Here is a 61,692-nt window from a genome sequence, read left to right as displayed (position 1 = left end):
TCAGAATGGCATAAATGAATACAATACGCAAAAGCTTATATAAACTGGCTTTTTGACTTAACAGTATGTCTCAAAGGTCAAAATAATCCGGACAGAAATAGATTTTAAGCATAACTTTACTTATTGTGAAAAAAATGCCTTAGCAATGATAATTTAGCTTGTAATTTAAAATTATACTAAAATTTGACAGAAATCATTCGGCAACGAAGGTGGCGAAACCTTGGGAACGTGATCCGTATAAACAACAATAACAGATCTAAGGACAGATTCTGAAATGACAACATAAGGTAAACCGCAGAAGAGGCCATTTTTTCGTGGATACTTTAGGTGCCTCTGGAAGGACAGGAAGATTAAGTTTTATGGTAAGGTTAAAAATTATATTATACCCAAATCTAAGCTAAAACGAAACGGGATATTTATCGGAAAAAAAAGGGTCAGAGTCCCAGCACCAGTTTTAAAACTCTATTCACGGTTTCTGTAAGTCTTATTGCCACCTTTTAGCTGGTCCTACTCATTTAGCTAATAAAATTTTACTTCTCTCCTCAATTTAAAGTAAATTTATATTGGTTCCCAGTTTGAGTTGAATGTGGGTTTTGTTTTTGGTGCATTACAAGGTAATTATTTGCTTAATTAATGGGTCTAGTTAGATGGAATAAAAATAATAAAAAGAATTTAAAGTAAAAGAAATATAAAAATATTTCAAAATAAATAAAAATTTTCTTAACAAATATTTTACAAGCTCAAGTTAGAATATAAATAAAACAAAAACAGGATTATCACTGAAATGACAAGTTTGAACTTCAATAAAGGTTGTCAAAAATCAATAGTTGCAGATTTTTATGAATGCACAAGAAACAGGTTGTCTAAAATTAATAGTTGCTGATTGTAATGAATGCAAAAACCCATATGGAAATTTGCTGCAATACACAAGCTGAACCAAGCTAGTGGTCACTTAGGCCATGATTTCAAAAGAAATAGTTATGCTGTTTAACGGTTAAATATTCATTTTCTCCTTAAATAACTAATAAAATATAATAATTAAGCGCGAGAAGATTCGGTTTACATTGGAAGAAAGTGTTTAACATTTAGAGTGTGTTTTGACCTAATAGGCGTTGAAGAAAGTACGAAAAAGCTAGAATAATTACTATTATTGACCAGCTCTGGCAAATTATAAATTGGATTGAAAAACGATTATATTCGAACTACAATTCCATCGATTGTATGTCACTGGCAGAATATACAACGCAAATTGTATAGGTCAACCACAATTCTTACATTTGTGAATATTTCTCTATCATATTAAGGGCGTTTTAAGTTTTGAAGATCTCTTTGCTACTAATAGCTGGCGTTTATGCGAGAAACAAAAGGCTTTTCTAACCTATGATAATAGACAATGAATAGATTTTCTATAAGGACCAGCACTTTTGATAATGTCATCTGTAATAAAACTACTCTTTGTTTTGATTCTTGTATTAATATATTATACATTATAAGTTAATTATTGGTTTAATTTTTAACAGGTCTAACATCTGTTTCTTTGAACTTTAATATCTGTGTTTTAAGATTTTTTAACTATAACTGTAATACAAAAAGGGGTGACCTCTCAGTTCATATATTAAGTAATTACTGTTTGTTTTGAGTTTGAGTTGAATGTATGCTTAGTTTTTGGTATATTACCAGTTTATTATTGGTGTCATTTCTTATTAAGTCTAATATCTGTTTCTCTTAACTTTTAGTTCATTTTTAATTATATTTTTTGTTCTACTCAAGACATAGCTCGGCTCACACTATGTAAAAAAAAACTTTTTTTATTTAATTTTTAGTCTTTTTAAAATCTTTTTTGTAAAAACAAAAAGTAGAAGAAGAACTAATAATAAATGTCTGGAATATAATGATTGACACATTCATAATTCCATTCAAAGGTAAAATTTGAATTAGCAACTAATACTGACCAGCCACTATAGGATAAAATTTAAAAAAATCCGAATCTATGCAAAAAGCAAATTTCTGAAGGTATAAATTCTAATTGTTGTCTTGTAAGCAAAGAGTAAATAAAAGTGTGAACTAGTTTTTGAAATTTATATTTTTGGGCACTTCTACCCCAAAAAGTATTTTAAAACTCTTTCTGACACACTTTTGTCAAAGTTGTTTAAAAAGACTATAGGTTATATTCTAAATTAACCTCTCATCAAAAAAAGTAATAATATCCTACCCAAGTATCTTTGAATGAGTGTAGGCAAATTATAAATTATATATTTTTTGAAGAAGTAAATGAACTTGGATTTTCTGTTTGATATACAATACTGATATGTATTCCATAAAGTCTTCATAATTCCTGATTTATTAATTAAAAAAAATTGAAATATTTAAAATATATTTTGTTTTGAGCAAAGTACAAATTACAGTTTTAGTTTTGAGAAGGCATAGGAGTCGTCAGTCTTAATTAAGTTAGTTTCTGCAAGTTTGAGTGTGAACTGGTTATTTTTTATAATTCCTGTTCATTTTGGGGTGTACATAAGTTGTTCTAGTCTTTCCTATTTAATCATATCATTATTTTTTAGTATTCACCTTTATACGCGTACTCTTAATAGTAGTATCTTAGTAGTGGTGGTAATAGTAGGAGAAGCGGTAGCAGCAATTATGTTTTATTTGTATTGGGAATAACAGTATTAGTAGCAGTATCAATAGCATTAGTAGCAGGTACACTTTGCTTATAGGTCAGTTAAACATCCCACTTATGATTTCTCTGGAAGCTTCAATTTGATTTAGTAAGTCATTACAAAAATATAGCTGATCCACAGGTGTAAAGAATCTGTTTGCACATCTTTTGTTTTGATATAGTCCAACTTTTTCCATTAAAGTTTTCTCAGATGTTCATTTCAATATACCTAGCTTTGGTACTACCTGTTTTAAAAACATTAAGTTTAGTGGTAGTAGTAGTAACAGAAGTATTATTAGCAGTAGTGGTTGCAGTAGTAATTGTGTAGAACCGCGGTAGTAAATAGTTAGAACCCTACTTCATTGAAATTTAAATGTGCAAAAACCTTCGTCATTTAAAGGTGTTTAAATTTCCATAAATAAACAATCGATCAAACAAATAATGGACCAGTGTCCTTAAAACTATTCTTAGGGAGAGTTTCGTTGGATCTCTTTTGAGCTGCAAACTAAAAGGGTACCTTTTAATATATTAAGAATAGTTTTATGTGTGAAGTTAAAATTTAAAAGTCTTACTGTGGAAGATGTGTAACGAACCAAAAGACAACATTTGGGTAAAAATATTACTGCTTCTTCTCCCAAGGCTACTAGTACTGCTACTGTTATTATTGCTGCTACAAGTAGTTTTTCTACTATGCCTAACTCTACTACTATTAATTCTACTGCAACTTCTGTTTTTGCTACTTCTGTAACTACTGCTGGTACTACTATTGCCAATATAGCAAAGGGTATTAAAGAAAGGAGGAGGAAGATAGAAAAGAAAAAAGAAAAAAAGAATAGCTAGAGAATCCCAGAAAGAGTCAACTTCACCAAGAGTTTAGAAGAACTATGAAAAGTATAATAGGAGCTAAGAGAAGAATTCCAGAGTTTATATTGGACCCGATGTAACTTATAGGCAATTGGATGGCCCTAATGATTTGTCAAAGGATCGATTGAGAAAAAAATGAAAATTATCTGACATTAAACGCTAAGATGAAAAAACCTGGCAACTTTGTTGACAAAGGGCGAAGGTGAACCAGCCCATACAAAATGGGAGTATAGTGTGTTTTGATTCAGTTATATAAAGTTTCAATATTGCCCATCTTTGGCTATTCTATTTCTATCTGATTTTTATATCTATTTCCCCAGGAACATCTCTTGCATGTTCATATTCCTTTAGCTCCAATTTTTCTGCCCGCCTAATGGTTTCTCTTACCCTGTCATATTTATTTACTTTCCTTTTATGCCTTCCTATGGGCTTTTCTTTTCCGCTTAAGCTTTTGAAAAATAGATTTCAATTAATTAGGGCTTGAGTGGGAACTACCACTCCTCGAGTTCGTTGGTCTCTTCGATGCTGGAAAACAGATATTCTCTTGCTCAATTGATCTCATATTTCTTTAAAAATATAGACTCAACTGAATACAAAAATAAACAAAATATTCATCAGTAATATCACTAATCCCTTAATAAGCCAATTTTATCAAACTTAATAAATTGCCACATAGCAAAACAACGATAGGCAATGAGCTTTTTCAAATTTTCACCAAAGCGTAATAATGATTTTAAATAAATCAAAGTGCTTTACTTCAGGTAATCTCGTAAGAAAATTTTATATTTCAATCAACCGACAACTCTTGCAAGATAATTAGTCACGTTTTATATTATTTCTCATAATTTTATTTCATTGTAACTGGGCAAAACTCATCAAGATTTTAATTTGCAATATTTCAATTAATTCTGTCTTTTTCCACATAATCTAATATATAGCCTAATATTTAATCATTAGCCTAATTTATAATCTATATACCTATAGCCCAATGCTAAGTCTAGTACATAGCCTAATAAACCTAATATATGATACATAATCTATCTTATAAAATATAGGCTATATTTAGGCAGATTTTCTGAATAAACATGGATTTTTATAACTATTATTCCTTCTGATAGGTCTCTTTATTTGCATACACCAATGATGGAAAAACTGCTAACGTCACCAATATAATCTGGATAAGCCAGCGTATTTCAAAGAGTCAAATCGATGTCACTATTGGCTTACACTAGAGAATAGGTATCGCAGTCAAGCGCTTTCACGTTCTTTAAAATTTCTTGTAACACTAATATTACAACCAGAAAGGGTATAAAATGTGTACTACTTTTGGATGAGGCACGAGCCAGTCTATCGGATCAAATATTCCATGATCTGTGTCACCACTGGTTTGGCTCTAACTACCTTATGGAAAGGAAACGAAACCCCTATCAAAATTGTAAGGATAGCAATTCCTGAGTACCCTTTTCCTACCCAGACAGAGCTTGTTATAAATCTCGTACAGTTTTGTATAAATTAAAGAAACTTTTTTTCTATGTAAACTCCGGCAGGGATCACAATATTAATACAAGAACATAGACTTTGAAGTGTATACAGGAACTGAAAGTGAGATATGAAAGCGAACTAAAAGAAAATCAGTGTTTTCATCAAAGGAAAGAGGGGTGTTTCATAGAAGGATTTCATAAAGGTTTCATAGGTTTCATAGAAATAAAGTTTTTTCATTATGGTGAAAAGGGCTCCCAGTCAATATTTTAATGGTAGTGCTTCTGGAAAACCCTTTTCCTTATCCCCTAGGGCTCGGGGGAAAATATTGTACAATAGTAGAAAATTTCTCACTTTCTTATCCAATGTCAAATCCAAAAAATATCACAACGTTAAAATAGAAACATCAACTCTTAAATATATAAATGGACTTTGACACTTGAAAGTGGATGCAAAATAATTGCAATATTTTCATAAAAGGAAATTTTTGGCTAGATTGGACCTCAGTCTGGCACCGCTTATTGTGAAAAAACTGCCTTAGCAACGATAATTTAGCTTGTAATTTCAAATTATACTAGAATTTGACAAAAATTACTCGGCAACGAAGATGCCTATGCCTTGGGCACGTAATACTTATGAAGGACGATAGGATCTAGAGACAGATCCTTGAACGGAAATATAAGGTAAACCACAAAAGAGGTTAACCAAAAACACCTCGCTTCAAAGATATCGATGGAACCTGGCCAACATTCACTCAAAACAAAACCCGAGTGGGAAGATGTTTTGGTAGTGGCCCACATGCAGGACAACTGGCAAATCCTTGTGGATACTCTAGGTGCCTCTGGCTCGACAGAAAGATCTAAGGTTTAAAGTATGGTTCAAATTATATTACACCCAAATCTAAGCAGAAACGAAACGGGTCATTTATCTGAAAAAAGGGGCAGATCCCCATTACTAGTTTTAAAAATTTATTCACGGTTTCTTTAAGTCTTATTGTCACATTTTAGCTGGTCCTACTCATTTAACTTATTAAATTTGACTTCTCTTTTCAATTTCAAGTAAATGACTTTTGGTTCCCAGTTTGCGTTGAATGTGGGTTTTGTTTTTGGCGCATTACAAGTTAACTATTTGCTTAAGTTATGAGTCTAGTTAGATGGAATAAAAAATAATACAAAGAATATAAATTAAAAGAAATTTAAAAATATTTGCAAATCAATAAAAATTTTCTTAATAAAAAATTTCACAAGCTCAAGTTAAAATAAAAAAAAACAATAAACAGGAATATCACAGAAATGACAAGATTATACTTCAATAAAGGTTGTCAAAAATCAATTGTGGCTGATTTTTAAGAATGCAAAAACCCATTTGGAAGTTTGGTGCAATACACAAGCTTTACCAAGCTGGTGGTCACTTGGTCACGATATCAAAAGAAAAAGTCATGCTGTTTAATGGTTTAACATTCACTTTCTCCTTCAATAACGAATAAAAGATAATAACTGAGTGCAAGATGATTTGGTTTATATTTGAAGAAAATGTTCATTATTTAGAGTGTATTTTGAGTTAATAGGCTTTGAAGCAAATACGAACAATCTAGAATAATTACTATTATTGGCAAGCTCTTGCAAATTATAAATGGGAAGGAAAAACGTTTATATTCGAACTACAAATTCATCGATTGTAATTCACTGGCAGAATACACAACGCAAATTGTAAAGCTCCACAACAGTCCTTACATTTGTGAATATTTCTCCATCAGATTAAGGACGTTTTAAGTTTTTAAGATCCTTTTGCTACTAATAGCTGGAGATTATGAGACAAACAAAAGGTTTTCCTAGCCTATTATGTTAGACAATGAATAGATTGTCCATAAGGATTATCACTTTTGGTAATGTCATCTGTAATGAAAAAACTCTTTGTTTTGATTTTCGTATTATTATATTTTGCATTATAAGTAAACTAATAGTTTAATTTTTATTAGCTCTAACATTCGTTTCATTGAACTTTCATATCTGTCTTTTTAGATTTTTTTTTTTAACTACAACTGTATTTCAAAATGGAGCGACTTCCCAGTTCATATATTAAGTAATTACTGATCGTTTTGAGTTTGAGTTGAATATATGCTTTATTTTTGGCAAATTATAAGTTAATCGTTGGTCTCATTTCCTATTAAGTTTAATATCTGTTTATTTTAGTTTTTAGTTCATTGCTCATTAAACTTTTTGTTCTACTCAAGACATAGCTTCACTCAATCTTTTTAAAAAAAGCTTCTTTTTTTTATTTTTAGCCTTTCTAAAATAATTTATGTAAAACAAAAAATAGAAGAAGAACTAAAAATAAATATCGGGAATATAATGATTGAGACATTTATGAATTCATTCAAAGGTATTATTGGAATTAGCGACTAATACTGACCAGTCACTATGGGACTAAATTAAAAAAAACTGAATATATGGAAAAAAGCAAATTTTTGAATGTATCAATTTAATAGTTGTCTTGCAAAAAAAGAGTAAATAAAAGCGTGAAATAGTTTTTAAAATTTATATTTTGAGGCGCTTCTTCCCTAGAAGGATCTTAAAACTCCTTCTGACACCATTTTGCCAAAGTTGATTAAAGAGACTAAAGGTTAAATTGTAAATTAACCTCTCATCAAAACAAGTAAAACTATCTGAACTAAGTATCTTTGAACGAGTGTAAGCAAATTGTAATTTGCACTTTACTGAAGAAGTAAATGAACTTGGATTTTCTGATTGATATACAATACTGATATGTATTCCGTAAAGACTTCATAATCTTTCATTTATTAATGTTAAAAATAGAAAATATTTAAAATATATTTGTTTTTGAGCAAAGTACAAATTATGTTCTGGTCTTGAGAAGGGTTAGTGGTCTTCAGCCTTAATTAAGTCAGTTTCTGCCCATTTTTAGATTTAATCGGTTACTTTTTATAATTCCTGTTCATTTTGGGGTGTAATTATTCATTGATGGTTGTTTTAGGGGGTTTTACATTTAGAAGATTATTTGACTTTATATATGCTCATTTTTGGTTTGATGAAGCTCTTTACTTTTCTTTGAAAAACTTGTCTTGTGGAAAAAGTTTTGAAATTAATTTTGTTCGTTCGTAAAGAAATATTTTCAATTTCAATGGGAAAATATTAATACTTTAGATTTTCTAGTTTTTTTCTAGGAGAATCCATGGTTTGACTGGCTGTTTGTATATCTGAGAAACTATCTAGAAATTTTAAACAGCAGACACACTTTTATAATCTGGAGACAAAAAGTATTGTTTTATTTAGATTTACACAATGTCAAGATAATCATAAAATTTTCTACCAAACCCAAATATTCTACTTATGGTCATAAGCAGCCTGAATACACTTAAACTCTTTCAACTTAGTGAAAGTGTAAGAGAAAAAGTTTTAATAGTAATAGCCCTGAAAATTATGATTTATAAAACAAAACTTTTACAAAAGTTTTACCTTGACATGGTAAACTGTTTCAAAATTATTGTTGATGCACTCTTTTGATACCCTTTTGTCACCCTTTTCATCTTAATAGTCATAGCATTACAAGAAGTTGCAATTGAAATACTCACTAGATTAGTTTTGTAAAAGTGGCAGTAATAGTATTAGTGGCAGTAGCAGTAGCATTAGTAGTAGTGTTAGTAATAGCATGCACATTTTACCTTTTTGTCAATTGAATTTTGCGTTTATTATTCTTTAAGATGTTAATCAAATTCATTCTTGATGTATGTTCTTTTGACAATCTGCATGCACATAAATTGTTCCGATTTATTCATATCATTATTTTTAGTTTTAACCATCATACGTGTACTCTCAATAGTAGTATCTTAATAGGGATGGTAATAGTTGGAGAAGCAATAGCAGCAATTACGTTCTATTAGTATTGGGAAACTGTATTAGTAGCAGTATTGATAGCATTAGTAGCAGGTACATTTGCCATTCGGTCAGTTAAACATCCCACTTATGATATCCCTGAAAGCTTCATTTTGATGCCGTAAGTCGTTACAGAAATATAGCTGATGCAGCGGTGTACAGAATCTGTTTGCACATCTTATGTTCTAATTTAGTTAACTTTTTTCCCTTAAACTTTTCTCAGATGTTCAATTCAATATCCCTGGCTTTGGTAATACCTGCTTCAAAAGCAGTAGTGTTAGTGGTAATAGTAGTGGCAGTAGTGGTCGCGGTAGTAATTGTCTAGTATAATTAGAAATTAAGACAAAAATATAAACCCCTCCTTTAAATTAATAATCAATAAAACACCTCTCCTATTTTTAAATAGAAATTAGCAGTGACTACGGCATTCATTTTCATGCAAGCCGTTTAATTAAGTCAGCTACTAAATGTATTAATTCCACTTTCGACAGCAAGCATCTAGACCAGATTTTGCTATGTGACAACTTATTTTGTTCATAGCTGCAATGATAATAAAGTTAGGATTGTATTATAGCTTTAGATAAGTTAAATTTATGTCACTATTAACAAGCAACACAAATATTTGTTTTAATATTGCAATGTCTTTTCACCTGCTAAAGGAAATTTATATCGCTATTAAAAAAATAATGGTTCACTTGTGCAAATAAAAGCTAGCGAATAAAGAAATAAAGTTTAATTAACATAAATAATTACCGATCTTGAAACGATGGGTAACTCCAAAGAAAATATAATCTTAGCACTACTACCTAGCAGGAAAGGCAGTTTAGAATTATTCTTATAGAAGTAGCCGGAAGATAATTTTGAATGAATTAAATTCAGTTTCTAGGCTTGAGTGAGTAGAGATGAAAATTAGCCTAGGATTCTTGATTATACACAGGTGTTGTTAAAGCTTAACAAACAATAGTACAAGGCTCGGTCCTTATTTAATGTCAGTGCAGTGACACTGTTTATAGGACTCGTTGAGCGCAGTCTCTGTCAATATGATTCATATAAGTGTATATTCTTTGAAGCGTTGTACCCCAAGTTTTAGCTTTACATTGAAGTCTAAAACTGTCTATTCTATGTAAGTACCTTAATAAAAATCTATATGTTTTTACATAGCTTTTATGCATGTTTAATAATCTAAGGATTGATCCCTGTGAATCCATTGATCCCAGAGAATAATTTGAACTAGTGTATAATTTCTAGGGAGGGCTTTATAATTGACCTGACTAGACTTTGTGGCTATGACACTATACACGTGTTTTATAAACAGAGAAGTCTATATAGGTTATCAAAGAAGTGATCTGGGCCAGCCCATCAGCTAACCGCATCTTTGATATCCTAATGGGGAGCTTAAAATTAATAAAATTCCCCTGCAAAATCTAATTAACAAACGCACCACAAGAATGTCAAAGTTTTTTTCAGCAAGAAGATTTAACATTTTCAACTAAAGAAGCTTTAAAACAAAACCCCTTCCCTACATCAGTGGTGTGGTACTGTAAACAAGGTGGAAATCGAGAAGGCTAATAATCCCTCAATCTTAACACAAATGTATAATTATATTTTCTAGAAATTAGTACCATAAAATTAGATATATGCTTCATGCTTCTAGTTTTCAGAATATTTAAAGGGCGTCATTTTAAAAATTTTAGACTAGATCCACATAAGGCAACCCCATCTAAAATATCTTATTTAAGAGATAAGTAGGACGACCCCCCAAGACAGAGACATAAAACAAACTTTTTAAATTTATGCTAATTATGCTAATTTATGCTAATACCTGCTGCCGTAAAAGTGAAAAAAAGTCTGAAAACAGAAGAGTCTAAAAAATATCTCAAGAACAGAAAGAAGTGTTAAAAGTGCAAAAATAATTGCAACCAGTTGAATTTTCCAAATCCATCCCCAAATATCACGGCGAAACCAACATTGACCAATTTAATATCCATTGTCTAAATTCTTTGAAATAAATAAATACGACCTAAAAACACTAAGAAGCATGCTACTCTTAAAACTAAGATGACAAGCATAAACCTTTCAAAAACAAAATAAGAACACTGTAGGTACACACAATACCGTCCCCATAAAATCAGTTGAAAAGCTGCTAAAAATATTCATTTAAATAGCTCAGTGAACAAACTAAAACAAAAGATAGTGATGTTTGACCAAACCCAAAACGTAAAAAAATAGGTATGTAAATTAAGGGTATCAACAAAAGCAAAATACAGACCAGAGTAAGTAGAATTATATGAAAAATTGCGCTAAATTTATTCAAACAAGGACTAAACCCTAAATTATATCGCCTATTAATTGTAATTTTCTAATTGCTTTCTTTTGGTTTCTCTTATTTTAGTTTCGCTAACGATATTAGGTCAGACTTTTTAATTTTTTTTTCTAGACATTTTTGACTTTCTAATTTCACTTCCTTTGCGTGTGATGCTGCTGAGATTGGCTCTCAATCTGACCATACTTAATGCATGTTCTCATTCTGAGCCTCACTTCCTACGCTCTTCAGGGTCTGATTTGCTCTCAGTTACCATGGAACTTGTTGTGTATGATTCAATATTAGGGTTTTTAGAAAAGGACCATTGAAACTTTAGCGTGGAACCTGCCCGTTCTTTGAAGATTCCTTCTTCTATTGAGGTAGAAGGTTTATTTATAAATTCTTTTTTTGAGTTTTTGACGCGGAACAGTTCAGATATTCCTGCAAAACTGGGAAAGAGTCTAATTTTTTCACTGGGTGTCTCTTCTGCTACAAGGCCATGTGTTAAGGAGGGTGCAGCATCTTTTGAATTATACTTTCTCTCAAGGAAGGCCATTGCTTGGGATTAACCTTGGATATGGTTATGCCTTGGTACTTTCCTTGATGGGCATCTTCGAGATTCTTTGGGTTTCATGTTATCTTATTAGTCCTTGTCCTTATGGGGAAATTTATTATGTTCATAGCCTGTCCCAATTTTTTCTTGCTTGGGTCCTCGGGGTGAGTTTTCCTTTCCAAGTCACTCAGCGTTTCGACGGCGTCTCTATTAAACTTTTTTTGCAAATATAAGGGTATTTCTATGCAGGTCGACGGTGAAACCATATTATCTGGAAGTCTCTTATGGGGAAGAGATTTGGAAAACTCTATTTGTGAAAAATTTAGTTTTTGGAGAAACCCTATAATTAGCTCTAGCGGTGAAACCTATAAGTAGCTGTTCCAGAAATCGATCGAGCCGTTGAAATGGATAATGTTTTGTCCATCAATCAGACAAGATAAATAAAAAATCCAAAGCCTATAAGATATTATTTCTGCAATAACCTAGGCCACATTGCAAATGACTTTCGTTTACTGTATAATTACGGCACAATCCCCACAAATTAAAGAAACCGTTGGTCAAGGAGTGCAAATAATAGTGGGATTCAGATTGGAAGCTATTGGGGATTATCCTATAACTCTCCAAATCTCTCTAACCAAACTTCCTATTTACCATAGCCTCCTGTCTTCACCCAAAGTAGCTACCGTAATCCTAACCAAAATTTCCAAGACAACGCATATCAATACAGTGCAAGGAAAGTGTACACTTTAAGATTTAATGGAAGGCAAAAACTAATAAAGCAAAATTTCTCCCATCGGCACAACGTGAGATAGTAAAACGAGCTTTTGGAACTAAAAATTCTAGCCATGGGAAACAATAACTGGCAACCACACCATTTCAATGATAACTTAGCTACTGGACATTCCTCAAAAAGGTCCACTTATCATATTAAACCATAAAGAAACGATTAAAGCCACCCAAATGAGTAAAACTGACCTATGACGGCAACATTTTTTATAGGTCCCACTCAATAATGATACTTTTTGAAAGTGCTTATAATAATAAAATGGCACCTATATTTGATTATATTGGTCTCAAAAATGTCTATTTCTCGGCGCTTATGTATTCTTGAGCGATAATAACAGTGATGAATCTAAGCACAGTCAATAAATTACTGGCATTTATTCAACAGTACAAGAGCAACACCTATCCCCATTTTACCATTATCATTGGGCATAAATGAGACGTCAAAAGCTTCATTTATCTAATCTTGAGAATAGATTATAAAAATTTTCCCATGTAAGTCAAAACATGCAAAGGCTTCCCCTACGAAGCGATAAATTGGTCTACTTTGATATAGGCAAATAAAGAATTGTTGTATAAATCCAACACTAGATTCGTTTATCCGTCTGATTTTTCGCCCTGACGCGTAGGGCGAGGATGCAACAAAGAAAATTTTACTGACATTTTCCATCATTTCTACTCTCGTAGAAAATGAAATGCAAACGGCAAGATAAGTATATTCGTGAAAGCCAAAATAGGGAGAATGCAAGAATGTAGAGATAAATAAATTCAGAAAGTAACTGAAAATGGAACAAGTTGATAAATATAAGCACCAGAACAAGTCACTGGAGTTTACTGATCTTAACTCAATTAGGAACAGTACCAGAGAGAAATATTATGGGTTAGCCATGCGCAAAACATATTGAGAGTTCATACTGAAAACACCTCTTTTTGGATATAATTTCATTCATACTGTAAAACTGTCAATACAGTAAGACATTTGTGATTCCCTATGGTTTTTATTGAATTAATTTCATAATTGGATTTGGACTTGAAAATAGTTCACCTTGAACTTGGATTACATTATTTGACCTACATATTAATTGACCTACTACATATATATTTTAATTGGAATACTCGACTGTCCTTGGCTATGATAATTAGATTGCGCAATGACCGATCAAAATAGGAAGATTGTTTTAAATCCGTTACTGAACTTTGTCACGAGATCTATGCTTGATGGTGCGAAAATTGATCTGATTATCGGAAAAGCTGTAAGTTTTTTTTATCGTGGTACTATTATCAGTGCTAAAGAGTTTCTGTATAAAGAGCTGAATATTCAGAGCTGATGTGTGAAAAATGCAAAGAATGAAGATAATGTGTTTGATGTTCGAAAACACTAAAATGAGGCAGCAAAGAATAATTTACCTGTTCTCATTTTTGTTATGTTCTTGCTTTCTGAAACCCCAATAACTAGGAAGACAGTCTTAGCTATTTCAGTCTCGAAAGTTAATGAACTCTCTCGAAAAATTCACGGCTTTTTAGAGAATGCGACGCATTCACGCCCTGTTTGGCCAGCTAGAATTGATACCAACGTAACAATTAACCCTACCCCAGCTCCTACGTTTGCCGTTGTACTAAAAAACTGTCCTGCAAACCTGACCTCACCTATTGCTCGAAAGGACTTCGTCGATAAGCTTTGCCCTGAGGCCTCAAGTAAAATAAGTGAACTTAAGAAATCGGCTTCGGAATGGGAACTTGTTGTTAAGTCAAAGCGTGTAGCAAATAAAATTGCCGAAAATGCTAAAAACAGTACCTCAGGCATCTCGGTGAGTGTGAAATCCCCACTGTTTATAGGGATCCTGAAAGGTGTACCGATCGAATATGATGAGAATCAATTAAAATCTCTTGTAGCAAAGTGCGTGAAAGTTTCACACTGCAGAAAGTCCCGAGTATTCAAGGTATACTTTGAGTCAAAACAAAACCTGGATCAGTTCTTAAAAGTTTCTGTGAAAGTTGGCTACGACAAGCTTTCTGCACAAGCATTTGTAAATCTCACAAAGCGTTGTTTTTCATGTCATAAGACTGAGCATTTGGCCTCACAGTGCTCTAATCGGGCCCTCTGCTCTCGCTGTGAATGATGCAATCACGCCTCAAACGATGCTATTCCGTGTTCGGAAAAAAATGTTCTGTCTAGAATGTGAAGTTACTGACGGTGCTTTATACAGTGTAAAGTGCCCTAATAACAATAGTCAACTAGTAATGGCCATCGTATGACCTAGATGTGACTACTACTACGCAAGCTGCACTTTCGTGGGAAATTAATGGTGGGATTTTAGTCAAAATTCCTGCGATAAAAGGTTTGCTTTCGAATTGTGACGTATTGTGTTTGCAAGAGTATTTTTTGACGAGTCATAGTTTAGGCCTTCTGAAAATTGACAATAATTTTACTTGCTATTCGGTTCCCGCTAAACGATCCGCTTCTAGTGGCCTCCCCTCGGGTGGTATTGCGATGCTTGTTAGGACCTCGTGCCGGTCGATTATTTTTGATTCATGTGATTTTTTTCTTGCTGTCCGTGTAAAAGAGTATGTTATTGTAAACGTCTATCTCCTAATAGATTATCGCAATGACCGATCGGAATTTTTATTTACTTCTGCGTGTGAGAAACTAGGGTCTTGCCTTTCAAAGATTCGCCTGTTAGGTAAGTGTTGTATTATTATAGGAGATTTTAACTGTAATTTAACTGACGCCTCGTTATTTCTTACTTCTATTTTGTCTGGTATTTTTGACGATTGGCTTAGGATATTGCCGAAAGATCTTGATTACACTTACAAACACCATTCAAGTCACGTATCGACCTTGACCATCTTGTTTCTTACTTAAACCTCCGAGTGTCAGCTGTTCAAGTCTTTTGTGAATTCCAACAATAAGACCACCTTCCAGTCTCTGTATCTACTTCTTTTTTATCTGCTGAGCCTCCTCCTACTACACAGTCACATCAGCCCCACGCCCAATTTTACAGGGATTGGGAAAATATCCAAGATGACCTTTATGCGAATAGCGACGAAGACCACACTGCCTTTCCATCATAAACAAATAAGTAGAACAACAGGGAAATTTTTATACAAGACAGTGGAACGCAACTTTAAATGAATATTTCGACCTTATATCCAAGGGCCATCCTCAGCAAAACAGACGAAGAGAATAAAAACACTATAAAACAAACTTACATTAAAATTCAATCATTAAAACTGTTTAAATTTTTTTTTGAAAAATTTAAGGGTCTTTTGCAATGTGAAGTTCCCGTCAAGCCCTCAAATATAATTTACCTTCCATATATTCCAAAAGTCACTACAAGTTTAAAAAAAATTGCACACAAAATAATTTTTATGTCGTATTTAAAAATAATTTTAAAATCATGAATTTCTTAAATTCTGGTAAAGATATAACCCCAGTTACTCGCCAAAGTGGTGTTTATCAAATTCCATGTGACTGTGGCCATTTTTATGTTGGTAGAACCCATCAAAATTTAGAAAAACGCCTGCAACAACACAAAGATGACATAACTAAAGCTTTAAATTCTAATAATACAAATATTTCCTTTGATTCTGCTTTGACAGCAGTCACATATATGATAACCCTAGTCATAAAATGCTTTTTGAAGAAACTTGCCTTATTAGCAATGATTTAGGCATAAAACAGGTTGTTCGAGAGGCAATTGAAATTAAAATCAAAATAAATAGTAATATTTCTTTAAATAGAGATTTGGGGGAATATTCGCTTAATGCCCTATACACAAATTTAGTTAAACATGATTTGACTAATTTTATTAAAAAACCAGTAAATAACTCCACTCAACCTATTACGAATAGACCTTCTAGGCTGGCTGCCAAGAAGGCGAGACTAGCTTCAAAAGCTTGTCTGTAAATATTTTAATTCCATCTGAATGAATTGTTCTCTGTCCATCTCGTTTGGAGTACCAGTCTGGGTTGAACTTCCCTGAAGTAATGATATTAGGGCTGTTTTAAAAAAAATTTTAAACATTTTTAATGATTGAATTTTAATGTAAGTTTCTTTTATAGTGTTTTTATTCTCTTTGTCTGTTTTGCTGAGGACGGCCCTTGGGTATAGGGTCGAAATATTCATTTGAATTTGCGTTCCACTGTCTTGTATAAAAATTTCCCTGTTGTTCTACTTATTTGTTTATGACCTTTTTGCTGCAGTAACTAATTCTATCCTCCAAAAAATTCATGTTCCGTTCCAGCTGTTCATGGAAAATCCACAAGTTGATGCAAATGAAATATGGATGTTGCTAGATATCTATCCTGCACAAATTTGCCATGCTCTGCGATGCACAGAAAAAGCCAGTATACCTCTTAAACGTATACGTCAGGGAGTCACAAAGCACTGGTCCAGTAATCCGAGCCTAGTTGAAGCTTGGAGAAAATCCAAATTTTCGTACCATTTGTGGCTCCAGTGTGACCTTCCTCGCTCTGGCTGGGTTTCTAACATTCGTCTTTCTACCAAAAAAAAGTATGCAAGAGAACTATGTATACACACGAACCAGATAGTTGAAGAGACATCCCAGCAAGCTTCCCTGTCCCAACCTTCCTTCTGGAGAAATGTATCAAGATATCTCCTAACGCTCGCCTATCTGCTCAAGTTATTCCTGATTCCGAGTGGAATTCAGACTTCTCTGCTGAATTCTCCCCACGAGATACCACCCTACAGTCCGAATACGATAAGCTTGATAAACTTCTGTCTAGTTGTCTAACCGAAATTTTTTTGTTTCGGTTGATTCTGTACTGCGAGCAATCCAACGCCTAAAACGTAAGAAATCTTCTGGCATCGATAAAGTAAGCGCTCTTCACATTCCTCATGGAAGCGAGCTGCTGGTAAACCATATTGCTCTTTTGATACAGATGATTGTTACCCAAGGAGTTTCACCGTTTTCCTTTTAAATCATATATCTCCTCGCAATTGCAAAGAAAGGTAAACTAGGTAGCAAGTGCTCGTCCTTCCACCCTGCAATACTGGCTACTACCTTCTGTAAGCGTTTTGAACTTCTGTTTATTGACCAACTGAACGCAAATGCTTTGTTCCACCTAACCAATTTGGATTCCAGCCACGTTTCGGCTGTGCCCACGCTTTTTCGGTTGTCGCGAACGCATTGATAGATGCTGATGCATCTGGTGAAACTCTCGTGTTTGTTGGGCATGATGTTCGTAAGGTGTTCGACTCTCTCATTCACGCCGCTATGCTACTCCATGCAGCAAAACGTGGAGTGAGCCCTTCATATATCGGAGCCCTTCGAGACATGTATTATCTTCTTAAAGTTCGCCTAATACTTCACCCATTAGCTAAATTTGTCGGCTCCCAAGTATTTGCATCAACCCCTAATATTTTTGCCAATGTTGAAAAAGGTATCCGTCAAGGTGCTGTTTCTTTCCCTTCACTCTTCAATAATGGAGTTCTTGATGCACAGTCAGCTGTTCCCACATCATTCATCTTTGCCAGTCTTGATTTATCTCTAGTATGTTATGCAGACGACATTCTGAATGTGAGCCGCACAATCCAGCGCATAAGCGAGATTTTCGCAACGCTACCATCTGAGTATGCAAAACTAGGTCTTCAGTTCAATGCTGAAAAGTCCGAAGTTGTATTCTTCAATTGGAAGCAAGCGTCGCCTAGAGCTATTCCTCTCGGAAATAGTAGGATTAAGCCAGTAGATGATATCACCTACCTCGGTCTTCCCATTGGTTCGTCAGTAATGCACACACGACAACTATTAATTGCTCACATTTAGCATAGAGTTGGGTTATCATATGCTTCTTTTGTAACTAATAAGTCACGGTTCAACCACCATCTTCTCTCGAAGCTTTTTAACTCTGTCGCTCTACCACATTATTTGTACATATCGCCATTTTGAAAAAGGCTCAGAAATTGTGACAAGTCAAAATTTGTTCAGTTTTCTTCCGATTCGCAAAATATCTTTTACGTTTTCTCTCTTGGAACCGCAATTACTATCTAATTAGAAAATTCAGAATTGCTGACCCCATTATAGCTGTGGAAAATCAAATTCGTGCTTATAATTTCCGTATAATGAAGTTGAATCATCCCTGATCGTCAGTATTAACCCATTAGTTAAGATGTATTTGTTGTATTTTTTTATTATTATTTTTTAAGTGTTTGTTTTCGCGCTTAGTGTAATTGTTGCAGTTTTTAAACTGACTGATGATTTAGTCTCTTTTGGTATGAGTCCAATTTAAGTGACGCTGGTTATTCTCAATTTTGGTGTCAATTTCTTTTGATAATATATTGCGTATATTACTAATAATAGAGTTGTTTATTAATTATCGGTTCTTCTAAGCATACTGCTTTAAGTAAAGTTGTAAAAGGATCCGTGATTGAATAATTTCCTTGTTTCTGTTATGTATGTATATCGGAGTAAATGAATCATTTGTTGAGAGTGATCTGAGTTCAAGACCAGCGGGCGAAAGTGTCGTTTAAATTTTTTTACCATTTCTTGCCATATTTACACTATTTAATATGATTATCTACTGTATATCTTTTTTAATTTACTTTTTATTTTTTTTTTTTTTTTTTTTTTCATCAATTACGGCTTGATGCAATGATGTTCATATTATTTATGTTTGTTCAGTACTTAGGAGCCTAAAAAAAAGAAAAGAAACATGGCGCGTACCTACAGAGCAGTGTATAATTGTGTTTTTCTTTCTCGTTTTGTGTAATTTGTTCTAAGGGCTGATTTAGATCTTAGCTCCAGCGTTTGTCACTACAAACCACATGTATTAACTCCTAAGTTTATGTGTATTGCTTTTTTTTGCTTATTGCCCCGTCTTTTCCTTTTTTGTATGACGTGTTTTCCAATAAATAATAATAATAATAATATTATATATTACAAAAAAGGGAAAGGCTTCATTTGGATTAGAAATATGCAGGAAAAAAATACATTTACTTTAACATATGCCTAGTGGAAATTCAAGTGGTATCAGAAGGCAAATTAAATCAATGTAAAGTTTTCGAGAAGAATTTTGTTAATAATATTATTTTCTCAACGGAAGGATATCCTTTAACCAATACCAAATTCCTTGAAAAATTCAATCTTAGTCAAATCAACAATTCCATATTAAAGCGGAAATTTTGAGAATTATAATGGATATTTAGGGACGTATTTTACAATTCTGAAGAAAAAATTGGATTTATTCTATTTTATGAACAGTCTATCCAAACTACAGGGTTGCAGGTAGTGAATCATCTTTACCCTATCCCATACAAGCAGAAAAAGTGGACAATAAATAAAATTCAAGAACTTGAAAAAAAAATATTGTACCCACAATTGTTAGCTTCTATTGAACCCAAAGAAAAAAAACGATATATGGTTAGTCGTAGATAATATAGTTCTAAATAAACAAGTTGTTAGTGACAAATTTCCTCTACCCAGAATAGAGGAAATCCTTGATTTCATCTCATATAATAATTAGATAGTTATTCCCCTAGATCTTACACAGGGATATCAACAGGTAATAATAGCCAAAGGTTAATTTTACAAAACTGCATTTTCTACATCCGAATAGAAAACCCTACGGATCTTTGAGAGTACCCTTTGGACTTAAAACCAGTTCAAGCGCGATGTGTAAACCCCACCTGTATTTATTAAGAGATCTTAATAATATAATTCACTAAGTACATGAAATAATATGTGTAGAGAAAAAATGCAGAAGAACACCTAGCTACCTTAGCCAAAGTGTTTCAAAGATTCAGGGGAAGCAATTTAACATTTCAGCCTGAGTAAGTAAATTTGCTTCAACCAAAAAATTAGATTCTTGGGAGTAGGGGTGACGCAAGGTCAGATATCCATAGACCAAGAGAAAATATAATGTGTAGAAAATCTTAAACTTCCAAAAACCAGTAAACAAGAGTGAAGAATTTTGGGACTAAAAGGAAGTTTTTACAAGTTCATAAATAAATATGCTCAAATTGCCAAACCCTTACCGGAGTTAACCACTGGGAACCTACAAAACAACTTGGTCCGAGGAAGCACAAACCACCTTGGATTGTCTCAAGAAAGCGCTCACACCTGAGTCATTTACAGTATTACAGGATTTCAAAAATTAGGAAATTTGTAGTCAAAACGGATATTCCAGCCAAGTGAATTGTGGCAATCCTTTCCCAAATAGTAAACAGTAAAGAAAAAATTATAGCCTATGCCAATCATACCTCAACCTAAGGTGAAAATAATTACTCTAATTACGAACTAAAATTAATGTCATTAATTCAACACTTAAATATATTAAGGCTCTACTTAGTAGGCTGAAAATTCAAATTCGACCACAAACACTTGCAATATTTACGTACATTTAAAAAACTGACGGGAATTCTTGGAACAAGGAGAATGAAAATCCAGGATTTAGACTGAATTCTTAAAAGTTAAACAAAATGCCCCCTGTGATTATTTAAGCCCATATCCAGAAAATACCCCTTCAGATACAAAAGCAGAAAAAATCACCATGGTAAAACCTATAGAAAAACTATAAGAATAAGAAAAGTAAATCAAAATTTATTGTAAGAGGAAGTAAAAACAAGCCTTGTTCCTTATCCTTAGCAAATATAAAAAAAAACAGAGAAAGGGCATAAATGCATGGCATTAATTTATTATTTCTTGCATGATAAGAAATTACCTGAAGAATTAAATTAAACTCAGAAAGGAAATAGATATTTTTGAATATGATTTTGATGAAAAAATTATTTGTAGAACATTATTCCATTCCACAAATTAAAGCAAAATCTTTTAGGGCCATCGGCCTTGGCAAAACTTAGACTTTATAAATGAATGCGAGTCATATAACCTGAAACCAAATACAGTAATAAGCGACAATGGAATCAAATATATTTCTAAGGTCACTAAAGAGTTGATGAGTTTTTTGAAAGACAAATCAGTAACGACACTTTATTACCGACAGGTAAACCGAGAAATAAAAAACTGGCATAAATAATTTTCGAATGTCTTGATTATCTACACAAAAGACGATAGAAATGATTGGGACCAATTTTACCCTATTTAACAAACGTGATCAATGCCGTATTTTCAGAAGTAAAAAAGTCCTTCTTATATATCATTTGGCCGTGATTTCAAAATACATTTTGATGCATCTATTGAATCAAGGAAGTATAGCAGTAACAATGGGTATTACAAGCAAGAATTTATTAATAGAATCTGAAAAACTTACAAAATAGTTAAAAAAAGCTAGAAAGATGTCACCAAAGAAATTTCATTTATCAGAGACAGAAAATAATCAACCTCAGTCAAAATTAGGAGAATGAAAATCTTTTAGTTTAAAGAAAGCTGACTTTGAAAATGATAGCAATAAATAAAATTTCAATAAAATATTTACCATGAAAAATTTCAGTGTCACCATAGACAAAATACAAATCCCATTCAAAAGCTATCCCAGCAAGATGACTCTTGGCCAATCTATTTTGAAAATCTGGAGAACCATAGAGATTTAGCTATCCAGGAACCCATCTACCCACAAGTATATAGCGAGCCGGTAGATTCAGTGGTCAGAGAATTTCCGCTCCCAGAGCATTCTTACCAGCTAATACAGGAGATATCTGAAAGTGATTTGAAAGAAAGAAAAAAGAGTCACCGTGAAGGATCGTTTCCGTACATTTATGGAATCCCTTCAATAAAGTATAAGAAATTAATCCCCCCCCCTATAACCCGTTCTTTTGAATGTATTTAATGTTGTTCTGTTGCCATGTAGTTGGCCAGCAGCATGGAATACTTCGATGATAATGCCGTTATTTAAAAAGGGTGACCGAATGATACATAGTAACTATAGCCCCATTAGTCTTGTGTCAACTGTTAGTAAGTTTTTGGAAAGGGTTCTAGTTGTAAGATTAGGGTGCTGGCGGGATAAGGAAAATACAATTAGTGAAACACAAGGAGGAGGCAAAAAGTGATATTAAGCTATAGACCGTGTGTTTATACTCCAGGCCCTCAGTGGAAAATACTGTTGGGGAAAAGGTAAGCTGTATGATGCCTTTTTAGACATTGAAAAGGCATTTGATAGCATTGATAGGCCTATTTTATTTTGTTACTTTGTTAAGATAGGCCTACCTAGATAGTTTATTAAGTTATTAATTCACATGTATTAGGTAACTTTATCTATTCTTATTATTGATATGCAGGGCGTAACTAGACGTTTTAGAACATTCAGAGGAGTTCGTCAAGGATGTACACTGTCATCAAACTTTTTTACTCTGTATATCAATCATTTTGCAGATATCCTTGAAAAGAGATAGGCCACAGTAGTATAACTAGCGAATGTTGTATTTAAGTGTTTGCTGTTCGTTGACGACGGAGCCTTAGTGGCCAAGTCAGCAGAGGAGTAATTTTATATTATTAAACAAGATCTGGTCACCTTTGGTGAACAACTGGTGAGGATACTTTAGTTTAAGGTATGTATATAAGCCAGATAACAAATTTTTTTTTTTCAAATGAATATATAATGTGTCCTTAGACTTAAAAATAAATAAAAATTATTCCATAGAGGCTGTATCTTCTTATACCTTTCGTCTTTTACGCCATAGTAAAAAAGTGCCGTAATAGTTCCAGATATTTTTACAATAGTTACATATTTGAAAAACAAAACCATTTTTTTAATCTCGCAAACTACAATCATAAAAAATATATAGTTGTCAAGGAATCTCTTATTTATAAAAGTAAAGACAAAACAATATATTTCATAAGTACCGTCCAATCTTTGCTTGGCACAACTAATATGGTTCCACTCTTCTACAGCAACATTAACAAATTGATAAGAATGTAATAGCCAATAGATTGAATAGTATTTTTTTAGTTTGTGTCCTATAAAGTTGTGTATTTCAAGGAGAATTTGCCGAACAGTTTTCAAAGTGCCACTCTGAATCATATCTGTAATTGCTTCATGCTCGCTATCTTCTATATCTATTTTTAAGATATCTATGGTTCGATTGATATGACCATTTTCTTTAAGAAGAGTTGAAAATCTTGCCATTTTCCAAATCTGATTATTTTTTTTTATCACACCGTCAAAATTTGAAAGTCCTAAAATTAAAATTCATTTTTGAATATAAATTACCTTTTTGGACGTACCAAAGGCGGTCAGGTTCTTTTCTAAACTAAAATATAGGCTTTAGTAAACTGTGAGTAACTTATTACTACACTCATATAAACTCATATTAAGTAATTTTTCCAATATAAACCTAGATAACATATCTGTATTTACCATACTCACTCTAATCACTTTTCTTTGAGACGGGTTTAAATAGGGTTTCCCTCAAATTTTCGGTATCTCTTCCTTTTTTAAAATCATATTCATAATCTTCAGTAAGCTATATCTAATTTCATAACCACTATATTTTAAAACTCATTCACCACAATATCAGCAACTAGTGTTTTATTATTGCTTAATCGTTCCAGTTCTATCATTAGTAAAAATTGACACACAAAATAAAAAATTACAAAAATGTGGTATTTATAGATTTAGGCTATTAGGTACGTTTCAGTAGCAAAAAAAATCATTTGTATGATTACACCTTTTAGACTTAAAGATGCTGTAGACAGGGTTTCAAGAGAATAACAGTTTGATCTTTATAAGGGGTGAAGGTATTTTGACCATGTTTTCATTCTTAGATAGAAAATCGAGAAGTGCCTGAGTCACTAGAACTCTTCATTCTTTATCTGTATAAATTAGGATTAAGTATTTGATTCAGCCGATAGAAGAGTCTTAAGAAAGATCCAATCAGTGTATTAAATTAGGAAATAATTTGGTAATAACATTTTGGTCGGTAATGTTTTTCCCTGGCCCTAGTTATCTGACAAATGTCCTTTTATTGTATTCATTATTCGTTTAAACTGTTTCTTTTCTTATTCTAAATAATCATTTCAGACTTATTATGAATAACTAAGCTATTTAAGATATGCAGAAATCTTAGCTGGAAATTAATTTATTTGTAAGTCTATACACAATGCCAGACAGCATGGTTTTCTTAGAGTTTCATTGGCCGGTCATTTATTTTGGAAGATTGCAAAATTGTCACCTTGATCTGAACTTTCAATATTAATCAGTATGATAGAAGTGCAAGTCTTGCTCAGAAGTTACAGTGTTTTTGTTTTGTGTCCCGTTTTAAATGTCATAAATAGGATCAAGTATATCAAATATTCATATAAAACTTAAATAACTTAAGAAAACTATTTCAGAATCTGAATAATGCAGGACAAGTTGATCAGAAAATATTTATAAAGGAAAACTTGTGGGACAATATATTGACGTAAGAGCCTAAGATTATCGTTGGGGAATAAAGTATATAAGCTCTAAATTAAAAAAAAAAGATACCTTGAGCATTTGCTCTTTGGGATTTCAAGTTACTTTGTAATGGATCAGACTGCTTCAAAAGTAAATATTAAGCATTGATAATTTTTTTTATATACATTTGTGTATAAATTATTAGTCGAGCCATGTTCTTATTATTTTCCTTATTTTCCTTTATTATTTCCTATATGTTCTTCTTCTACTCCTTAAGCAAATAAGTCAATTTTTGTGATTTGAACAAAATATGTATTTCCTAGCCGAGGTTAAAGTTTTGACAGTTTTGCCCCAATATTTTTATCGGAGAGTTTGTCTTTTATTTTGATGGAGATATCTTAAGAGATGGGATATCCTGATTTATTTTTAAATTTACTAAAAAAAAGAGATTTCTGTTTGGTTGCACATGTGGGATAACTTTTCCCATCCTAGGACCGAGTGGGGTAGTCTAAAGTTATGATCGAGTAATAATGTCTCGGGGATATTCAAAGTTTAAGGTTTTCTTCAAGAGGTTTTACATTATATTATAGGGAAATAACCACTACAATGGCTCTTCAATACTAGCTGTGTAGTTTAAGACAAAGTTTTACCTTGGTTCCCTTCCTAACTTAAAGAACTGATGACAGAAATTCAAATCCACTTTTTTAACTTTTCAGGTTAATTTAGCCTAAAAACTACCTATGTGAATCATTGTAAACCTGCTGATGGTATTCAGGAATTAATATTTGTTGTGCAGATTTTACATTTCATAGGCAGCGCACTAGTGTTTCTTAAAAGAATTGTAGGGCAGCCAACAACACCTCTACCCCTCATCCAGCAAACACATTCAACAATAATTTTGAAATAGCATTTTTATTTAACGTAGAAAACGGTTCAGAAAGTTGTGTATTCGAGAATGACGCCCCATCCTCCATTGCCTTCAGGGAAAGGGTTTAAAGCTATGTCTTAGGGCTACATAAATTGTTTTTGAAAAAGAATGGTCATATAAAATTGAGAGGGGGCTAATGGATAGATGATCAGCAGTTCTTTCACCCTTTTTGCGACTCAAAGTAATCAGTGGACAGCTAAAATCCCCCTCACGTACACACATTTTAATTTCTTGAAATGTCTCTAATATACATTTAGAGTTAGCCATTTAATTTCAAAATATTCGAAAGATCATACAATAAGTTTTTTGGAGTTGAAATAAACCCCCAAACCTTTTGCCCTGTTGGAGTCTAAGGCTGTTATGAAAAGGATGGTTGAATAAACTTTAAAGGAGGTTCATTTGATTGACAATTAGAAATTCCAGTTTAATTTTACTAGTGAAAAGTGAAGAAACGCAGCAAACCCCCCTCCTCCTCACTAAACCTCTTTTCACCAAATTTACATTATTGATATATTGCTACAGCCATTTTGTTCAGTATAGTTCAAAAAAGTACAAGAATGCTTCTATGGTTATCAAAATCCCCGGTAGTCCTGGGGCGAAGATTTTAAGCTATGCCTTGGAAGCGTATAAGGTTTTCGGTGGTCATAAAAACTTCATATGGGGCATACTTTTTTTAAATTGGAAGATATATGCCCCATTTTAAGAGTCAAAAGTGATTTGTGGACAACCAGCCTCTCCCAAGCCCATCATTTTCCAAAACAAACATCAAAACAAAGTTCTAGACACCTTTTTATCAGAATTGTTGAAAGTCTCATTAACTATATATTTGGGGATGTCAACCCAATCTCCACAGCCGTCAGGGTGAGGGATGTTAGTTAGGCGATTTGCTCAGTATTTAAATATAGTATATGTTTGTTTCAGGTGGGTCTTTCAGGGGCTCTTGAGGGGAGTCTTGAACTAAAGCAAAACACTTGGTATCTATACTACTACTACTAAAAACTCACTGAAGCACCAAGCCACCAGGATAAAGCAGAAACATTATTTGAATATGGTTTGTCAAAAGGGAGAAAATCAGAATGACTGAGTAAATCATTTTGGAAAGTTCAAAAAATGATAATGGAGATGATCAATTCACCAAAAAGGGAATATTTGCAAGCTACTACTACTAAAACTACTACTGTTTCTATTGCAACCATAACTACTACTACTACTACAACTAATATAGCTTCTATTGCTACCACAACTACTACAACTGGTGCTACAGCAACTATCAATAAAACTACTTCTTCGGTAAAGAGAACTGCTAAGGCTTAAGATTTTGAAATAAATATCTAAGAAGCTTTGAGGGATAGTTCAACTAAGAAAAAACATAAAAAATGAATAAAAATTGCTCAATAGGGGCTAATCAGCAGTATATTTGGAACGGCTTAAAGCATAATGAGAAAATTTATTGGGCACCACGATTGGGATGTTCAACTGACCAAAATACAGCATTTGTCTGCTACTAATGCTATTTACTGTTCTACTACTGTTGCTACTACTAATAAATAATACACTGTCACTGCATCTACTGTTCCTCTTACTACCACTACTAATATGACACTTGTAAAACAAAGGCTACGCCTATAAAGGAGAAAGTTTAACAAAATATTAACGGAGAGTTAGAACTAAGCCAAAAAATCAATACGAAAAAGCAGATTGTCAAAAGAGCCTATATAAAGAATGGATTACTTTCAAGTAGGAACTTCCAGAGAATACTTAAAATAAAGATCAATTTACAAAAAGGTAACATATAAATCTCACTACTAAAACTATCACCACGACTACTTTTACTAATACTATTACTGCTACTAAAGTAATACAACTACTACTTAATTGCAACACATGTTAAGATTTAAAGTATTAATATGAAAAGGGTGTAAAAGGGGGGTCAAAAGGAAACATCATCAATATATTTGGAACAGCTTACCGTAACAAAGCGAAACTTCTGGGGGATCATGAAAAGGATGTTCAACAGCCTAAAAAGCAAGTTGTATATGCTAGAATTGTTAATAATACTGCTGCTACTAATGTTATTACTCCTACAAATACAACACCCACACTGTAATTAATTTTCCTACTACCCCCGCAACTACTGAGATACTAGTAATACTAAGGCTAAATTTATGAAGGTAAAATTAAAGACACTATTAATGGAAAATTTGAACTAGCAAAATACAGAATGTGTATTTAGATTTTCAAAAGAGCGTATCTTAAGAATTTATTTGTGTATTAAGTTGGAACTCTCATAAAATGCTTAAAGAAGAAGATAAACAAAAAAAGAGGCAAAATGCGCACGCTACTACTAAGACTATTGCTCTTACTTCAAGAAGTTTTCTTATTTCAAGAAGTATTTGAATGTACAGGTTATCAAAACAAAACATCAAAAACTTCATAGCAATGGCTAATTATGTTAAGTTGAGCGCTAATACTATTATTTGTACTACAATGCAACTATGTATTGGCTCAATTACACAGAAAGAAGAGATTTTAAACACCAAAAAAGAGGTGCGATCTCCTTATAAATTGCAATTAAAAACATTAATACACATTATTACGGACAAACGACAAGAAAGATACACTATTTTCTCCGAAAGAAAATCTTTACAAAAATTCTAATTTGAAAATCTGTCCATCGTTGATTTCTGTTGAATTTCTGTTGAAATCTGATTAATTCTGTCCATCGTTGAAATGAATCTTCAACGAATAATCGTATTTATACTCCAAGATTCACTCCTGTACTTGCTATTATTAATCAATCTTCTAGAACTCTTAAACCTAAGGAATTCAAACTCTTGAAAAAGATCCGAATTTTCTTTTCTTTCGAAACAAGTTTCTGTGGCAGATATAGTATTTTCTCTAGAGTGCTCTTTGAACAAATATTTCACATCTGTTTCTAATCCAGACAAAGTTAGGGATTGTCTTATAGATACCCTTTACAAGAGCCAAAAAATTGTTAAGTCTCCTGTAGATATAACACCAGAAAATTTTTACAACCTAAAAATATTATCTAATCTCTGCAAAGACCCATCCATTATAATAACTAATGCAGATAAAAGCAATTCTTTCGTTGTCATGGATGCGAAGTATTATGACAACAAAATTTATTCACATATAAATGACAAAGATACATATACAATGATAACCCACAATTATACTGATCAGTTCACTAATAAAATTTTGAGGGAATTAAATAATCTAAAACACGATGGTAAAATCAACGCACAAGCATTCAATAAATTTCCCCCTGTGGCAGCTTTTTTCATAATTTCATAATTCGGTAAATTTTGTCGAAAAACTCAAAAAAGTTAGTACATCAGAATGAAGCAAAAGTAAGTAGTTTTGACATCATTTCTATGTATACAAACAATGATTTGTCAGTATCTGAACAGTTATTAAAACAATAGAGCAAAATCATCATTTAATTGATGATTCAACAACAGGAATTGATTGTGATGTTTTAATTAGCTTTATTAAACCCTCTACTAAACATTCAATGTATTTTCAGTTCTATAAATTTTTCAACAGCAAATAAAGAGTCCACCAGTAGTGGTACATCGCTCCCGGTTACTGACGATTATATATGTGGAATACATGGAAAACTGGGTGTTAAACTCATATTTCTTGAAACATATCCATTGGGGACTATATATGGATGATTTATTATCACTTTGGAATTATGGTGAAAATGAACTTAGGTTTTTTTATATCACCTTAATACATATGATAGAAATTTACAGTTTACCATAGAAATTGAAAGTGCATAGAAAATACCATTCTTAGATATGTTAATTATTCGTACCAATCGTAAACTTCATTTTGATAAATATAGAAAACCAACAAGAAACTATAGAAATCTTTATTTTAGGTTAAATTGACCCCCACAAGTTAAAAGAGCTGTCGTTACCGCTTTTTTCTGATCGTGCCCTAAAAAGTTGCTCTGATTCCCGCATCACATCAGAACCGAAATTTATCAGGGACATGTTTTTTGTAAACAGGTATCCCATTTCAATTATTAATAATACTATAAGCCATAGACTGAGACAAATTCCCGTAAAATAAATGATATTTCACCGTTTGATAAGCCCGATAAGCTCTCAAGTATAATCTACCTCCCATACACCCAAAAATTACAAAAAATCTCAAAAAATTTGCACACAGAACAATCTGTATCTCACATTAACTAAAAATTTTAAAATCTTGAATTTCCTAAACTCTGGTAAAAAAAAAACCCCAGTTACTTGCTAAAGAGGAGTCTATCACATAGCTTGCGACTGAGGCATATATTATGTAGATAGAAGCCATCAGAATTAAGAGAAACGTCTACAACATTGTAAATATTACGTCACCAAAGCTTTAAATTCTAACTGTGCTAATGTTTCCTTTGATTCCCCTTTAAGCAGCCATGTTTTCAAAAGCCCCGGGAACAAAATACTTCATCTAAAATCACAAAATAGTCTCATCTAAAATCCGTTTCAACCGTTTAATTCTGACTCGACTTTATAACGCAGTATCCCTTTCCCATTTTCTGTACCTAAGCTCGTTTTGGAGAAATTTTTCCTGAGCCAAACAAAAGAAAGCTCAGATCCGCGTTTTTTAAGTATTCGAAGTTCTTGTTGCGGCTCCCAGCGTGGGCAAGAAATTTGCACCTTGTTAAAAATTTTAAAATTCTGGACCCAACGACAGCTATAATTGAACAAATTAACGGTACAACGAGAAAGTTTCTTCCCACCCTTGGTACCGTTTGCTAAGGCAGTAAATCACTGTCCATTTAATTTTATTTGCAAATCTCTTGTCATATTTAGTCTTTTTGCCAAATCTTGTCAAATTTAGACAAGTTGATAGAGTCCATTGATTTTGAATTGAAGTTATCAAGTATTTTGCTGTAGGTTAGGTTAGTTGAATTGAAGTTATCAATCCTATTGCTTTTGTTTCTTCAGTACTTGGGACTTTAAAAAGTAAAATTTCTTACGTACCTGCTGTGTATTGTACAATTGAGTTTTTGTTTCTCGTCTTTGTAATTTGTTCGATTAATTGTAATTTGTTGTAATTTCTTTTTCGTGTGTGTTTTTTCTTTTTTAGTGATACTCCGTCTTTTGTACCTTTTTTTGACGGGTAATAAATAAATAAATAAATAAAGACTTTATCCGATATGGCTGACATAGTAATTTACTCCACTCTTAATGTGTAGTTTTAAATTTTAAAGAGTAAATTGACATGTCTGTTTCTCTTTGAACTAGACTATTTTTCTATTTTTCTATAAGATATTATATCAAAAAAAAAATTTCACATAGTATGTAGACACAGTCTTGCAGACTTTTTGATTTCCTCATTTTGTGTTTGCACAAAGTACACCTTCAGACCTGCAAGCACTACAGGGAAATCACGGTGCTCCTTGTCTTGGATTTTGAAAATATAAATTTATATGGGGCCAGGTGCTTCACTAGTTCCTGATAAATATACTCATCCAAATTGGTAAAGTTCATTCGAGAAATATTATGTTTACCATTTTCCAAATCGTCCAATAGATTTTCTGTTTCAACTTTTAATAAGAGTGATTCAATATTCCCTAAAAAAACTGGAACCTGTCCCTCCCTTGGGAATTGAACGCTACATACATTGTAATAAAATTCCAACATCAGTTTTTTGAAATTTGTAAAATTGCAGTACTAGCAACAATAGTTTTGTTTAAAACTACGTTTCTTTTAGTCCGTGTTGAAGATCCATATTGAATTCTATGATGGTAAACAACGTAAAGTCAGGATCGGCAATTATTTGAACACCTTCTTTTGGGTTAGTTAAAGCGTCACAAAGAATCCTATTGCGTACTTTCGAATATATTACTGAAAGCTGAATTTAAAATGAGATAATAGATTTTTTTCAGCCTTTGCTTTCGTTTCAGAGCGTTTATTGACAAAAGTATCAATAAATGTCTTCAAATATGGCTTTTGGTCAAATCAGAAGGCTCTTTGGATCTTCGTGACCTCAAAACCATCGGCTACCATCCATCTCAAAAAGACAAAGTTTCACATTATTCTGTTTTGGATGAAGTTCGGCAATAAGTGTTAATTTTGAAGGTGTCCAGTGCATAACCCCATACTCTACCAAATATTTATTATTAGAACTCAAAAAGTCCTTAGATATTGTTCTGTTTAATGCAGAAAAACAAAATCTTTTACCAAGTCCAGACCTTCAATAGGTATTTCAACATCAATTTCAAAAAAATATCTATGTGATTCATTTTCCTCAACAGTGAGAATTTAGGATATTTGAATCTCAAGAATTGCAAATAAATTCATAATTTACATACGGTAAAGAGTATTGAGACATTGCCGACGGATAAAGAGAGTTCATATCCAGAATGATGGCTTCCGACTTTTTACCGGTGCTTTGTCCTGCTGGGTCAGTTTCCAGTTAAAAAAATATTTTACCGAGTCATAAACTTCAATAGTTATTTCAATATCAATTAAAAAAATATTCTTTTGGTCCATTTATATCAATAGTGGAAACTGTGAAGAAACTTGGAATACAAGGCTTGTTCTGATATTCTTAATTCTAAACGGCAAAGAGTAGTGAGACATTGCCGACGAATAAAGGGATTTTATATCCATGTAAACTCCCTTCATCTTTTTCCCGGTGCATTGTCCAGTTGAGTCAATTTCCAGGATATGATCTCTCTGAAAAATACACTTCTTCTTCATGAATCACTTTGCTTTATAAGTACTTATCCACGTCAAACCTTAGCTCCATTTTCTCTTTACTGATGTTGAGAAATAAATGCATCACTAGATGATGAGTTGAAAAAGTACACCATATTCCTCATAGATTTTATCCATGTTTTACATTAGATATCCAACAACGTCACCAAATCCCTCGCCAATTACATTTTACAATTATACTCCCCCATTTTTACATTCTCTCATTGTCATAAATATTTCTTATCAAAAAATGTCAACACTGGCATATTTATGGTCGCAAATTTACTCATAAATCTCTTTGATGGTTGGTAATCCTCAAAATGCTTGGAGACAAAGTTGTAGTACTCATATGGGTAGTTGCTCTCACACGTTAATAAATAATTGATTTCATCAGCTTTAAAGCACTATTTAAAAAGGAAGAAATTATTGAAATCATCAGTTTTCTGATCTTGAATTAGTTGATTTGGTGAAACACTGTAGGAATCTTAAAATCAGATTTTATTAGAGCAAGTTTTACCATTAAAAATTGTTTTCCAAAGGTAATATAAGACTAACAGTTTCTAAGAAGGTTAGGGTATGATATTATATGAAAAAAGAACGTCTACCAATTTGCCATCTAAAACTTTTCCTCTCTAGAAATATATTTATATATATATATATATATATATATATATATATATATATATATATATATATATATATATATATATATATATATATATATATATATATATATATATATATATATATATATATATATATATATATATATATATATATATATATATATATATATATATATATATATATATATATATATACATTCAAACGTTGGTAATATTAATTTCAAATCATAGCGGGAACTGTCTATGTAAACTGGTAGAAATTACTGCTGATTAATGTTTATATTAATGAATTACGGGACAGTCTGCGAAAATGACTCAACCCTCCCTCTAAAATTAGATGGATTAAATGATCAAGATCACTGACGGGCAATTCTCACCCTCAACAAATTTCTCCTTACAAACCCAATACATCTTTTTAGTCTTAATTGGCAACTCAACCTCTGGTGATGAGGTCATTGGATAGGTTGTATTTTTCCACTATGAAATAGACATATTAGCACTTTTAACAACCGCAGTCATGGCTTTCCTCTTAGAATCCTCCCCAGAAATGTCAAAGAAATTTCTACCATTTGACTGGTATTACTCGAGTTTCTTTGTGATTGTTACAAAAGAGACTGCAATGCTTCATGTTCTTTAAAATGATTATAATTTGATGGATCGTAAAGATTTGTGAGTTTGGCTTAACAATCCAATGCCACTTTGTCACGTTGTGGGAATGAATTTTGAAAACTATAGAGTCGTAAGATGGTCCTCTTACCGCTATCCGTTTCCAAAGATTGGTACCCATGACGGTTACAATGCCTCAAATTATATTTTGATTTTAGTTCAGTGCAAAACCTAGAAAGATTCATTGGATTATAAAAGCAAGCATCCAAAATTGTTACCCCCTCAGTTACAACGCAACAAATGTATGGTATCGGAAAAAAAATCAATTGAACCGGGTTCTGTAGAAGGTTCATAAAGAAACAATGATCAGTTTTTCACTGATTCAATAGATAGAGTTCTAAATGAATAAATTACTCCTTTTTTTCTTTGCTCTCACCTTCTTAAACTCTTTATCATACTTTAAAACAGTAGCACCAATCTTGAGATGTTCATTTGCCCGCTCAAAATATCTAATCCTTTAAGTATTACGGCTTATCAACCATTTAAACAGGCAAATCTACTTTAGGAAACTCACCCCCTCACCAGGTCCTTTAACTGCAATATTGTCCAAGTAAGTATTACTAAAAAAATCTCTTCGGGTTTTGAGGTACTACGAGGAATGCAAATTTGATGCACTGTAACCGTGTCTCAAAACAAATTTGTTGTATGTCTTATCACCCCCTTAGATAAAAACTATATTTTATACACCCTTTCAACTTCCTAAGATACTTTTTTAACACTTACCCGCATTTATGTCTAAATTTTAAATAGATAAAACGGCTAGTTATTCAATTTAGTAAAAATACTTTCAACCTAATCCTGAAATATACCCTCAGCATTATGAAAATACGGGTGAAATGTTTGCATTATTAGTTTGTATATAATTCAAAAAAAACTTAAAAACTTTCCCGTTTAAATGAAAAAATTGTGAGGTTGTTTGCTATGCCTCCCTTCACATTCCCGAATTTGTCCTCCAAGAAGAGAATCTTGCCAATTTGGAGTGGACTATGTCTACTGAATCCGTCATACTTCTACCAGCCCTCTCTCGTTCCCTAGGACGTGAGAGAGTACTTTAGATGGATTCACAAACACGGCACTATAACAATTTTAATTGTGCAAGGCAGAGTTAGATAAATAGAAGTGTGGCAGTGCATAAGGCGTTTCGGGATATTTCTGTCCCGTACTACTACCACTTTGTCCTGGTCCCTACTGATCCTCATCACCAGCGTAACTTTGAGCGTTGAGGGAGCTAAAACTTCCCTAATCTTCTAGCAGCGTTTCTATTGTGTTTGGTTTAAGGTTTTATTGCGTCCGAGACAAAAATTTGACATTTATGCCAAGATCGGCTATTAGACCAGCTAAATCAATGTTGGGGCGGTTACACTATCAGCAGTCACCTCTTCAAACTAGTCTTTCAATAATTTATAAATGAAGTCATCTGGTTCGTTGTTATTGGGGAAGGAGTCAATTTTCTACGTCAAGGATTCAATGTCGTTTAAAAGACCCGGCCCAATAAATATTTAAATTGTGCAAGGCAAAGTTGGATAAATAAAAGCATGGCTATGCAGAGGCCGTTTCAAAATAATCCTTTTTTGTGCTACTACCACTTTGTTCTAATCCCTATAAGCTACCTCACCAGCGTAAATTTGAGCGCTGAGAAGCTACAGCTTCCTTCATCTTCTAGCAGCCTCTCTATTTTGTTTGGTTTAAAGTTTTGTTGCATCCAAGACAACAATTCAGCATTTATGCCCAGATCGGATATTAGAGCAACTAAATAACTGTTGGGGTTCGTTAAACTATCAGCAGTCACCTCTTCAAACCAGTAATTCAATAATTAATCAACCAAGTCATCTTGTTTGTTTTTTTCGGGAAGGGGTCAATTTTTTCCATGAAGTATTCAATATCATTGAAAAGATTGTCAGTACAATATTTTTCATACAAGAGTGTCAGTACTCTCTTGGCATTTCAGTAAAAACCTGGAAAAAGAATAACCTGTTATTTTCTTTTTGGTACGGTACGGCTCTATTAAGCTGAATAAGAATATTTAAAGATTGTTTAATAGCCTGAATTTATTTTTCAGGTGGGGGGAGGAGGGGCTAGGAAACACAAAACATTTGAACAAGGGAACCTCAGCTACTTTTTGAAATTGCACAGTTTTCCTAAGCTAAAAAAGAATGCATTCCCCGTATTGAAAAGCCTATAACCTTCTTTAGGAACTTTTTATCAGGGCAAGAACCATCAAGCAAGAGGTCCGACAGCGGGTTTAATTTATAGCTTTATTTTTATGAGGGACAGAACCCTCAAACAAGAGGTCCGGTACCATGTATAATAAACAATAACTTTATCTTTTAAAAGGACCAAGAACTCTTGAACAAGATGTCCAACACTGTGTTTAATGGCCAATAGCTTTATTGTTTAGACGGTCTTGAAAGCATTTAAATTACATGAAATAGATATAAATTTAAAAAATCATAGACATATTGAGATTATGGGGCGTATGGTCCGGAGCCTCTTGCCTTGCGTAAACTCTAACATCAAAACGTTAAATTTTTGACACTAAAATATTGTTTAAGAAATGCCACATAAATAAGTTACACGCACAAAGCCATTGAGCTACGAAGTTCTGTTGAAGAAATATTAGCTATATTGACCAACATTGACCAATTTAGTATCCATTATCTAAATTCTTTGAAATAAATAAATAAGACCTAAAAACACTAAGAAGCATTCTAATCTTAAGATTAAGATGACAAGCATAAACCTCTCAAAAATAAAATAAGAACACTATAGGTACACACAATACCGTCCCGATAAATTCAGTTGAAAAGCTGCTAAAGGTATTCATTGAAATAAGCTCAGTGAACAAACTAAAACAAAAGATAGTGATGTTTGACCAAACCCAAAACGTAAGAAAATAGGTATATAAATTAAGGGCATCAACAGAAGCAAAATATAGACCAGAGTAAAGAGAATTATATAAAAAATTGCGCTAAATTTATTCAAACAAGGATTAAACCCTAAATTATATCGCCTATTAATTGTAATTTTCTCCTTGCTTTCTTTTGGTTTCTCTTATTTTAATTTCACTAACGATATTAGGTCAGACTTTTTACTTTTTTTTTCTAGACACTTTTGACTTTCTGATTTCACTTCCTTTGTGTGAGATGCTGCTGAGATTAGCTCTCAATCTGACCATACTTAATACTTGTTCTCATTTTGAGCATCACTTTCTACGTTCTTCCTGGTCTGATTTGCTCTCAGATTCAGCGGAGCTTGTTCTATATGATTCAATATTAGGGTTTTTAGAAGAGGATCCTTGAAACTTTGGAGTGGAACCTACCCGTCCTTTGAAGATTCCTTCTTCTATAGAGGTAGAAGGTTTATTTATAAACTCTTTTTGTTGAGTTTTTGACTTGGAAGAGTTGAAAAATTCCTGTGAAACTGGGGAAGAGTCTAATTTTTTCCCTGGGTGTCTCTTCTGCTAAAAGGCCACATGTTAAGGAGGGTGAAGCATCTTTTGCATTATACTTTCTCTCAAGGTAGACCATTCCTTGGCCTTGACCTTGGATATGGTTATGTCGTGGTACTTTCCTTGATGGGCTTCTTCGAGAGTCTTTGGGTTTCATGTTATATTATTAGTCCTTGTCTTTATGGGGAAATTTGTTATGTTCATATCCTCTTGTAATTTTTTTTGCTTGGGTCCCTGGGTTTGTCTTTCCAAGTCACTCGGCGTTTCGATGGCTCTATTCAACTTTTTCTGCAAAGATAAGGATCTTTCTATGCAGGTTGATGGCGAAACCATATAATCCGGGAATTGCAAATGGGGAAGAGATTTGGAAAACTCTATCTGGAAAAAATTTAGTTTTTGGAGAAAGCTTATAACCGAGCACTAGCGGTGAAACCTAAAAGTAGCTATTCCAGAAATCGATCGAGCAGTTGAAATGGATAATGTTGTGTCCACCAATCAGACAAGATAAATGGAGACTCCAAAGCCTATAAGGTTTTATTTCTTTAATAACCTAGGCCACATTGCGAATGAGTTTTGTTTACAGTATAATTATGGCCCAATTCCCACAAATTAGGGAAAACGCTGGCCAAGGAGTGCAAATAATAGTGGGATTCAGATTAGAGACTGTTGAGGTTTACCCTAGAACTCCCCAAATCTCTCTAACCAGCCTCCCTATTTACTATACCCTCCTGTCTTCACCCAAAGTAGCTACCGTAATCCTAACCAAAATTTCCAATACAACGTATATCAATATGGCGCAAGGAAAGTTTACCCTTCAAGATTTAAAGGGGGAAACGACTAATAAAGCAAAATTTTTCCCATCGGTACAACGTGAGATAGTAAAACGATCTTTCGGAACTAAAATTTCAAACCCTGCGGAACGATAACTGGCAATCACACCATTTCAATGATAACTTAGCTACTGGACATTCCTCACAAGGGTCCACTTATCCTATTAAATCTCAGAGAGACGACTCAATTCACCAAAATTAGTAGGACCGACCTTTGGCGGCAAAATTTTTTATAGGTCCCGCTCAATAATGATACTTTTTGAAAGTGCCTATAATAATAAAATGGCACCTATATTTGATTATATTGGTCTCACAAATGTCTATTTCTCGGCGCTTGTGGATTCTTGAGCGATAATAACAGTGATGAATCTAAGCACAGTCAATAAATGACTGCCATTTATTCAACAGTGCAGGAGCAACACCTATTCCCATTTGGCCAATATCACGGCGCATAAATTAGACGTCAAAGGCTTCATTTATCTAATCTTGAGAATAGAATAATTAAATTTTCCCATCTACGTCATAACATGCAAAAATTTCCCCTCCGAAGTGATAACCGGGTCTACTTTAACACAGACAAAATAAGAATTGTTGTATAAGGCCAACACTAGATTCGTTTATCCGTCCGATCTTTCGCCCTGACAAGTAGGGAACGAGGCTGCAACAAAGAACATTTTACTGACGTTTTCCATCATTTCTCCTCTCGTAGAAAAGTAAATGCAAACTGATAATACTACAGGTACTGCAACAGCTAGTACTAACAGTGCTGCTAAACCTAAACATATTTCAGTGGAACTTTCAGGGAATAATGAAGATAATAGTTTACTACGAGTAAATTGAAACACACTGTGTAAATGCAAGCTCATAAATAGACCATAACAGCTTTATCTCATTTACAGCTTAGAATATTAAGTTCAAACTTTCAGGGCATATTAAAGAAAATATTTAACCCGTCACAAGGTACTATATACACTACTCCCATTACTTCTGCTACTAGAAATAATCAAACAGTTCGTGGTAACGAACTGTAAGTAAGAAGCCACCCTTCTCAATTGTAACTGGAACTCTAAAAAACGGAATTTTGATACCAATAGATACATCAAAAGAATTAAATCTTAATTCTGATTTCAAAAATATAAGTTTTATCACGTTTAATCTTACCCATCAAAAGCTACGTGCCTGAGAAAATTTGGCTGATTTTTGAAAAAAAGGGGAAAGACCTCTTAAAAGCTATAGAACCTTAATGAAAATCACATCATCATATTCAGCGTATCAGAGAACCCTACTGTAAAGGTTTCAAGCTCCTATCTACAAAAATTTGGAAATTTCCATTTTTTTCCAGAAGAAAGATCACGGATGCGTGTTTATTTGTTTTTTTTTGTTTTTTTTTTCCTTTTCCCCAGGGGTAATTGTATTGACCCAGTGGTCATAGAATATCGTAGGAGGGCTCATTGGAACGGAAATTACAAGTTCTAGTGCCCTTTTTAAGTGACCGAAAAATGGAGGGCAACTAGGCCCCTCCCCCGCTCATTTTTTTCTCAATCACCCAATTAAAATTTTGATATAGTTATTTTGTTCAGCATAGTAGAAATTCTAATAAATATGTCTTTTAGGATGACTTAATCTCCCACAGTTCCCAGGGGAAGGGCTGCAAGTTAGGAACTTTGCCCATTGCTTACATATTTTATTGGTTATTGGGAAGTATACAGACATTTTCAAGAAGGATTTTTTCTGGTGGAGGGGAGGCTAGAGGAGGGGGCTACTCGGGAGAATCTTTCCGTGGAGGATGTTTCTTTGGGGTAAGGGACATTTCTACGAAAGGGGCACCAGATTTCCAAGCATTATTTAAAAAGCGATAAGAAGCGAGAAGTTTTTTCAACTGAAAGTAAGAAGCAACATCAGAACTTAAAACGAACAGAAATTATTACGTATATGAGGGGGTTCTCTCCCAAGTCAATACCTCGTTCTTTACGCTACAATTTTTTTTTAGTGCTTTCAAAAGAGCTATCTATTCTAATTAAACGGCCTTTGTGATTCAGGGGTTTGTGAATTAAAATTTGTTTGAAATTTTAACTTAAAGAGCGTGGTATTGATTAAGGGGAGAACCCCCTCATATACGTAATAACATATACGTAATAAAAAAAAACTATAAAAAAAACAAGCGAGAAGGCTCAATAGTAATTGAAATTTTTAAACACTGAATTTTTTTAAAATCGAAATTTTTAAGAACGAAATTTTGACGTCAATAAATGTATCAAAAGAATGGGCTAATAATGCTGATTCAAAATATATAAATTTTATTAAGTTTAGTATTACGCATCAAAGGCTACGAGCCTGAAAAAATTTACATGATTTTTTAAAGAGGGGGGAAACATCCTCTACAAGTGAAAGGATTTTAATGAAAATTACACCGTCAGATTCAGCGTATCAAAAAACCCTATTACATAGGTTTCAAGCTCATATCTTCAAAAATCTGCAACTTTGTATTTTTTGCCAGAAGAAAAATGTACGAATATAGAAGTTCGTTACGTAAGTTAATTTGTAAATTACGTCTGAACCAAATTTAGAGACAGCCATTTAGAAAAAGAAAAGTAAAATTTTTATGCAAATTTTGTCTTCTTATTCAATGACGGTGAGCGAAAATAAAAGCTGCTTTAATTAAAAAACGATCAGAAATTAAATATAAAAAACAAGTTTTTTAAACTGAAAGTAAGGAGTGAAATTAAAACTTAAAAAGAACAGAAATTATTCCTTATATGAAAGGGACTGTCCCCTCCTCAACGCCTCACTCTTTACGCTAAAGTTTGACTCTGTCTCACAACTTTATTTTTTAAAACAATAAAAAACTTTAGCGTAAAGAACGAGGCGTTGAGGACGGGAAAGCCCCTTTCATATACGAAATAATTTCTGTTCGTTTTAAGTTTTAATGTTGCTCCTTACTTTCAGTTTAAAAAACTTGTTTTTTTTTATTTAATAATACCATTAAGACAAACGGTATTAAGGAGACATTTTCCGAAAATTTTGTAAGGTGTGTGAAAGTAAATTGAAGCACTCTGCATGTATGCAGGTTGTCAAAGCTCCTTTTCTGCAATATATCGAGAACAGTTGTATAGTTAACATTTTCAGATCATAATGAGTGGTATGTTGAGCTACAAAAATAAAACTATGCGTATATTTCTACCCCTATTAGTAGTAGTTATACTACTGCAGTAAATACTGATTATTGAGGAGCTTTCAGGAGCTGTTTATGGGGCGGCTGGGATAAATGTATCCAAATTTTGTTCCCGTATGTTATCAAAAAGAAATACCAGAAATATCTCAGAAGCAACTAAAAGTATTAACCTGAAATTATCGGGTAATGAGGAGATGATCTTGTATTAGATCAAAAAGACATCACACGAACACCAATGCTGATAACAAACAGTACTAATATATCTGGGGAAATTATTATATTATATCTGGGGAAAGTAACAAGGATTCAAAAATATTTTGCTCTTATGCTGGCTCGTTCATTATCCATGAGCATCAAGGGAATCCTTGTTCACGAGAAAAACTTGAAAAAACATTTTACTCAAGAATTGGCCAACAAATTATTTTATTCCATCACTTAGACTCTTTAATTATCAATGACTTAAAAATATTTTCTTGCCTTCTGTCTCCATCTCAGGTCTTTTCATATTCTTTAATGTGATTTTCCACAAATTTTTTTTTGGTTTTACAAAATTCCTAAGTTTTTTTCCCTATACCCAGTTTTGTCAAGTTGCAACGATAAACCGATAAAAAAGTGATTAAAGCTGTTATTACAACCTAGGCTAATCTAACCATCACTTGGATGGTTCACCCGTAAAATCAGGTGATCTTTCCATAGAAAATAACATTTAGTATTTCATATTTGAAAAAAACATATCTCCTTGGCTCTAAAGTGAAAATTCAACTTAATATTTGGCATGATATTGAATTATCAATAAATTTGATATTTTTTGACCAGTAAACACATACAGATTTTATTTTGATGTTGGAAGAAATTCGAAGTGCTATAGTAATAAATAAAAAAATAAGATGAATGGGTTGTGTAAGAACGTTTTTTGAAAGTAATTCAATTAACTAATTATTGGCAGATTTTACTCTTGAACGATTTAATAATGAATATATTAGTGCATGGCTTAAACTTTTTCTATTCAATGATACATACATTTCTCTTTAGTTTTCTATAGGTTAGCATGATGTTAAGGCTAAATTCTTAATCAATTTTTACTTACAATCAATGTTAATTTTTACTCAGTTAACCGTCAATTAGTAGCATCATTCGTCTCCTGGAACACCAATTAGGAAACTTAAGCCTTTCAGAGCTCGATGGTAATATTTATTTTGCTTATATTCTGTTTATTTCAAATTCTCACTTTTATTTTAAAACTTGATGGCCACTAAGTGTTGCAATTGCAAAGCTTTATATGGAAGTATTTTACACTAAATCTTCACTTCTAGATATAATTTTAAGACTAATATAAGGAAACCTAATTTCTAAATTTATGAAGTCATATGGGGTTTTAAGAATCACCCCTTAGTCAATTTAAACCATCTTAATTTATTTTACCGTCCCTGGTACCTTAATACTTTTGTACTTGAACTTGGAAGTTTTCAAAAGTTCACAAAAACTTTACAAGATATGGCTTAATATTTAATTTCTATATTTACTTAAGATAAAATATTCAGAAGCTTCAGAGCTATGTGAAAACCTATATAAAATGAAAAATTGAAGAAGATTTTAACTGAATTTCTTATGCCACCAATTGGTTGAATATTCATTTTTGAATCTGATTTATTTAACACTTATAGGGTGTTTTGCTGAATCAGGCACATCTTAATGAAGAAATATATCTTTTGAAGATTTATTTTATCTATGTGTGGCAAATGAAATTGGAGACAAGCTATTAGAAAAAATTCATTCATTCATAATGCCCAAAATAGGCCAGAATTTTATTTTCTAATTGGCTAGAGACTCATTGATTTTATAATATTGGTCACTTAAACCAAACAGCAATAAAAATATATCAAAAAATTCGTGGTAACGATTTATAAGTAAGGAGCGACCCGGCTTAATAGTAACCGAAACTCTAAGAAATCGGAATTTTGATATATCAAAAGAATTGCCTTTTTTTGATAATTTCAAATACATAAGTTTCATTAAGATTAATGTTATCCATCAAAGGTTACAAGAATGAAAAACTTGCCCATTTTTGGAAGAAAGGGGGAAAGATCCCCTTGAAGTCATAGGATTTTAATAAAATCCCACCATCAGATTCAGTTTATCAAAGAGTCCTACTGTACGGGTTTCAAGCTCCTATTTCCAAAACTGTGGTATTTTGTAATTTATGCCAGTGGAAAGATCATGGATGCGTGTTTATTGATTTTTTTTTTTTTTTTTTTACCCCTTGGGTGACTGTATCACTCCGGTGGGCTTAGAATGTTTGGATAGGTTTGATTCTAATGGAAATGAAAAATTCCAGTGTTCTTTATAAGTGACCAAAAAATTGGGGGCAACTAGGCTCCCTCCCACCCCAATTTTTTCCTAAAATCCTCCGATAAAAAATTTAAAATTTACATAAACTTAGTCTTAATTGTTTTTTGTACTAATTGAATCATGATGTTTGCCTTTGGGTATGTTTCCCAAGGACATGAGAAACCCACTTACCTTTATCACTAAACAAGATTTTAAATGAATGGTGATGAGCTGGATAACCAATGGATGGATCAAAAGCAAATACAATACAACCATGATCTTCTGCTCTCTCATCGAATGTCCAATCGAAATTGATACCAAATGAGTAAACCAAGCAATTTGTTTTTGGTGGTGCTATACCTCTCTTCATACAAACTGTATAATTTCCTCCGTTCCTATTGTGTTTTTTCGTAAAATTTCTTTCAGTGAAATTCATCCTAACAAGCATGCCTCCCCATACTTCTTGTTCTTTGCATAGTTCTAAAAATAGTAATTAAGGATTATTTTAATTAAAACTATTTAATAGAGAAGAATAGTTACCAAAAAATGCTCAATAGGATAAATTTAAACGCATTCTTGCAATATTGAAACACCAAATATGGCACTGCAATATTGAGAGAAAATCTATGGATTCCCAAATCTAAGCTAATAAATAAAATTTTCAGAAAGTTTGGTCATAGAATTTTCAAGTAGAAATTTTGAAGGACTCCTTTTTTTTCTGGTTTGAGAGGTAAGTGTAAAATATTTTAAGATAAACAAATTTTTAATATTCTTAAAAAAAATAGTAGAATATATGGCTACGATCATAATGATAATACCTTACAGAATAGGTTTAAAATTAAGTTAAAAACAGCTTTTCAAAAGGAAGGTAAAGCTTTAACTCGTATTTGAGTTGGATAGAAGACGAAGCTTTAACTAGCAGCAAAGCAAGGATTTGGACATTTCCAAAAAATATATGAAACTTACAGCTACTAAAATCTAAGATAAATAGTCCATTTAAACTTGTAGCAAATACAAATCGAAAGGAATTCTACCTTAAAAAGTCTCAGAAATAATATTTGGAATGATTTTTTTTTACTAGGCCCCCATAAAGACAAAATTATTAATAGTAATTTCACGAAATCAACACAGACTTGTTAAAAAACTTCCCAAACGAAAATCTTCTTTAAGATTGGTTTGTTTTTTTCCACTCCTTTTTCTTCTGACTAAGACAAAAAGATATTATGTCTCAGATGTCTATAGCAATTGGCTTAGCTCAATTTTCCATAATGAAAAGGAAAGGTTTCTTGGGACTAAAATCTTCCAAAATCAAAATGAATTAAAATTAATAGAAAAACAGGCCTGTTTCCTTTCCTTTTAACTTTTTATTTTTTCCCTTTTATCTATTATTTTTTTTCTTTGTAATGGTTATATGAGAAATAGAAGAAAATCTAAAGAATGGATTATTTTTCACTAAAGCAGATTTTGCGCTCTTAGTTTTTTAGATTAGAGGGGAGGGAGGAAATCTTAACTATCATTTTTGAAGTATTTTAGTTTTAATTTAAATTCGACAACGGTACTCGGTTTATATAATTTCTTAATATGTTTTTGATTTATTTTAGTTTTTAGAGTCTGCGTATGTTTGGCTTCATTTATTTGATCTTAGTATACTTTTGTTTGTGAATGATTCAGTAGACTTCAGATATATAGTCACGTTTTGTTCATCCTGTTTCAAGTCACTATGCTTCTTTCTGTAAACGTAAAGAAATTTAAAAATTCATTTCCGAAAACAAAGATGGTTGTCAGTAAAGCAGAAATGACATTCAAGAAGGCTTAAGGCTTAAAATACGGTAACCTTTCCCTGTTTTTGTTAAATTATATTCATTTTTAAGTTTTATTGGAATGTTAAATGAAATTTCTGTTTGCTGTGGGTTTTTCTTATCTGTTAATTAAGGTTCCTATTCGTGTTAAGATTCAATAATTATATGATGGTATTTCTGCTTGACTTTCGTTTAGTAAAACTTCTTTTTTGAAGTTTAAATTTAAACCTTAGTTCAGTTTATTTTTGGTCGGTATTGTTTTTAATGTATTTTTAATAGAAGTTATCCTTTGTAAGATGATTTAGGCTTTTCTCTTTAAGAATTAAGATTTTGAATTTTAAGTTACACTTTGTATATAATATTGAAAAATTTTTATATTAGTTTTAACTTTAAATTAGGGATGCATATAAATTGTTAGTATCTAGTATAATATCACTGTTCATATAGTAGTACTTCAAGTTTCCTCCTTGAGACGAACCAAAGCATATTTAGTTTGCCAACCTCTTTGCATATAGAATTGTTGAACAAAGATAAATCTGTCCTGAATGTAGTTCGAGAATGTTTTCTAATTCTGTCAAATTTCTAAGGTTGAATTATTCTTTTTATGTAGGAATGGAAAACTTTACTCGAATTCATGCTACTAACTAAAATGAAAGTTGGTTGTGTTCAGACTCTAAAAGTACTTTTAGTATGTATGTCAAACTTTGAAAGTCACCCATTTTATTTGTACCTCATACCCCTACTCTACACATTCAAGAACCAAAATGCTTAGTATCCTTAACAAGACTAATGATGAATCTCCCCTGACCATCTCTCCTTGAGGATGACTCCAATTTTCCCCAACAACTTTCACAAAGAAGGGTTTTCCCTCAGGAAGTAGAATATCAGACTGAGGGCAGCATTTAAATTTTTGTAGAACCCCTTCCTACTCTCAGTAATCCCAGCGTCATCTCCAACCCCAAATCACAAGAAGTGTTAGTTCAAGGGCAATTCCATCCAATTGTTTCTACATATTATGCAACATGTCAAATTGCGATTGGTCCCAAAGGTACGGCTTCATCTTTTGAAACTTCTCCATGCCATACCGAGATACACATGATGAAATATGAAATTTTGCAGCCAGAGGCAGGTTTGTGGTTCCTTATATTGAAACAAAAGCTTGCTAAATTCTTGACCAATATCTCTGAGAATATTTCTAATTTACCATCAACAATGCTGAATCTAGAAACTCCTAGCCCTTCGAGCACCACAAATTTGTCTGATAATCCCAACTATATTTTTCTTCCCTTCCGAATCAGCAAGAAGGATCCAATCCATTGTGAAGTAACCTCAGCAGAAGTTGAAAATTTTATCAGTAATTATTATTGCCACGCATATGACCCTGCCAAGTTTTTCCAAGAGAATTAACAAAATTACATTAGTGTCTGGTCAGGTTTGATAAAGTGCTACCGAACAGTTATGTCAAAATTTTAATGATGACGATATAGTCATTATTTATGAATCACAAGGACTCATAAGAAATATGGCTACGAGTAACAAGAAGTTGTTAAACACTAACCTTGCTAAAAGTGACATTGCATTAAGAGGTTGTAGAAAATTCTTAAGTAGTTATTATATATCTAGTTGTTGTAGTTTGTCAGCTTTTGCAAATTTTACCTAGCAGGAAATTGTAGTAAACTCAAGTGCAGCTTTTAACACGTAAATATTTTTACAGTTAGTTCAATTGGTCACGGTTTTAACTGTGCTCATGTTCATCTTAAGGTGCTCCTTTCTGTTTAATATTGAGACCCAACGTTTTTATGGAGATGTGCGTAGCATTTGTGACCCCCTCTTCCTCCTGTTCATGTCTCAATCGACTTCCATTCACGTCGCACTTCGTTCTCAATACTAGGCACGATACCGCTATATTGGCATGTCTTAAGTTCTCCCAATCAAAGGAATTCACTTATGTACAGTCAACACACCCTTTTTGATTACTACTCCTCTCATATTCTCCCCCAATCCCTTTAACTATGTTCTTCCTAATCCTATATGGCCATGTAACTAAAATTTTTCCGTTGGATCAAGAGGTTGTCATCTGGTTTGACCCTTAATCCTCAATTTGTAAAAACTAACCCAGTCCCTCTCCTCCCAGATACTTCCCACTGTTATTCCCTTTTCCAGTGCTATTCTGCCTTCCAGTCCATTCTCTCTCTCTATGTCGAACCCTCTGAATTCGAGGTCTTCTTACACTGTACCTTCAAATTCCTATCCCACTCTAGTTTATTTTATCCCTCGTGGCTACCCTATAAATATTACTCAAGTTTGAAAATTCTTGCGTATAAAAATTATCGCGTAATAAATCCTATTTCTTTCCTCCTTCTCTATTAAAAAACCCCGCAATTTGACTTTGTACCCTATCACCACGAAACCCCACCCTTTCACATTCATTTTATCCCTTGTTGCTACCCTATCAATATGACTCTGGTTTGAGAGTTTTTACATTTGAAAGTATCTATGAAAACAATATTAGTTGCTCTACCTTAATGTCACCTAGGAATAAGTTGCACGTTTTTGACCCTAACCAAGAATTACTAAGAATCATCAACTGTTATACTTCCAAATTGCTTTTAATTTGCTAAGTTTTTAATTACTAATGCTGAAATTCTTAATTTTTATAAGCTTACTGAACCTGAGCTACTACAAGAATTATATAATATTGATGTCATAACTGTTACAGAAATACATTCCCTTCACTCAGAATCTCTTCATCTTTGGAATTATTTAGAGCTCATCAAATCTTGTCCTTCATATCACCGCTTATAAAAAAGAAGATGGAGTTTTTTTCTTTACTAAGAGCATCCTTTGCCCCAAAATTATACCTGTCCCAAATCTATTTAATAGTATGAAATCCTTTGCTAATTGTCAGGCCGATAATGGTCCCCTGCCCCCATAATATTATTGCAATTGAAGTATTTTATTACTCGCAAAGGCAAAATATTAATGCAAAACGTAAACTTATCCAGCAGATGTAGACCAGTGCAAATTTTGTCATCTCTAAGAGTCCAAATGCTTGCATTTTTCAGTTGGTGATTCCAATGACCTCCAGATGGATTCAGTTTTCTCTTTTCATATATTTAAGCAAATGATTACAATACCAACTACTAGGAAACTCGAGAAGTCACTTTGACCAATATAAAAAAATTATAGTCCCCCGACGGATTACCTCCCATTGGGTAAGATTTATTATCGGGACCTCCTCTTCTCCTCCTCTTACAAATTTGTTGTATTCTTTCTCAGTTACTTTTGGCTCTTACCGATCTATTCAAGTTTCTGACCTATTTTTTTTTGGAATTTAGCTGAGTACTGAAGATCAGTTCAATTTTCATAATTTGCAAAATGTTGATAAAAAAATTCTACTCTCCACAAAAATCTAATTGAAAAATATCGAACTTCTTGGCCGTTAAAAAAGATTTCAGGGTAATGCATTGATAAAACCTTCATTAATCAAGCCAGAGAAGCACTAATTAGAAGTAAGCTGAATCTTGTCAGACATGGTAAGCTGGATGAAAATAATAAATTTAGAAAAAAAGTAAAGAGATAAATTCGTAAATTGGCTCGATCCTGCTACAAAAATAAGGTCAAAAACTGTTTACTATTAAACAAAAGATTGGCGCTCTGTTGTTAAGAAGCTTTGTTACAAAAGCCAAGAGCACGTCAATATTAACATACCTGAGTCACCTGACATTATAATTCCATTTTTCCAGAGCCTTTTGGCATTATCTTATCAATTAAAAACAGGTAATTATTCCCCTTTTTCCTCGCTTCCCTTATCTAAGATAGAAAGAAGAATCGGAAAACTAAGAAAAATGTGTTTTCCTTTGGATATCACGTTTAATCTTATTAGTGCTTTCAGTGATTTCCTTTCAAAGCCAATGTCTATCTTTTTCAACGAGATTACCGAGTCTGTGAAAATTCTAGCGATATGGAAACAGGTTGTCATAAAAATGAAAAAAAAATGGAAGGCCTGGTTTAAAGGCATTCGTTTTATTCCTTTCACTTATAAATACTCTAAGTTATATGAAGCATTTCTTGCAGATTGCCTAAAAAAAAAATCCTGCCTCTTATTGACCTGGGGAAATTCGAGAAACTCAAATCTAATTCTACCTCCCTCTACCTTGCTTCTCTTATTGATCAGATAAGGAAATCCTTGAAAAGAATATTTCCTGGCTTAATTTAATTTCCATTGGCCTTCAAAAAGTGTTTGACCTCGTTAACCAGAATATATTAGTTGAGAAGCTTGTCAGTTAATTTAATATTAATTATTTCACGGTGAACCTGGTTGCCTTATCCATTCGACCATGGATAGTGAAATACCACAATCGTTGCTCTAATCCTTTCTCTTTCCACAATGAAATACCAAAAGATAATCCTCTAGGTCCTCCCTCTTTTCAGCTATGATTAACAGCCTTGCTAAGTAATTTCTTGACAAATAGGTATTCATTATAATTTTTTTTTCTAGTTTAAGTTGACCAGTTTTTATTTTTTAACTTTTAAATTTTAACTTCACAGCAAAATTATTAACTTATGAATGATTATTCATTCTCATTTTGTCTGTTTTGTTGTAGTTAAAAAAAAACTTTAATAACAAATTTGTCTTTCTGGAGAACTTAAGGACTTCACAAGAGCAGACTAACGAAAGGAAAAAAATACTCAAAAATACGGAAAAACTCCTTACAAAAGAGGTGGACAAGGTGGTGGAAAAGAAAAAACCTAATGGAGCATTTTTAATTTAATACTTGAAATATTTTAACAAAACCTATTGCTGAATATAACCAAATTAAGTTACTATTCCGAAAATATCAACAAAGATAAATAAAAATTTAAAATACCGTTAATATTTGATCTAAATCCGTTCTTGACCAATCTTATTAAGAATACTATTAAAATTGGCATAAAACAGTATGCAATTGTCACAAAACCTAGAGTATAGCCCAGATAAGGCTTGTCTTTGATAATGGCTCTCAAAAATATTGAATAACATAATTTAAGTTTCTTCTTCAAATCCTCAAGAATTTGAAACTGGAAAGAATTTTTATCTAAGAATTGTGAGGTCTAGCCAGCAAATGATTGCCCCTGACCTGAGGCCTGTTTTTTATGCTTTATACAGGGTTAAGCTCAAAGATGAGAGTTTAATCTCTAAGTTGTTCAATCCAGACGATTCACAACAGATTTTCACGTGGCTATCCTTAAACTACTTGAAATTTGTTGGGAGGTGAAATAGAGCAAGTTGAATAGAACTTATTTAAGTGAAATTCTATAAATCATAAAATACAAAACTCTTTATGAAAAGACTTATTATAAGTAAAAAACATTTATATTAGATTTGTATAGCGAAAAACATAAATATATTAAATTCAATAAAATTATTTAGGATCTTATAAAGTGAAAATTTTATTATATGATCCCTGTCAATAAGAAGTCAGGCTGCCATATGTGAATCTGGTCGGCTATAATTCATTTTCCTTAAGAGATATTACTTTAATCAGATGGAAGACCTGGAACATATGTCAAAATTAAAACTGTTAAAAATAACCTAAGATGTTGAAGATAATTTTCTTTTAATTGAGCCTCAAAATGCAGTTAATGGCAAATTTTCAATCCGTTTTTATTCGTTTTTGTGTATTAAAAGGTATGCACTAAATGTGGGTTTAGGAAGCTGGGAAGTAAACCCTAACTTGATTTGAAAAATAGGTTATGTTTAGAAAGCTTAATCTAAAAGTCTTCATTTGATTTTGAGCCTACCAACATTGTATCTCCAAATGTTATATCGGCCAAACAAGAAGCTATGCTCCTTGGTTTATGACATGCGGGTTGTGAAACAAAAAGTTAACATAGAGCCAACTGTTTGTATTTCCAAGCGTCTTTTATGTAAAAATACATAAATTGTTGCTCTTTCATGCCTTGTGGTATATACCACAACAAGTAATTAGGTACCAAGGTGTTCAATATTTCCATGTGTCATATTTGAAATGTACATGCTTCGTTCTTTCATAAGTGACATTTTGTTTTTGAGAAATAACAAAAACTAGTTTCTACAAAATATACATTAATAAACTTGTGGGTATATTTTGCATTCGCGAAATTGAAATATAAAGAAATACTTCAATCGGTGAATACTCAGATTTATGTGACGACTTAATTAACATCTCATTAAAGTAATAACAAAACACAAACACTTTTATAATATATTTACAAGAAACTTTAGGAAGTAACTGGATAATCCTAGCAAAAAAAAGCACTATCAGTTGAAATTCACAACATTTTGCTAAAGTGTTTTGTAACTATTTTCTACATTGGCGTACAAAACTATTTTTCTTACAAAATTTTGCAAAAGATCGATGTTTGTTAATATCTGCCATAAGTGTCAAAAATTCTAACAACTTTCTGGAAGGAATAGAAAATGCAATCCAATGCCAGTCATGCTAAGAAAAATTAGTATTGCTTAGAATAGTTGAAGCAGAGTAACTTGTAATTCTTATTTAACTTATATAGACAGAGTAGTGTTACATTTTTGTACCTCCAAATCATTCTTCAAAACTTTTAAAATCTGAACAGAGTTTATTGTAATGTAAAAGCCATTACAGTCTGATTTTCTGCAACAAACTCCAACTCTGAGTCATTTAGTGTTAACATTAAGGTAGTAAACGAAGCAGCAAAAGCTTCACTAAGACTCAAACCGCTCTTATATGTCCATTATTGGTAAGCGTTAGATTTGATAACCATAAATATATAAAATATATACAGAATTTGATTACAGAATTTGGTTTTTACAGAATTTGATATTTCTTATTACTAAAATTTAAACCATGAAAAGGCAGAGCATTAACTGACCATTTTCCTGCTTTGAAGCTACTTGAGAATATAATAAAATACTTTTAACTTATAATCAATAAAATAAATGCCCGTATTCACAAGAGGAGTTGCTACGTTTGATTGAAGTAGATTGCCCAAAGTTATTTAAAGTAAATGTTAGAAAACCATTCTTAATTTACCTTAAAATGCGTATAATATTACAGGTAAATAAACTCTTCATTTTCTCCTTCATTTCTTATTTTTTCATCAGATAGGGCTAGACTAGTTACTGTATTAATTTTTAACAAGTAAAATGTATTATGTAATAGTCACACCAATACAAGGAATCATATCTGTCATCTTTCTAAGGAAAGGGCCCTGGGAAATGCAAGAGGCTTAAGATCACATTTAGCCCAAGGGTTTAAAGAATCTGAAATTTTCAATTTGGCTTCCAACACAGTATTTCGCACGTCTAGGAATGAATTTCTAACCCTGGAAAACAACGATGGTGAATAGGATTCTTTCATAAAATAGTCATATCCACTAAATGGCTCATATCTGCTGCAAGAGAATAGATTGAATAGTAGAATAAAAAAATCTTTCTTTTCTCTTAGTATTTTAGTCATTTTATGAGTCTTTTTACTCCTCTGCTGTGCTTAGAACTGAGGAGAGTAAACATTGTCGGTCATTTAAGACAAATTCTTTTCAAGATCGTTAATATGATGTTGCAAAATTTAAAACTTAGTTAAAGCGATGCTGGAGCATTCTTTTGACATTTAATTTACAGACACGGCAATTACTGTTACTTCTTGAAAATCATAAGAAAATTTACATAATCTGACTTACTGTTCTGACAACACACTGGCGTTTGATGGTAAGAGTAAAGCGATATAACTTCTTTAATATTAGTTAAACTTCAATTGCTCAGTTTCTTCTTCCTGCCGTTCTACCAACATAATCAAACATTGAACTTCCATATTTTTTAAGTGTCCAATTAGACAAAAGATGTAATGACAATGTTTTCCTTATTGTATATTATTTTTTTCATCTGTAGTGTGAGTAAAAACACCCTCTATTTATATTTATATGCTCTTCTTTTTCAATTCTTAAACTAAATTTTCCTAGTTTAGTATCATGTAGAGCCAAACCATTCATAACTAAATCCTGTATAGCCAAATTTATCGCAAAATCATTCACTGCAAAAAAAAACATTTTTGTATTTGGAAAAAGATCAGTTGAAAAGTCAATTAATTCTTTAAAAAATATACGTACTTTAATTAATGAATTGATTAAAACTATAGTATACCATTAATTTGTATAATATTTGAAAGCAGACTTTCTATCAGACCTCAAAAACCTCCCAATGGGGGAGATAAACATGGTAGTTAAACCAGAGATGATTCTCTCCTTTTCTTAATTTTTTGGATGAAATGTCCCTCCCTTTCACTTTATTACCAGTATAGTAGCATACATAGGGATGGTGGATGAAGTGGAGTTTTCAAAGTAGAATATTCAAGACTGATAGAATATTTACACAGTTGAAAATAATTCTTAAGAACAGAAGGAAAGTTTGAAAACCAATATTACGATTTATGATGAAAGAGTGATAACATTGATCAAGTTCTGAAAAACGTAGATTGGGGAAGTATTTGTCAGATTTGTTGAATTTTTCAAAACTTTCTTTCTCTGGATCGTTTTGGCTACCTGTTTTACTGACCGTTTTCCCAAAATTAAGTGTCACGGATATACTGTCCACTTATTAGGGCTATAATGGAAGAAAAAATGATATGGAAGGTCGTATTTTGCGTATGTAGGATGATAGGTTGCAAAAGAGTGTCCTTTTTGGCTGTCCATCTAGGGCATAATGAAAAGAAATTTATCCTCAAATGAGAAAGAGAAGAGCTTGTAAAAAAATATAAGAATATTGAATCTCCTTGGGAGGGTTAAATGGGGAGGTATTGAATAGGTAAGGATGTAAAACTAGTGTTTGCAGCTGTGTTGACCTAAGGTGACTTGTTACTGCAGTCAAGGGTTGGTAGTAGCAATGTTTTTGTTTTGTTCATCATATCTACTTTATTGCCTTTATTCTTTTTCTGTAAATCTGCAAAATCTGGCGACTACTGCTTATAAGAAATCAATTTTTTATCGTCCAAAATTGAAACATCAATGAGTGAAGTTAATTCATTATCAAAAGGCTTCTGTTATAAATGGGTATCTTCAAGTGTTATTATTTCTTAAGGAGAAACTGTGTTGACAGAAAGTAACAGAAAGTTGACAGACGTTGCTTATAAATATTCTCCATTTTTTAAAAGTTCTCTAATTATTTTCAAGCAACTTATATTTGCTTTAAAATATTAGAATATATCTTTTTTGTAAGCCCCTTTTCTTGAATTAGCATGACATGTTGATGCAAGATCCAGTGATATATATTAAAGTCCCATTTTATGAAAAGGGTTGAGCTTTTCTCATAGTTTACCCTTCATTAAATCTAGTAGATCATTAGCCCTAGCACTATATAGTAGAGCTTTTTAAAACTTTTTTGAAAGAAATTCTGTCAGTTGAGGAAGGATTGCCATTTGAAGCCCATTAAAATAAAATTAAATTTTTATTTTGATTAATTTTATTGGTAAAAGATTTTTGTGAACACAATATTATGGGATTTGGACAAGCAACCTGAAAATCTTAGAAAGGTTTCAGATTCAACAGAAAAATCATAATTTCAAAAAGCCCCAGTTAGGAATTATACAAGTCATAATCTCCATATACAAAAAATATAACTATTTCACATGGTAAGTATTGCTGTGTTTCCTTTTATTCCTATTTTTCTTTCTTTGTCATTATTATAGAGCTTTATCAATGTTCTCACTGTTGAATCTCAAATTGTAATATTGGTTTGTAGAATTTTCTTCTAGTTCTTCACAACTTTTTTCAACTATGAAAATATACTATTGGTATTGACCATTATACTTTCAGATCTTCACTTCATCCACCATCATTATATATGCTACTACACTGGTAGTAAAGTGAAAGTAAGGAAAATTACATCTGCATCTTAAAAAAAGCAGAGGGTCTCCTCTGGTTGAAACACCTTGGCTTTCTCTTCTGTTTGGAAGTTATCGATATCTGACAGGAAGTCCGCTTTCAGACCTTATATAGATAAATGGTATACACTAGTTTTTATTGAATTCATCGATGAACATTTTACCTACCAGGACAATGTAGTAAGGTCGAGTGTAATTTTGAACATGTAAACCTTTTTAGCGTTGTTTCTAATGGTCATTGATTAGAATTTAGATCCTGTTTTAAAATCAAATGTCGATAACTTCTGAATCGGGGATATAAATAAGGTTTTTAAACCAGAGGTGACTTTCTCATTTGTTTATAATTAAGATAAAATGCCCATTACTTTCACTTTACTACCAGTGTAGAAGCATAAATAAGGATGTTGGATGAAGTCAAGATCTGAAAGTTGGAATGAGTTGTGTTGGAAGAATTGGAATGAAATGAAACATGATCAAGTACTTTTCTAGAAAAAGGAAACTTCGAAGGTTGTAGGATAATTTTTTTTTCATGGATCTTTCTACTTTTCACGGATTTTTCATGGAACTTTCACAGACTCTTTCTATGGATTGTTTTAGGTACTTATTATATTGACCATATTTCCAACAGTAAGTGTTACGAAGGGTTCGGTCCCACTCATTAGGATTGTAATAAAAGAAAATTGATACAAGAAAATATGCTTGATTAACAATAATCTGCACCGACAGTAGGTTTGTTTTTTTCTTTTTTGTTTTTATCCTCCACAGCTAGTGGGACATTGAAACATAATAGAGTGCTATTTAATGGGACATTTTATAGTAAATTGCTGTGCTTAGAAACATTTTGTTATGAACAAAAAAATTAATTCAAAATCTTTTTTACGAAAAAACTACATTTTTTTGTTCAAAATTGATGAATGACCTCATAATCCTAGGTAGATAATCGTCATAATCCGGGTTGCAGCGGTAGCTAGCAACCTAGTAAGAGACGATCATGTCCAATGTTAAGAATTATAAAAACCCATAACTCCTAAAAAAAATTCAGATCAAAACAAAAAGTACACATTAAAAACCGCCATGTCTGAAACCCCTGTATAGGAGACTTTCCGTCATTTGGCTTGAACAGCAAGGGAAATATATTGGCTTGAAAATCAAGAAAAGTGCCAGCTACTACAGAATTCTGCCTAAACGGCATCTCTTTTTCTTTCTCTTTTTGTCTTTTTACTTCCAAAGATAGCTTGGCATTGGAACATCGTAAAGAGTTGTTCAATGGTTCATTTTAACTAAAAGTAAAATTTTGTAACTAAAACAAATTATTTTTAAAACAGAATAAATTTTTCTACTAAAAACTGCATTTTTAAAGTCTTTTCATACTGTTGTCTTTTCAAGGATGTTTGATCTTTGAAGCTATCAAACAGTTCGTTGTAAAGTTATATTAAAACTTTATATTCCATAGATAACTTATCACGGAAACATTTAGAGAGTTGTTCAATGGCTCATTTTAAAGGAAATTAATGGGGTTCAGAACCTTTCGTAATTAAAACAAAATATTTTAAAAATAGAATCATTCTTTTATGAAAAATTATAATAGGGAACGAACTCTTGCCTATAATAGATTAGATACTCAACTTAATTATAGTTAAATTAAAGGACTAACTGCAGCCCACAGCTACTGGAATCTGGGCTGCGGAGGTAGCTAGCAACTTCGTTCAATGTAATTACGATCGCGTCAAATGTTAAGAATTATAAAAACCCATAACTCGTAAAAAAAAGTCAGATCGAAACAAAAAGTACACCATTAGAACCACCTTGTCCAAAGCCCCTATATATGAAATTTTCTGTTCCTTGGCTTGAACAGCAAAGTAAATATTTTGGCTTGAAAATCAAGAAAAGTGACAGCTAATACAGCATTGTGCTATAACGGCATCTTTTTTTGCCAAAAAATATAGCTTGGCTCTGGAAAATCGTAGAGAGTTGTTCAATGGCTCATTTTAAACGATATTAATGGGATTAGGAATCTTTTGTATTTAAATCAAATTATTTTTAAAATAGAATCAATTTTTTTACGAAAAATTGCATATTTCATGTTAAAGATTGATGAATGACGTCAAAATCGTAGGATGTAGCCTTGTCGTCTCTTACTATTCCAATTACAGAAACATCACAGGCTTTTTCTGTTTATAATTTTTTTATCCGGGTTGCAGCGGTAGTTACATTAAGGAACAAACAGTAGCCCATAGTAGCTGAAGCAATAAGCAAACAGTTCAGGGTAACGAACTCTTTAGTAAGAGTGAGTCATCTTAATAGTAATCCGGGTTGCATCGGTAACTAGCAACCTAGTAATTATAATAAAGAACGAATATAAAGTTATTATAATCACATGAATAAGGTTGCTGTTTAAAACTTGTTGAAAATATTTTATATATTAAAGAACGATCTCTCGCCCTTATCCGGGTTGAAGCGGTATTACATAAAGAATCAATATAGTTCTTAATAAATAGGGATTACATAAAAAATCGCTGTAGTTCCCTTTAAATTGTGACTATGTAAGTTTCATCAGCTGAAACCTAGTAAAGAACGAACCAAGGAACATAGTTATTAATGTATCGATCCTTTATGTGTACCATTTATAAAGAGCCATACCAATTCTTTATACAACATTTATAATCAACTATATGGATCCATTACATATTTTTCCAAAGCTTATATAAAAAATATTGCACTCTCTTACTATGTCATATATGGTTGAAACCTACCATTGTGACTCCATTTCTCAAGCTTAAACATGAATATGTAGTTTAAAAAAAATTGATTTTACTATTAGAACTATTTGTTTTAGTTATAAGAAAACTAGATGCAGCAATTTCCTTTTAAATGAGTCATTATAACTCTATGATGTTCAAGCGCCCTGCTAGCTTAGGAAAAGGAGCGGACAACAGATGCCTTTGATGCACAATTTTGTAGTTCGAGCACCTTTTCTAATTTTTCAAGCAAGAAAATTTTCCACGTTAATGACGTCATGGGATTGTAATTTTCCTATTTAGGGGTTTAAGACAAGGCGGTTCTAATAATCTACTTATTGTTTTGCTTGGACACCGTTCTTAGGAGTTACGGGCTATTGTATTTCTTAGCATCGGACGACGATCGTCTCTTATTTGCTTGCTAGCTAACGCTGATGCCTGAGCTGACCTGGATACATCCTACGATTATGAGGTCATTGATCAATCTTTAACATGAAATATGCAGTTTTTTTTGTAAAAAATTGATTCTATTTTGAAAATAATTTGATTTAAACACAAAAGGTTCCTTCCAAACTTAATTTTATTCTTCTTCGTTCATTTTTAGGTGGTAGCAGGCCTTTCAAGCTACGTTGTATTTTGAGGCAAGAGAATGCAAAGTATAATATTTCATGATTAAAAAATGGAGTCCTACTCTTTCGTTATTATGAAAGATATATCAGCAAAATTTTGTTTCTTTTAATTGCTCAGGAGGAGGGACAAAAACTTCTTTTTCTTCCGACGATTTATCTAGTCCATGTTTTTTATTTTCAAAGGTATGGTAGGCATTGATGACCTTATCCATGTCAAAATCTAAAACATAATAATCACCGCTATCATTTTCAATTTCCTTTGTTCGTCTCACCTCGGCTTGTCTTTTGTCATTGTGAACTACATATAGCCAAATCTTTGTTTTCATATCAAAGGTATGACAGAAATTGATGATCAAAAAAGAAATATCACTCTAAGATTTAGACGTTTCGCTTGTTGGTGTTAGGGCTTCGTTCCAAACTTTGTTTTACATTTTTCGTTCATTTTCAGGCTAGAGCAGAGCTTTTAAGCTACGTTGTCTTTTCATAGGAGAAAATGCAACGTGTGGAAATTCCATGAGTAAAAACTGGAGCAATAAGATTGACGCTAACAAATTCAAAGTTTCCCCTTGCGACTGTATAGTCAAGGCAAATGCAGGTCAAAGTGAAAGGTGATCTCGTTGAAAAGAACATCCAAGTTGATCTTTAGTAGAGTCCACTGTAACTTGGGATGTGTAGACTTCTTTTCCTGATTTTTTCCCGATAGGTATATTCGCCTTAATTATGTCGTTACATAATTCAGTAACAAAAAGATGTACAAAGAAAGATCTCTCTTTGTACATCGGTTCTAGAAATATATAGGGATGCGCAAAAGCATAAATATATTTTTTTTCTTTATTTTTAAATCATTTGGTGGTAAATCTGCTGTATCTAGTGAATGGAGGAATTTTGGAGTAAAATGAATTCCTCCTTTCTCTTTATCTCTTACAGAATCATAACTTTAGTACGATTTGTATTCTCTGAAGGTCAATCGAAAATTTTCGCATTTATTTTTACTAATTTCTCGGTTGATTGCAGCTAAAATAACTCGATTCTTCATTAAATGGAAACTTTGTTTAGACAAATATTTCCAAATACTTCTTCAATTAAATTGCCACTGGAAATTATATTTTTTTGGTAATTCAATTTCCTTAAATACATTTTTAGGAAGATTTTCATTTCCCAGTTCGAGGATGTACTTTGAAAATTCGTCCTGTTAGGATCGACCCCAATATATTTCTCAGAGGAAACATGTTAGGAATTCTTCCATAGATGAATTTTCTTATTGATAAATGGAGTGTTTTACTGCGGTTGCTTCGGGGTTGACCCGGTGAATACTGTCTAAATTACCTGCAGCAAAAAAAAATTTCCCACCAAATGGTAAGTTTGAATTTGTAATGGAACGCAACAACTAATTTTATATTTTTGTAAGCCAAACTTGAGAAGCATGGGTGCTTCGTCAAGTAGGAAAATATCTACTTGAGCTAATTCTAAACCTGTGCTTGAACCACGTATTGTTGCAAGACACAGAATTTGAGGAAAGTGGAACTACAAAGCCAAGGTGCTTGTGTGCTGTTAGTCCAAATAACAATAAATGTGCTTCTATACCTGAATTAAATGAAAAAAAAAGTTTTTTAAACTGAAAGTAAGGAGCGGCAATTAAAACTTGAAACGAACAAAAATTATTCCGTATATGAGAAGAGGGCTGTCCCCTCCTCAACGCCTCGCTCTTTACGCTAAAGTTTTTTATTGTTTTAAAAAAATAAAGTTGTGAGACAGAGTCGAACTTTGGCGTAAAGAGCGAGGCGTTGGACGGGGACAGCCCTTCATATACGGAATAATTCTGTTCGTTTTAGAGCTTTAATGTCGCTCCTTACTTTCAGTTTAAAAAACTTGTTTTTTTATTTAATTTCTGATCGTTTTTTAGTTAATGCAGCTTTTATTTTGGCTCACCGTCATTCAATAAGTAAACAAAATTTGCATAAAAATTTTACTCTTCGTTTGCTAAATGGATGTCTTTACAAATTAACTTTCGTAACTAACTTCTATATTCGTATATTTTTCTTCTGGCAAAAAATACAAAGTTGCAGATTTTTGCAGATATGAGCTTGAAACCTATGTAATAGGGTTTTCTGATACGCTGAATCTGACGGTGTGATTTTCATTAAAATTCTTTCACTTGTAGGGGTTGTTTCCCCCCTCTTTAAAAAATCGAGTAAATTTTCTCAGGCTCTCAGCCTTTGATGAGTAATACTAAACTTAATACAATTTTATATATTTAGAATCAGCATTATAAACACATTCTTTTGATACATTTATTGACATCAAAATTCCGTTTTTAAAAGTTTCGATTACTATTGAGCCGTATCGCTTGTTTTTTTATTGTTTTTTTTTATTACGTATATGTTATTACGTATATGAGGGGTTCTCCTTAGTCAATACCACGCTCTTTACGTTAAAAGTAAAAAAAATTTGATTCACAAACCCCTGAATCACAAAGGCTGTTTAATTAGAATAGATGAGCTCTTTTGAAAGTACTAAAAAAAACTGTAGCGTAAAGAGTGAGGTATTGACTTGGGGGAGAACCCCTCATATACCGTTATAATTTCTGTTCATTTTAAGTTCTAATGTTGCTTCTTGCTTCTCAGTTGAAAAGACTTTTTTTTTTATTTAGTTTCTGATCCTTTTTTAAATAATGCTTGGAAATCTGGCGCCCCCTTCGCAGAAATTTCCCTTAACCCAAAGAAAGATCCTCCACGGAAAGATTCTTCGATTCTCCCGACGCACATAAGGCATTTGAAGTAGCATACACCTTTACCATGCTGAATTTCCAGCTGAATAGGTCATTGGGTAGGTAAAAGGCTCCACACGATGGATGGTATTTTTTAAATGGCAAAATTTTTTGCCAATGTTGTTTTACAACCATTTCATTTGATAGAAATTTATGGTCAGCATTAAGTGTAAGCACAGCACATATTTAATTATTTGCAGGAGGTTTAAACCGTCTATAATCTACACTATCTGGCAAAGTAAAAATGAGCTTAACGTTTGGAGGCGGTTGTCCGAATGAAGCAGAAAGTTGTTATGCATCTTCTTCCACTTCTCACATTTTTTCA

At 32.6% G+C, this 61,692-nt stretch overlaps 1 protein-coding gene across 1 annotated transcript; it reads right to left on the bottom strand.

The window, feature by feature from the left end:
- Positions 1-23,106: 23,106 nt before the first annotated feature.
- Positions 23,107-44,039, bottom strand: LOC148938775 (uncharacterized; the record flags this gene model as incomplete). The annotated part of the gene is made up of 2 exons (XM_089107545.1): positions 23,107-23,623; positions 43,752-44,039. Coding segments are annotated over 2 exons (805 nt in total), but the record flags the coding sequence as incomplete, so codon positions are not given.
- Between the last annotated feature and the right edge of the window lie 17,653 nt (positions 44,040-61,692).

This window comes from Artemia sp. Qi Xiang Cuo, unplaced genomic scaffold, assembly GCF_049724085.1.
Source record: "Artemia sp. Qi Xiang Cuo unplaced genomic scaffold, ASM4972408v1 HiC_scaffold_2889, whole genome shotgun sequence".
NCBI lineage: Eukaryota > Metazoa > Arthropoda > Branchiopoda > Anostraca > Artemiidae > Artemia > Artemia sp. Qi Xiang Cuo.
This window is presented reverse-complemented; position numbering and strand designations above follow the sequence as displayed.